The sequence below is a fragment of the Hypanus sabinus genome, chromosome 4, assembly GCF_030144855.1.
Source record: "Hypanus sabinus isolate sHypSab1 chromosome 4, sHypSab1.hap1, whole genome shotgun sequence".
NCBI lineage: Eukaryota > Metazoa > Chordata > Chondrichthyes > Myliobatiformes > Dasyatidae > Hypanus > Hypanus sabinus.
The window spans coordinates 34116661-34188749 of NC_082709.1; the positions used below are offsets into that span (position 1 = coordinate 34116661).

The following is a 72089-nucleotide window of genomic DNA, read 5'->3' on the forward strand; positions in this document are numbered from 1 at the left end:
TGAAGGAGGAGGGCATCTGCTTAGTTCTGGAATGAAAAGTCTCATCCTGACAGCAGATGCGGTGGAGAAGGAGGAATTGAGAGAATGGGATGGCATTTTTACAAGTAACAGGGAGGGAAGAGGTATAATCCAAGTAGCTGTGAGAATCAGTGGGTTTATGAAAGGTATCAGTAGATAAGCTATCTCCAAAGACAGAAAGGTTGAGAAAGGGGAAGGAGGTGTCAGAAATGGACCATGTAAATTTGAGGGCAGAGTGACGTTGGAGGCAAAGTTGATGAAGTTGACGAGCTCTGCATGGGTGCAGGAAGCAGCACCAATGCAGTCATTAATGTAGCGTAGGAATAGTGAAGGAGAGACATTAGTGTAGGCTTGAAACATAGACTGTTCTACGTAACCACAAAAAGGCAAGTATAGCTGGGACCCATGCGAGTGCCCATGGCTACACCTTTTGTTTGAAGGAAGTGGGTGGAGCCAGAAGAGAAATTATTAAGAGTCAGGACCAGTTCCGCCAGGCAGAAGAGGTTGGAGGTGGAGGAGAACTAGTTGGGTCTAGTGTCCAGAAAGAAACTGAGAGCTTTAGGTCTTCCTGACGGGGAGTGGAAGTGTACAGGGATTGGACATAAACCCACCTGTAACAGATCCTGTGGGATGGGTTCCTGAGCAGACTGTCAAAACAACTCGAAGATTAAAGATAAACATTAAAGATTAGCTTTGTCATATGTATATTGAAACATAAAACATGCACTGAAATCATCATTTACGTCAAATCAAATCAGCGAGGATTGTGCTCAGAGCAGTCCTCAAGCATTGTCAGCATCCGGCCTCAACATAGCATCCCCAGAAATGACTAATCCTAACCGTACATCTTTGGAATGTGGGAGGAAATCCACACAGTCATGGGGAGAACGTACAAACTTCATCAGACAGTGGCGGGAATTGAACCCCGGTCGGTGATCCCTGCTGCTGTAAAGACATTGCCTGCCTCTCTGTATTAGGAGTGAAGATCTGGAAAAAGATGTAAGGGTGCTTTTCTAGACTTGTTCTGAGCAGATGTAGCTGAGTACCCTCTGGTCTGCAGACTGTTCCCAGGACACATACCAAAACAAACATCAAATGTTACTGGATGATGATCACCTTGGTGAAAGATGCCCTTTTGTGTAAGACTATTAAAATACTTACAATTTCATGCACTTTATTCAATCCAATAATTTATTGTCTTTCCTAACACATTTTATGTCACCTCACAATACCGTACTCTGTCTAACTGATGTTTTGTACAACTGCAACACGATGTTCCAACCCTCATCAGAATTACAATCGGACTTAATATCACTGGCATATCTTGTGAAATTCATTGTTTTGTGGCAGCAGTACATTGCAATACATAATAAGAAAAATTGGGAGGGCATGATAGCGTAGTGGTGAGCACAATGCTTTACAGTCCTAGCGACCCAGGTTCAATTCCTGCCACCGTCTGTAAGGAGTTGGTACCTTCTCCCCATGACCATGTGGGTTTTCTCCAGGTATTCCACTTTCCTGCCACAGTCCAAAATGTCCAGGGTTAAGTCAGGGGCTGATGGTTGGCACAGCTTGAAAGGCCAAAAGGGCCTAATCTGCGCTGTATCTCAACTTTAAAAAATAAATAAAACTATATATTGCAATAAGAAGTATAGATGAAAAAATAAATTAAGTAAGTAGTGCAAAAAGAGGAAAGTTGATGAAGGCAAGGCAGTGGATGTTCCCTACATGGACTTTAGCAAGGCACTTGACAAGGTCCCACATGGAAGGTTGGTCAAGAAGGTTCAGTTGCTTGGCATTCAAGATGAGGTATTAAATTAGATTAGATGTTAGCTATGTGAGAAAAGCTGGAGAGTGGTAGTAGATGGTTGCCGCTCTGACTGGGCATCTGTGACTAGTGTAGTGCCACAGAGATTGGTGCTGGGTCTGCTGTCCATCTATATCAATGATCTGGATGAAACGTTAACTGGATCAGCAAATTTGTGGATGACACCAAGATTGGATGTGAGGAGGACTATCAGAGTTTGCAGCGGAATCTGGACCAGCTAGAAAAGTGACAGACGGAATTTAATGCAGAAAAGTGTGGTATGTTTCACTTCAGTAGGACCAACCAGGTTAGGAGTGCTGTAGAACAAAGGATCTCGAATAAAGCTACGTAGTAAATTAAAAGTGGCATCATAGGTAAATAGGGTCGTAAAGAAAGCTTTTGGCACATTGGCTTTCATGAATCCAAGTATTGAGTACAGGAGATGGGATATTATATTGAAGTTGTGTAAGATGTTGGCGATGCCTAATTTGGAATATTGTGTACAGTTTTGGTCACCTACCTATAGAAAACATGTTAATAAGTTTAAAGAGAACAGAGAAAATGTACAAGGATGTTGCTGGGACTGGAGGACCTGAGTTATAAGGAAAGATTGCATCAGAATCAGGTTTATTATCACCAGCATGTGACATGAAATTTGTTAACTTAGCAGCAGCAGTTCAATGCAATACATAATTTAGAAGAGAAAAAAAATAAATAAAATTTTAAAAAATAAATAAATCAATTACGTACATTGAATAGATTTTAAAAAGTGCTAAAACAGAACTACTGTATATTTTTTACAAAAGTGAGGTAGTGTCGAAAGATTCAATGTCCATTTAGGAATCTGATGGCAGAGGGGAAAAAGCTGTTCCTGAATCGCTGAGTGTGTGCCTTCAGGCTTCTGGACCTCCTACCCGATGGTAACAGTGAGAAAAGGGCATACCCTGGGTGCTGCAGGTACTTAATAATGTATGCTGCCTTTCTGAGAAACTGCTCCCTAAAGATGTCCTGGGTACTTTGTAAGCTAGTAACCAAGATGGAGCTGACTAGATTTACAACCTTCTGCAGCTTCTTTCAGTCCTGTGCAGCAGCCCCTCCATACCAGACAGTGATGCAGCCTGTCAGACTGCTCTCCACGGTACAACTATAGAAGTTTTTGAGTGTATTTGTTAACATGCCAAATCTCTTCAAACTCCTAATAAAGTACAGTCGCTGTCATGCCCTCTTTATAACTACATTGATATGTTGGGACCAGGTTAGATCCTCAGAAATCTTGACAACCAGGAACTTGAACCTGCTAACTCTCTCCACTTCTGATCCCTCTTTGAGGATTGGTATGTAATTCTTCTTCTTACCCTTCCTGAAGTCCACAATCAGCTCTTTCGTCTTACTGACGTTGAGTGCCAGGTTGTTGCTGTGGCACCACTCCACTAGTTGGCATATCTCACTTGAGATTCTGCCAACACTGGCTGTATTGTCAGCAAATTTGTAGATGGTATTTGAGCTATGCCTAGCCACATAGTCATGTGTAAATAGAGAGTAGAGCAGTGGGCAAAGCACACTTCTTAGGCACTGGTATAACTGTTGCCTTTTTGAAGTAAGTGGGAACTTTTGCCCGTAGCAGTGAGAGGTTGAAAATGTCCTTGAATACTCCCGCTAGTTGGTTGGCACAGGTTTTCAGAGCCTTACCAGGAACTCCATTGGGACCTTCTGCCTTGCAAGGGTTCACTTTCTTTAAAGACAGCGTAACGTCGGCCTCTGAGACAGAGATCACAGGGTCATCAGGTGCAGCAGGGATCTTCACGCCGTAGTTGTGTTCTCCCTTTCAAAGCGTGCATAGAAGGTATTGAGTTCACCTGGTAGTGAAGCATTGCTGCCATTCATGCTGTTGGATTTCGCTTTGTTGGAAGTAATGTCTTGAAGACCTTGCCGTGCATCCAATATCGCCTCGAATCTCATTCAAAATTGTCTCTTGAATAGGTTAGGACTTTATTCCTCAGAAGATAGAAGATTGAAAAGAAGTTTGATAGACGTATACAAAATTATGAAGGGTATATGTAGGCAGGCTTTTTACACTAAAGTTGTGTGGGACTACAACTAAAGCTCATGGGTTAAGAGTGAAAGGTGAAAAGCTTAAGGGAATGAAGGGAAACTTCTTCACTTGGAGGGTTGTGAGAATGTGGAATAAGCTGCCAGCATAAGTGACGTTTGTGAGCTCAATTTCAACATTTAAGAGAAGTTTGGATAGGTACATGGATAGTACTAGTATGGAGAGATGTGGTCCCAGTGCAGGTTGATGGGAGTATGCAGCTTAAATGGTTTGACACAGAATAGATGGCCAAGGGCCTGTTTCTGTACTGTATTTTTCTATGACTCTAATATTGTTCATTGGTTGATGGACCATCCAAAAATTGGATAGCGGAGGGGAGAAATCAGTTCCTGAATCAGATAATGGGGGTCTTCAGGCTTCTCTACTGCCTCCCTGACAGTAGTAACAATAAGAGGGCATATTCTGTTTGCAGAACATTGTAAGTCCTTGGAACTCTCTTCATCAAAAGGCAGTGGAACCAAAGTTTGAATATTTTAAGGAGATTGATACTTGATAACCTGGAGGGGTGGGGAGATTCATGAAAAGTAGGGGATGTGGAAATGAGGAAACAATCAAATGCTCAGCTATGATCTTTTTAAACAACATAGCGAAGTTAAGGAGATGAGTGGCCTATTGTCCTCCTAATTCATATGTTCATGTGAAAATTATTGATTTGGAATGTTAACTATGCTTCCCTTTCCAAAATCGTCACTTGATCTGCTAAATATTTCCAGCATTTCAGATTTCTAACAATCACAGTAATCCTTTGGTCATGCAATACTTGAATTGCTTTTTCAAAGTAGCAGCAGAATCTCGCGGGGCTGAAAGGTTACTTTCTATACGTTTCGTATTGCATCTTATCACACGTCACCTGTCGCAGTTTGGCAAAACCTGACGAAAATTCTTCGATCTGAAACGTTTCCTTTTTCTGCAGAAGCCGTCTGACCTGCTGAGTGTTCCTAGCATGTTTCAGACTTACACCATCTGCAGTTTTCATTTTCCTTGTAATTCCTCGAAGCAGCTCCACGGGAGATTATTACCACTCTTGCTTATAAATGTCATGACATTTATTAACGTCAGCCTTGCCACTTGATATTTGTAGGACTCCCCTCCTCCCTGCTTGTTGTTGTGCAGACCTGGAGGATTTTGCCCTCTGCTCATCTGGACGATGGCCAAATAAACCCACTTTGCACACAGTGCTTCCACGTTCGGCGCAGGCCGGTGCCGGGCAGGGCCGAGCAGGGCCGAGCGAGGCGGAAAGCCCTCACACTTCCAGCCGCCGGCAAGCCGAGTTGAGTGACGCCTCCTTTTCCCGTCGTGCAGCTCCGCGCTTGTAATTGGGAGGGAGATTTTCCGCCATTTCCGAAAAGTGGTGTGCGGGGTCTGCGGGTGGGGGACGGGCTCGCCCTTCGGCTCCACGTGTGCGCAGCGCCTCGGAAAGCCCCGTGCCATGGACTTCCAAGGTAAGGTTCGGGGGCCCGGGGCCCGGGGCCCGGCCCTGTCGGCGGCCGCAGCGGCGCGGCGCTCGGCGCTCGGCGCTCAGGCCCCGCTGCTGCCGCCGGGGCCGCTTGCGGATCCCTCTCCTGACGCGTGCTCCGGCTCGGCTTGTGTTGGCGGTACATTTGAGAAGGGCGCAGGTCGCTCGCACTGAACTTCAATGCTCCGATTTTTTTTTTGCTGGTCTCTGTGAGTTCGTTTGTGCTTTGCGTCCAGCCAAGAAATGTAATGGTCTACTCGTGATCTAAGCTGCGGTTGGAAAGCACGATTGTATTATTTATTTCATCGTGACCTAAATCACCAGTGGGTGTTTCAGTTTAAATTTCGAAACTGGATCGCGAGTCTGCCCATCTTTAGAACAGACCAATCTGTTTTACACGGGAATGAAGTAACTCATTTTGCAAAAGTCTGGATCCCATGGGCAATGCCCATCTTCCAGGGGCAGAACAAGAGATTGAAAATCGAGTGAGATCATCCTAAACTGATAGATTTGGGTGACTCATTTTCTTTTTCAGAAAATGTTGAAACACGCCAGGGAATTGGCAAGATTACTCCATGATACCCATTTGTTAAAGAAGCTGAATTTGTGCTCCAGTTTGTATTTGATTGTGTTTTACCTTTGGATCCTCCAGGTTATTTATTGCTTCAGATTTCTGTATTGCAGTCGCTTGAATTTGGATGTGAACTAGACTTTTACTATTTATTGTCCAAATGTAAATTTAAAAAAAATATTAAAATGAAAGTTCGTGGTTAGACTAACCAAGCTGATCTGTCTTACAAGGGGCATAACTTGGGTAACTTAAACCAAACTGTTATGAGCCTTTTAGAATCCAGTGTGGCATATGGGTGGCAGGCCTTCAGGAGCAGAGAGCAAATTGTCAAGTATGGTTGGGAAAAAAATGGCTTGAATCACCAACTGGGCTATGCTCAGGTTTTTGTCTGCATATACTACGGGCTTGTCTTCACTCTTGTGCTTGGAGGATTCCTTGTTATAAACTGTATTGTGATTTAACAGTACAAATTACAATTTGATACTGTTATCTTAGTGCATAGACTTAACTTGCTTAAAGGTTTAGAGAGAAAATGAGAAAAAAATGTTCAAAATGTGGTAGGGTTTGAAAATCACTGCCTGAAAGACTGGAAGTAGAAACCCTCATCCCATTTTAAAAAGTGCCTGGATGTGTGCATGAGCAATTGTGATCAAATGCTGGAAGATGAGATTAGGCTGGGTAGTTCTTCTCTGGCTGGTATGGACTTGAAGGTCCATGTGACTTCTTGTGTCATTAATTTGCTATGATTTATGATCTGTGCTAAAATATTAATCTGAATGGAGTATGTTGGCTTGAAGCTTGCGTAATGTCTATTGTTACACTTCATTGTTTGTAGTCTTAGAAGTAGTATCTTAAAATGAAGTAGTACTTTTTTAAACAAGATTGTAGTCTTTAATGTGAATTTTTATTATGACCTGGCTACTTAATGGTAAATATCAAGAAGGAAAAAGCTAACAAAAATACCATAAGAGGGGTTCAGAACAAAATGCTCTTTTGAAAATTTTTTTGAGTGTGCACCCATAAAGCTTTACCTTTTTAAAATGTCGATGGATTCGACAGCTTTGTGGGTTTTACAGAAAGACCATCTTTTAATATCCATACTTAATTATCCTTGTGAAAACGTAAACCAGTGGTTTCCTGTGATGCAGGAATTCCAGCATCTTCCCAGGGATTATGAAGGAATGGATATTTTGTAAGTTATTTACTGTGATCAGAAGGGCAGCACAGATTTAAAAACATTAAGCTGTTGCTTTGTCCTGCTTGATGATGATGGGAGATACAGATTTGGCAAGGGCTGTCATTAGACCCTGGTGCATTTTGTAGACGTCACACAGACTTCATCCATACTTCATCCATACTCTACCATGGACCAAGTGATCTGTTTTGTTCCAGTGGTACTGAGATTCTTGAGTGTTATCAGAGTTCACCCAAACATATATCATCACACTGCTGATCTGTGTATGATTTCAAACTATTCATTAATTAATTTTCCCCACCACTCTTGTATTTAGTTTATTTCACCATTTTACTGTGACTATGAATGAAATGCCATAATCTGTGAAAGTCTGCAGTTTAAGCCTTTGAAATATCTGCACTGGAAAAACAAAATGATTAGCTCTATCCATAGCCCACACGGCCTGTTCTGGCTGTTCCACACTGGAACAAACCCTTAATACACTGAACTGATGTTCTAGAGCAAGATACAGTCTGAGTGCTGCAAATTAACACAAAGTCCAGAACATTGTGCCAAGGGACTTGCTGATCATGAGTATGGGCTCTGCAAAAAGGCTTTGGGGAAGGGCCTCAGTTTTTGCCCTCTTCAAAATCCTCTCCACTTCAATCAGACCCTTGCTATAATGTGATGTGTGGCCTAACCAATGATTTGTATGCTTTAGCAGAGCCTCCCTGCTGGTGTATAATATGCCCTTGCCAATGAAGGCATGTATCCCATATGCATTCTTCATCACCCTTCACCAACTATCTGTACTGCTACTAAGTGATCTTTTGATTTGCACTCCAAGGTCCCTTTGTTCCTCAGTAGTCCCTGGAGCTATGCCGTTTGTGGTACATGGCATATCATTGTTTGACCCTTAAAAAAAACATACTTTCCAGGATATATATTCCATCTGCCTTTGCTCAACCCATTTTATCAGCTGATCAATAATATACTGTAGCCTAGACTCCTCCTTACTATCCATTCATTTCCATGTCATTTGCATGCTTAGTAATTATTTGTATGTGTGTGTGTGTGTGTGTGTGTGTGTGTGTGTGTGTGTGAAAGTAATATAAGTTGTACATAAATAAACTAGCAAATGTTGTAATACTGATCCCCTGAGATGCTTTTCTGTTCATAGGCTTCCAATCACAAAAGCAGGTCACCACTATCACCCTCTGTTTCCTTTTACCAAGCCAGTACTGGATCTGACTTGCTGTAGATCCTACGGGCTCTGACATTCTGGCCACTGTTCTATTGGGACCTTGTCAAAGCCTTTCTGAAACTCAATCAGCTGCATTGCCTTCAATATATTGAAGTTCAAAGTACACTTATTATGTATGTATGCATTATACAACCTTGAGATTCGTCTCCTCACAGGCAAGCCACAAGAAACCCAGAAGAACCCATACAGAAATATATTTAGTTAACATCTTCAAAAAAAAATCAGTTAAATTAGTTAGACAGGATCTCTTGCCAAAAATCCATGCTAATGATCCCTAATAAATGCCTAATTTTAATCCCCACGATTTCTTCAAATAGTTTCTGTACCTTTGACATTAGACTGAATGCCTGAGATTACCTGTCTTATTTCCCTGCTGTTACTCTTCAATAAAAGTTGCACATTTGCTGACAAAAGAGATTGTAAAAGCTGTAATTTGAAGTTAAAAAAAAGCAAAATGCTGGGCCAGGTAGCATCTGTAGAGTCAGAAGATACATGTTGACATTTACGTCAAGATCTTGTGTTGGTCCTGATGCAGGGTCTCAACCATAAACACTAATGCATGTTTTGCCTCTGTAGTTGCTGCTTGACCTGCTATTCATCCAACTTTCTTTTGTACTAGTTTCAGTACCTTCTAGTTATTTGGCACCTCACTTGTGACAACTGAAGATTTAAATATCTACATCAGGTCCCCAACATTCTCCTCCCTGTTGGAATGCATCATAACAGGCCTTTGGGATAGATACACATTTATGCCTGCCATGGCATAGAATATCCCTTTTATAAATGAAATGTCCAAAATTTCTCTGTCCCAAATATTATTTCCAATTGCAATGGCTTCCTCATTGGTAAATGCAGATTTAGAATATTCATTTAAGATCTTCCCCATGTCTCCTGGCTCCATGCGCAGATTGGCCCTTTGGTCTCTAATAGCCCCCTGTCTTTTCCTCATTACCCTCTTGCTCTAAAATATGAATGAATTGCCTTTATTTCTTACATCCTTCACACACATGAGAAAGAATCTTTACGTTACAATATTCCTTGGGGTTTCACTGTTGGTGATACATTGTAGCCCTTCTTTGCCCTTCTAACTTTTGCCAGTACCATTTTACACTCTCAATTCCTGAAGGGCCTCTCCCATTTTCAGTACTTTATACCTACCATATGGTTCCTTTTTGTTTTAAACAAACTCTTCTATTCCCTAACACCCTGCGTTTCCTTAGCTTGCTGTCTTTACCCTTCACCCTTATGGGCAATGTTAGCTCTGACTTGTCACTAATCTTGTTATTTATGGCTTTTGATTTAAGACTGTCACACATGAAAACACATTTTCCAAGAGTACTCTGTCAAACTCCTTCATACATTTAAGGTGTTTGAAAAGCAAGAGTTCTTCATTTCTAAAGCAGCTCTTAAAAAAGATTGAGTAATTTTTATATACCTGCATACAATTATCATTCATTGGGGCTTTTAATTATAGGATCTGAACCAATGGCTCTGGGATCGCCAACATCTCCTAAGCCCGGTGGAGGGGCCCAGTTTCTACCTAGTTTCTTGATGGGAGATTTACCATCTCCAGTCACTCCTCAAGCACGTAACTTTGGCGGCACCTTAGCTAGTTTAACGGATATACGGACTCCATTTGGAGGTAAGGAGCATCGATTTTGGCTCTTCAGTTGTACTTGGACATTGCATTTTTAGTGTGGGTAAGTATACTAATTGAAGGTAAAGTCATGTTTTTAATGAGGAGGAAATCCTCAGATGGCAGTCTTCAGTGTTTTGTTACTTTTAAAGAAAGTCAGGCCTCGACTCTGTACTACCGTAGCCTCAATCTAAAATGTTAGTTTATGTTTTAATTTGTTTGCAGTATTTTTTTTTCAATCTTGTCTTACTAATGAAAAGGTTTGAATAGTAAAGATAGAACTGACTCAGCCATATTATCAATCTCAGAAGCTTTTGCCTTTTGGTTACCACTGAATCTTAAATTAAATCCAGTGGAGTACTGTAATGCAATTACAAGCCCGTTGTACAGATACTATTTTGCATTTGAGTTTATACTTTTGCTCTGTTAATATGTATAGTTAATCTCCATAGTTATATGTATTCCAACAAAATTATAGCTGTTTTAATTGTGAAGTTTTCTTACATTTGAGAAACGTGTTCACGCATTTTATTTTTTTTTAAATTAGGGGGTACACCTCCCCAACCAGTTGTACCCACTCCTAAAGATAAGTGTGGAGCGCCACCAGTCCGAAGTCTCTATGACGATTTAGGAACTTCAAGAGCCGGGCTGACACCCTTAAATTCACGTCAGCTGGTAAGAAGCTAGATTCAAGCAAAAGGGTAATTGATTTTGGCAAAGCTTCATCATGCTTTTGGACTGCTGGACTGTACAGTAGGCTATGTATATCTAGAGTTATATTTGTGAGTGGAGAAGGAGGGATGCATGAGAAGCAGTGAGATTTTTTTTGCAGGAAAAATAAATAATTTTGTTTCAGATTAAAATTTTGTAAATTCAGGTGAAATGTTGAATGGTTGCTACCTTTTTTTCTTAAACTAATGATGATCAAGACAGGATTATTTCCTTTAGGTTTTAAGTTAAAATTAAGGTTAGTAAGTAGGATAGTTATGCATGATGAGCTTGCTTCTATAAATTGCAATAGCCACAAGCTAAATATAGATTATTGAATCTGAAATGTATACTGTGATACCACAGTACTTCACCTTACTGCGCAATGTCTAAGTTTTCTTTCTGTCCATTTGGATTATTTTAATGGATCAGTTTATTCCTCCTTAAACTGTTTCTTCTATCTTTTGCACTGGTTTGTTGATACCCTGAAGCGAATGTGTCTTAATGGAGAAAAGAAAACTTATAAGACTCTGGCAGTGCTGTTTCTCAATGCCTTGATGCTTATAGGTGTTGCAAAGAGTGAATTCCTTTTATCCATATTTATCATTCCTTCATTTTATTAGCATGGTAAGAAATTGTTTGAATCAGTGATTTTGAAGATAGTTTTTCATTGGCTATTTCTTTTATTATAGGGAAATGTTTCAAGCCTTCAAAGTCCTTTGTGTGGGAGTAATTTATCAACACCTGGATCAGGTATGTTTCCTGCCAATATAGTTCTTTCAGCAATTATAGTTTATTGTTCAGGGAGATGCTTTAAAGCTTTATGTATAAAGGCTATCTTGTTTCTTTATTTACAATATGTAAACAAACCAGTTTACATGATAATTAAGTGTAGGAGACTCCTTAATATTTAAAAATCATAAAGAAGCGACTTCTTTCCACTCTTAAGACAGTACTCTGGCAAATATAGCCTGTTAAAGCCCTCTTGCTCACTCTTTAGTGCACAAACATCATTAGTACAAATTTTTAATCCATGCTTTAAACTAGTTCTTTTAAATTTATGAGATGAAGGCTTCCCTCATTAAGTTATGAATGATTCAGGGCGAATTCTGCCCTTTGTGTTGGTTGGCTTCTAAAAGCCTGTTTCACCATAACATAGAAAAATCACGAAAATTATCAGATCATATAAACATGTAGCATAGAATGAGGCCCTTCAACTCACTAACTAGTGCTGACAGACAAGTGTCTATTTACTCTAATCCTACATTTTCTATGTTGATATTCCATGCCCTCTTGACACCCCCAGATTTAACATACACATCAAGCAATTTACAGTGGCCAGCTAACTTACCGATCTCCACATCTCTGGGATGTTGTGGAAAATCTACATGCTCACAGGGAGAACATGCAGACCCTTCACTGATGTCATCGGAGGTCGAGGCATGGAAACATATAGCATAGAAGCAGACCATTTGTTCCATGTGAACAAGAACCCTTCTGTATTTATCCCAGTGCTTGGCTCTTGGTCCGTCGTATTTTAAGCTCGTGGTTCAAGTACTCTTCTGGATATTTCTCAGTAACCCAACTTCAGCTATTCTCTTATTCATTGCACTTCAGTTATATGCCATTCTTTGTGTTGGAAAAGATCCTCCTCAGATCGCATCTAAACTTGTTTCTATTTGCTCTAAATCTATATCCTTGATATGGAGAAATGTTTCCTTCAGTTTACCCTATCTACATCCCTCAAAATTTTACATATTTCAGTCATACCTCTTAACATTCTCTGCTCTAGGGAACTTCTCAAGTCTTTCTTCAAAATGAACTGTGGCAACCCTGGTGAATCTGCTTTGCACTGTCTTGTCCCATCATACCCTTCTCATAACATGATGATCAGAATTGCACACACATGGTTTTCCAGCTGATACCTGACTGAGATTTTATACAGTTGTAGCATAATCTCCCACACTACTGACCAATGAGAGCCAGTATTTCAGTATAATCTGGGTCACTGGGTTCAATCCTGCCCCCAAAAAGATATATTTTATGGCATAGAGAGAGAGAGACCTGAGAATGCCTGGCTTCTTGCTTCAAATTATTACTTCCAGAGATTTATTTCAACATGTTCTACGTGTATGTCAGAAATAGTACACTATTTCCAATCTTTCTGAATTCTGTTGTGAACTATCAAAAAATATAGTGCCAGTTTACAAAACCTTCATTACCTTAAGAAAAGTATTCTAACATAATGAAGTTTCCTGCTCTGCACATTATTACATGATAATAAGTTTTGGGTTTTTATCACTGGACATCAAATGGTGGGACTTCATTACATTCAATTGAAATCCAAGATCTGTTTCTAAACAGAATCTGAATCGAGTTCGTTCTCTCTAACTTGTATGTCATATTATTTGTTGCTTGGTGGCAAGACATAAAATTACAACTTATAAAAATGTTCAAAAAAAAAAGTAAGAGGTAGTGTTCATGTATCATTCAGAAATTTGGTGGTAGAAGGGGAGGAAGAAGCTGTTTCTAAATTGTTGTATGTAGGTCTTCAGCCTCCTGTAACCTGATGGTAGTAATGAGAAGAAGACATGTCCTTTTTGAGGGCTTTTAGTGATGGAGACTGCCTTCTTGCAATCCTGTGCAGCCTTTTGTGATCCTGTGCATTGGAACAGCTGTGATGCAGCTAGTGAGAATGTTCTCTGCTGTACTTTAATGGATATCTGCAAGAATTTTTGGCAACACACCAAATCTCCTCAAGAAATAGAGACACTAGTATGCTTCAATGCATCAATGGGTTGGGCCCAGGATAGGTCATCTGAGAGGACCAGTGTGTTTTTCTAACTTTGTCTTCCTGAAGTCCAGTCAACTTATTGGTCTTACTGACACTGAGTGCGAGATTATTATTGCACCACCTTTCACGCAGCTGAACTGTTGCACATCTTGGTGCTTCTTCGTCACCCTCTGAGATTTTACCAACAACAGTGGTGTTGTGTACGAATTTATCGATGGTGTTTGAGCTGTGCTTAGCCACATAGTGTAGAGTCAGTAGAGCAGCAGACTAAGCAAGCACCCTTGAGGTGCTCCTGTGTGGTTGCCAATGAGCAGCAGATATTGTTTCAGATATGTGACTTCCCAGTAAAGAAAGTTGAGGATCCAGTTGCAGAGGAAGATTCAGGCCCAAGTTTTAAAGCTTGTTGATAGTGTTGAATGCTTAGCTGTAATCAATAAACAGCTTAACGTATGTTTTGCTGTTGTCTAGGGTGGAGAGCCAGTGAGATAGCATCAACTGTAGATCTTTTGTGTTGATAGACAGATTGTGATGTTAGGCAAATTGCAGCGGGTCCAGATCGTAACTTGGGCAGGAGTTAACAAAGTACAAAGCACTTTTTCAAAGTAGACGTGAGTGCCACCAGGTGATGGTCATTGAGGCAGCTCACCTTGCTGTTTTTGGGCATTGGTATGACTGCAGTAGTGAAAAATTAACATGTCCTTGAACACTGCCGCCAGTTCGTTGGTTTTCAGTACCCAGCCAGCTACATCATCAAGGCCTGATATCTTGCGAGAATTCACTTTTTTGAAGGATCTGCTATTATTGGCCTTCGAGACAATGAGCACAGAGTCACCGAATGCTGTGGCGATTTATACAGGTGTAATGTTATTCTCCCTTTCAAATCGTGCATAAAAGGCATTGAGCTCATAAGTGGGTGAAGCATCACTGTCATTTATGGTGTTAGGTTTCACCTTATAGAAAATTTGTGGCATGCAAACCCTGCCATTGCTCTAGCGCATCTGATTTTGTCTCTAGCTTCACATGGAATTGCTTTTTCGCTCTCACGTTTGCGTTCCATAATTTGTACCTGGGCACCTTGAAGTGTTCTGAATTTGCTGGTCTTGAATGCTGCAGGTTTAGCCCTCAGCAGACAGAATCTGCTGGGTCATCCAGGGCTTCTTGAAGGCACACACTTGATGAAGATGACTTGATGAAGTCAGTGATTCCTGACTAGACTGCAGCAATGAGAAATCTGTTGTGATGTTTTTGAGTAAAGGATGCACATTGCTTTTGTAGTTGCTATGCGTTGTTCAATAAAATTGAAGAGCACATTTGCTTGCCTTTCAGTACTCCTTTAATTAATGTGAGAAAGAACTAGGCAGCTTAGGTGCAGGAAGTACAATCCTAATGGCAGGGGAGTCCAGGTTCAGAGGTTGCAGACTGGGGTAAAAGATGCAAGTCATTTGAGTTGGAAAATTTGTTTTCCACCCCCAAAACCCAAAGGAGGGGGTTGGAGTGAATGGAACCAGAGGGATTTTCCACCATAGAAAGCAATTGAAGCTAATCACTAATCTCTTCAAAGGAGGGGCTAGATACTCTTCTTGGGCTAAACAAAGTAAACAGTTACAAGGAGAAAGCTGGGATGGACTACTGAATTTGGATGATCAGCTGCAATGGCACAGCAGGCTCAAAGGGCTGAATGGTCTTCTCATCCTATTTTCTGCATCTTGAGGTGAAATGATTGTTCTGTAGAAAGTACTGAATCTTATCTGTTTATTTTCTGTCTTTAGGTGGTAATGTATTTACTCCAACCACGATTGGCCAGCACAGGAAGTCCACACTTTCTCCTGCACAAGCAGACCCTTTCTATACTCAAGGAGAATCTCTGACTTCAGATGATCATTTAGATGAAACTTGGATCACAGTTTTTGGGTTTGTGCCATCTATTTTCTCTGTCAATTTTAGAAATGGCTATGAATTTGTGATACACATGACAGTGAGGGTACTAGCATCATAATTGCTGGAGTGCACACTTGCATTGTTAAATGCATACATTCTAAAGTTGCTTTTACTGATTCTCCTGCATTGTTGCTGTCTTTTCAAAATGCAATTAGAAGGTTTAATGAATTGGCAGGATCTTTAAATATTTATAAGCTGTTCTCATTATTAAGTTAAAAAAGAGAATGTATTTTGCAGTTGGGGTGCAACTGAGTTCTCAATGGCACCAAAAGCCATAGTCACTATCTTAAAAACAGTTGCCTCTAAAAATAAACTGCTTCTTAACTTTCTAATTGTCACACAGCTGAAACTAAGATCAATTAGTTAATTTTTAGATAGCCATGTCCAAGTACATTTGCCATGCTCTACTAGGCAGTGTATTTGAGGTATTGAACATTTATGGCCAAAAAATCCACTCCTTTGAGACTTCTGGATCATTCTTTTGATTTTTTTTCTAGCCGTTAATTTCTCTGGCTAAACCAGTATTTTATATAGTTCTTTCCATTTTGTGCTTTGGCCCTTTTCAGGAGAGGGTGAGTAATCACATCAGTGTATCAACAAAAGATTAGCCCTCAACCATTGAGCAATTCCACTAAATCCCTGCTGAAACATTCTCCTTCTTAAAGTCTGCTGGCTAGAAAGGAGGCATACTCTAGCTTTGGGCTTTTGCATAAGTTTAGCATAACTTCTACCAGTTTGTTATTCTGTTCCTTTGTTTATAATATTGGAGTTGCATGTACTCCATTTTACCACTTTTTAAAAAAAATTGTTCACTAATTCTCTCATTTTTGTTTTTTCTACTTGGAAAATTTAAGTCATTCTCTATTTTCTTTTCATTCTTTCTATCTGTATGTTTGTCTAGTTCATTTCTGTAATAGATGCCATCTGCTGTGTGCAATTCTATCATTATCCTATCAAAATGTATTGGTGTTCACTACTCTTATTTATTTAATCTGCTCCATATTTTGAAAGCATGGCCCCTTTTCCCAAGCTAATTCCAGGTATCAAATTGTGAAGAAAACTACATTTCCCCCCAGGCTGGAAAAACATGCACTTCGATTCCTCTGTTTTCTGTTGTTTTGACAATTTTACACTGATCACTTAGTTAGCTTATGTTGCTATAACCTGTTCCTTGCTTTATTCAGTGAAGTTTTTTTAATTGTTTGATTCTGTCTAATAGGCATAAGGCTGAATTATGATACAAACATCCTTGCATTCTTCATTGGTTTCAATAATAAAGAATATTTCTTTTTGAATTAGTAGTATCCCTAGTCTGCTGATTAGTCCTGATTGCAATGACTTGATCAAGTTTTATTACCACTGCTTTTGGTTTATGATGAATCTGTGGCGACTCACTTTCTGCGCGGGCGAACCGGCTCACAAATAGCCAGTGCGTGGGGGGAGACTTTGGTAATGCACTTCTGATGTCATTTCTGCCCGGAGAGGGTGAGCGCCACCAAGTTTGAATAAACTAGTCTCCAAACAACTTACCGACTGCGTGTCGTTATTTCAGCACTGTGTGTAGCACATCGCTACATTGGTGACCCCGACGGTCCAAATGGGATTTGGACCAAAGATGACCGACTCTTCATCTGTTCACGCAGTTTCGCTAAAACTGCCAACTTTCTGGACGCTGCGACCACGTGTGTGGTTTAGCCAAGCAGAAGCCCAGTTCCAGATTTGGCAGGTATCCTCTGATTCCACGCATTACTACCACGTGGTGAGTGCCCTTGACCAGGAGATGGCCGCCCAGGTTGTGGATTTCATACAGTCGCCCCCGGAAGAAGGCAAATATGAAGCATTCGAAGCGCTGCTCATTGGGACCTTTCACGGCATGAGCGGGGTGACCGCCTGTTTCACCTGGACGGTTTGGGAGACCGACTACCCTCAGCATTGACGAAGGTGCTGTCCCTGGCTGACGGACACAAGCCCTGCCTCATGTTCGAGCAAGCGTTCATAGAGCGACTGCCCAAGGACATACATCTGCTGCTGGCCGACGCAGATTTCAGCGATCTCCAGAAGGTGGCACCCCAGGCAGACGTGCTGTGGAAAGCCAAGAGGGAGAGCATAGCGTCCGTTGTTCAGATTACCAGGCCACGCGCCGAACAGCAGACCAGACCAGGCCTGGCGGGGGGGGCGCACACAACACAGAGGCAGGAGTGAGGAGGCCAGTGAACAGTGGTGTTTCTACCACTAGCGGTGGGGCACAAAAGCCCACCATTGTTGCCTGCCCTGCAAGGGCCAGGGCCAGGGCCAGCTGCTGCTAATGAGTATGGCGGCTGGCCACCAGGACAGCCTCTTGTACGCCTGGGACAAACAGTCGGGATGCCACTTCTTGGTGGACACCAGAGCGGAGATCAGTGTCTTGCCCCCGACAGGGTATGACACCCGCAACAGGAAGCCAGGACCCACCTTGAGGGCCGCAAACGGCAGCATAATACGGACCTACGGCACCCGCATAGTGCAGCTGCATTTCGGCGCCAGCCGGTTCACGTGGGACTTCACACTGACCGCTGTGGCCCAACCACTCCTGGGGGCGGACTTCTTGCGCCTGCTGGTCAACTTGCAAGGGAAAAGACTGGTACATGCCGAGACTTTCCAGACGTTCTCCCTGGGTGAAGCCAAGTTGCCGGCCCCACACCTGGACTCCCATCACGCTGTCAGACAACGAATTCACCAGAATCCTGGTGGACTTTCCATCGATTCTGGCACTGCATTTCACGGCAGCCATGCCCAGACATGGGGTACAGCACCACATTCCGATCCAGGGACCACCCCTCCATGCCCACGCACGAAGGCTCCCCCCGGAAAAGCTTCGACTGGCGAAGGAGGTGTTCAAGAGGATGGAGGAATTGGGGATCATACGGAGGTCCGACAGCCCATGGGCCTCCCCCCTGCACATGGTGTCCAAAGCGGCCGGGGTTTGGAGACCATGCGGCAACTACCGCAGACTGAACGAGGCTACCACTACCGCGTGCCGCACATACAGGACTTTGCAGCAAACCTGCACAGGGCAAGAATCTTTTCCAAAGTAGACCTTGTCCGGGGATACCATCAGATCCCGGTGCACCCTGAAGACATCCCCAAAACAGCACTCATCACCCCGTTCGGCCTGTTCGAGTTCCTCCGAATGCCGTTCGGCCTGAAGAATGCTGCACAGACGTTCCAGCAGCTAATGGACGCGGTGGGACGTAACCTGGACTTTGCGTTCATCTATTTGGACGACATCCTTATAGCCAGCAGTTGTCGTCAGGAGCATCTGTCCCACCTCCGCCAGCTCTACGCCCGCCTGAGTGATTTCGGCCTCACGATCAACCCGGCCAAATGCCAGTTCGGTCTCGATACCATCGACTTCCTGGGCCACAGGATTACCAAAGACGGGGCAACACCTCTGCCCGCCAAGGTAGACGCGATCTGCAACTTTGCCTGCCCCAACACGGTCAAAGGCCTGCTGGAATTCGTTGGTATGGTGAACTTCTACCACCGTTTCCTCCCCTCAGCAGCCCGTATCATGCGCCCTTTGTACACCCTGATGTCGGGTAAAGGCAAGGACATTACTTGGGACGAGGAGGCCACGGCCGCTTTCGTTAAAGTAAAGGAAGCCTTTGGCAGATGCCGCGATGCTGGTGCACCCCAGAACGGACGTTCCGACCGCCCTCACGGTGGATGCATCCGACACAGCAGTCGGTGGGATGCTGGAGCAGCTCATCGAGGTGCGCTGGCAACCCCTGGCGTTCTTCAGCAAGCACCTACGACCACCCGAACTCGAGTACAGTGCTTTCGACCAGGAGCTGTTGGCACTGTATCTGGCAATCCGGCATTTCAGGTACTTCTTAGAAGGCAGGCCGTTCGCTGCGTTCACGGACCACAAACCGTTGACCTTCGCGTTCATGAAGGTGTCCGATCTCTGGTCGGCTGGCCAGCAGTGACACCTGTCCTACATCTCCGAGTACACGACGGACATCCAGCATGTCTCGGGAAAGGACAACGTCGTGGCGGACGCACTCTCCAGACCAGCTGTCCAGGCCCTGTCCTTGGGGGTGGACTATGCAGCAATGGCGGAGGCGCAGCAGGCAGATGACAAGATGCCCAGCTATAGGACCGCAGACTCGGGTTTGCAGCTGCAGGACTTTCTTGTAGGCCCAGGTAAGAGGACCCTCCTGTGTGACGTGGCTACTGGCCAACCTTGCCCCATTGTCCCAGCAGCCTGGAGGTGGTGAGTTTTCGACTCCATACACGGTTTAGCACACCCATCTATCAGGACAACCATCTGGCTGGTCTCCAGCAAGTTCGTGTGGCATGGACTTCGCAAGCAGGTCAGTGAGTGGGCCAGAACGTGCGCGCAGTGCCGAACAGCCAAGATGCAGCAGCACACTAAAGCCCTGTCGCAGCAGTTCGAACCCACCCACCGGAGGTTCGACCACATTCATGTGGATATCGTGGGCCCCCTACCAGTGTTCCGAGGAGCGCGGTACCTCCTAACTACGGTAGAACGGTTCACGAGGTGGCCAGAGGCGGTCCCGCTCACCAACACATCTGCTGATTCCTGCACCCGAGCACTGATTGCAACCTGGGTAGCACGCTTCGGGCTCCGACAGAGGCGCCCAGTTCACCTCCAGCCTGTGATCGGCTGTGGCCAGCCTGTTGGGAACGCAGCTACACAACACTACTGCCTACCACCCACAGTTGAACGGACTAGTGGAACGCTTCCACCGTCACTTGAAGTCGGCTCTCATGGCCCGCCTGAGAGGACATAACTGGGTGGATGAGCTTCCCTGGGTCCTACTTGGAATTTGTACAGCGCCCTAAGAGGACTTGCACACTTCGTCGCCCGAATTGGTGTACAGCGCACCCCTGGCCGTCCTGGGAAAGTTAATACCAGCCCCAAGGGGGCAGGAGGAAGAACCCACAGCAGTCCTGGACTGGCTACACGAAAGGCTCGGCAACCTGGCCCCAGTACCAATTTCACAGCACGGAAGGACTCCGACCCATGTACCCAAAGACCTGCAGAACTGTAAGTTTGTATTTATACGAAGGGCCGGTCACCGGGCACCACTACAGCGGCCGTACGAGGGGCCATTCAAGGTGATCAACAACAATGGGTCCGTATACATTCTGGACATTGGGGGGGAGAGAGGAGGTTTTCACGGTGGACCGACTCAAACCAGCCCATGTGGACAGTGCAGCCGGTCAAGGTTCAGGCACCGCGGCACAGAGGCTGATCCAGACTCTGGACATTGGGGGGTGTATCACCGGTTCTGGGGGTGGGGGGGTCATGTGACGACCCACTTTCTGCGCAGGTGATCTGGCTCACAAATAGCCAGCGTGTGGGGAGAGACTTTGGTATTGCACCTCTGATGTAATTTCTGCCCGGAGAGGGCGGGTGCTAGGGATTAAATGCCAGCACTGTGAAGTTTGAATAAACTAGTTTCCAAACGACTTACCGACTGCATGTCGTTATTTCAGTGCTGTGTGTTGCACATTGCTACAAATCAACCTTTCTCTGTATAGACGTGTGTGGAATAAATGATTGCCCAGGATTTAAATTGGAGAGCAGAAGTGACTAGTCTTGCCTTTGATAAGAGTTCTCTGATTAATGCTTAGAAGAAATGCAGGTTATTTTGAGGAATTGTATTTTGAGTTAACATTCCAAAATTACATTAAGACTTCAACTGTGCCTTAAATTGTTGCTTGTGCACTAAATCTATTTGTTAACCTGATTTTCATTTATGTGAAGATTGAGAATGTTGATAAGTCTCACCAAGGATTTAACAAGTTTATTTAAAGTTAATAGAGAGTGGTAGTGGAGGATTGCTTCTCTGAGTGGAGGCCTGTGACTGGTGGTGTGCCACAGGGAACAGTGCTGGGTCCATTGTTATTTGTCATCTATATCAATGATCTGGATGATAATGTGGTAAATTGGATCAGCACATTTGCTGATGATACAAAGATTGGAGGTGTAGTGGACAGTGAGGAAGGTTTTCAAAGCTTGCAGAGGGATTTGGACCAGCTGGAAAAATGGGCTGAAAAATGGCAGTTGGAGTTTTAATAGACACAAGTGTGAGATAATGCACTTTGGAAGGACAAACCAAGGTAGAACATACAAGGTAAATGGTAGGGCACTGAGGAGTGCAGTAGAACAGAGGGATCTGGGAACACAGATACAAAGTTCCCTAAAAGTGGCGTATATGATGGGTATAGATAGAGTGAATGCAAGCAGACTTTTTCCACTGAGGCTAAGGGAGAAAAAAACCAGAGGACATGGGTTAAGTGTGAAAAGGGGAAAGTTTAAAGGGAACATTGGTGGGGGGGGCTTCTTCAGATAGAGAGTGGTGAGAGTGTGGAATCAGCTGCCAGATGAAGTGATGAATGCGGGCTCACTTTTAACATTTAAGACAAACTTGGACAGGTACATGGATGAGAGAGATATGGAGGGATATGGTTCAGGTGCAGGTCAGTGGGACTAGGCAGAAAAATGGTTTGGCACAGCCAAGAAGGGCCAAAAGGCCTGTTTCTGTGCTGTAAAGTTCTATGGTTTGGTTCACAGTTAATTTAACAAAAGAACAATTCAGCATTTTGTGTATTCTTAATGACATGGCATATTTAAATTACCAATTTGTAATAGAACAATATCTTTATTGCATTGCGTTAACTTTAACTTGGCAGAGGATTCTTAAGGCGTCTAGTTCTTATGACAACATGAATTATCGACTAGTGAATAGAATATCATATAGTTTATGATAGTTTCCAGTCTCCAAATTGGTTTTAGTGGCTGTCAGTTGTAGACTGAACGGCTGGTTTAATGTGATACGATAATAAACTTGGAAGCCCAACATCTGGCTGATTGCATTTTTTTTTCTGATTTGTAAATGTTCAAATTGCAAATGTTTATCTGCAAAAAGAAATCACATTTCTAGTGATTGGAAGTAATCTTGCAAAACTTAGTCATTGCTAATGCTAATGTTCCTGGTTTTAACTGTAAGTTTAGCTTCTTGTGCAGTAGATTACTTTATTTAAAGTTAATCATGATTGGAAAATCCCATTTCAGGTTTCCTCCAGCATCTGCTTCATACATCCTCCTACAATTTGCACAATATGGACATATCTTAAAGCATGTGGTAAGGTTTCAAAATCTGATCAAACTCTCCAGTTGTAACTTTTTCATGAGGCATTTACCAGCGTGCCTTTTACTAAAGTACCATTTAATGTTATGGGTTAATTCATTCGTTAGTATAAAATTCAAACATTTCTATCAAATGAAATTCATTTTTTTCTGATCCTGAAGTGGTTTGGTGTAATCAGCAAGCTGAATACAAGTTGCACTTGAAATTGTGTTCATTTTCCAAGGATAGATTGAGAGCATTTACCGTCAAAAAGATAAATAGAAGCAGCTGTCTAAATCGGTAAAGCTTGCTACTACTTGTTTTAAACGTAACGGTATATTTAGGCAGAAATTGGAACTTTCTGCATTCACTTGACAAATGTAATATTCCCCTCAGGACTAGCAGAGATTGACAAGCCAATGTAGTTAGTATAATTGGATTATTTGTCATGTATACAGTACTGTTTTGATAACAGTGACTGCAATATTGAATATAAATTCATTATTACAAAGGCGTATTACCACAAAGCTGACTAAGCTATATGTTGTTTCTGCCGTGGAAACATTTTTACCTTCCAAAGGATCAAAATACTTTTTTTTGTGCTCCTATCAATGAAGGTTCTCTTTAATTTGTAAATGAGCAGTTTAATGTAAGGAGCATAATGCTGATTCATATTTCTACTCAAAGGGATAATTCATAATTTTCATATAATTCATACTTGTACTCAAAGGGAGAACTTGCCTTGTGCATTCAGTTGATGAACTTATTCAGTGAACTGAATGTATTTGAGCTGAATTGCAATTGACTGCTACATTGTGGTTTTATTCACATAATCCAAGCAAAAGCTATTGACATTTTAACCTTTGAAAAATACAATAAATATGTCTGCATTTTCCCAGGTCAGTTTGAAAGGCTTTGTTTTTGAGTTCTGAATGTATTATCCATTGACAATGTATTTTTTGGCTGACATGAATAGAAGCCAATTGTGATCCTGGAGTCAGCATTTTAAAAAGAAAACCTGATAACTGATCAAATGCTACACAGTTAATGCATTACATTGTCAACATTGGTCATATAAAGTTCCTAAATATTAAATGATATTCCTTCTTGTAACTTTTTGCGTGTAATTTAATTTCTACTGTTGTGTAGATATTTTACATTTGACCTACAGCTTTTTAAATTTTGTGAGGCAGACAAAATTGTGCACTTCCTTTTTAGAAATGATGCACTGCAGTAGATCAGAATATTTGCTTCCACACACATTACCATAGCAGGCTGTGGATTCCACTAATCTTGCCCTCTCCAAAAATTAAAAATTTACCTGAATTCTGTTCTTCCACTCGGAGGAAGACTTTTTGAATCAAACTGTTTCAAAAGAGCACAGTCCCATGAATCTATTTCTTCCCAACTTTTCTGCCATAATTCCTTCAGTTCAAATGCTAGAGGCTTAATCAATCAATTGATTAGCCAGTGGAGAGTTAAATAAAAAGATCTTTTCATTTTGAACCATGCTTTAAGCTGTTGCTCTTTGATTCTATTGGTAATTTCTGCTGAATTGAAATTACTGAATTTATTTTACCCAATTTAATAACAGATGTGCCATAATCCTTCAAAATGGTAAAAATGCACTTTATGGAGCTGAAACGACTTCAAATTTTGTAAATTTAATAAAACAAAGGGTTGCCATTTGGCTTTTCCTGAGTGCATTGTTTAAGGAACAAGACTGCATTCCTTACAATCACTACGTAATCTGATGTTGTGTTTTTATTCTCTACATTATGCATTGCATAATCCTTATCTACACAATAAAGCAAACACTGAATATTGCCCTGTGCTGCTTTTTTTTAAAAAAAAGCAATTTTGCATCTAAAACTGATTTTTCTTGTGTTGAATGGTACACAGATGTCAAACAATGGAAATTGGATGCACATTCAATATCAGTCTAAATTGCAGGCCAGAAAAGCATTAAGTAAAGATGGGAAGATTTTTGGCGAATCCATCATGGTTGGAGTTAAGCCATGCATTGATAAGGTAAGCTGTCTTTTTACCATTATTTTAGTTGAAGTTTGTATGTTTCTTAAGGTACAGTCAAAGGTTTTGGAAAAGCTTCTAGACCACTGAGCATGCCCGCTTATATGTAGGCTGGCATGCTTAAGATTTCTGGTTGTGCAGACAAATTTTCCAGACTGTTGGATGTTATTTTTATTAATACCCCAAATGTATTTTCAGTTCCCTTTTCTTAGAGGTTACAACATAAAATATATTTTCAGTGAACTAGGTAAATTGTAAGGGGATGTTGAAGCTGGTGCACTGGTGAGTAGGAAGGAGAGTGTGACAAACATCTGGTGAGCTAGATGCCAAACAGCTGGGATTCCTGACCGATTGAATAACAGATTTTTGGAAATTTAATGTACATTGTAAGTTTTTATTAAAAAATCACCGAAGTTCTGCTTATTTTCCATCTTGATTATACATGGAATTTGCTCTTTTAAATAAGTTAAAAGAAACATCAGCGCAGTGAACTTGAGATTATCAGTTACCTTGAGTATGCTATTACAGCTTTCATTGATTCAGAAGTCTTTTTCCTCCCCAGTTTTCCTGGTTTTATAAAAATTTAGATGCTTTAGTGAGGAGTTTAAAACAATTTTATGACATTACAGGAATTTTAGAGTTTTTCCAAAAAGTAAAACATGTTGGTGTTATTTCTCTTCTCAGTGCCTTTCCCAATTGGGAAATAAGTCTAGTTATGATGTATGTGTGTATGTTTCAAGGATACCTTGATTTTTTTTTTAATGGAGTAGTTTTGAAGACAAAAGTTCATTAAAAAAATTTCAAAACATACCTTTTAAAATGTAGAATGTTATGGAGACTAATGATCGAACTGGTGGATCTGTCTACTCTGTCTTCACTCCTCCTATCAACACTATGGGTATAGCTGCCCAGTCACCAAGTACGCCCAAAACTACTGCAATGAGGCCTTTGGCTGCAGCATACAAAGCTTCTAGTAGTGACTATCAGGTATGTGATTGGCAAGTTCAATACTAGTACCATACTTGTCTCTTGATTTTACAGTGTTGAAATAGGTTTGGATAAGATATATCGGTCTAATGCCTTAGATGGACAGGTGGTTTTGAGTAAAGGTTGGACTACCTATACTTGTATCTGCTGAAGTTTAGAAGAGCGAGTGGGAACTTACTGTAAAATACTGTATGTAAGATTATAAATGATCTTGATAAGGTGAGAATATGTTTCTCTTATGGGTAAATCTGGAGTAAGGGGATGCTCTTTTTAAAAATGTGCCCATGTAACATGAAGTTAAGTATTGAGTGTTTGGAACTGTCTTTAAAAAGTGCAGTGGAAGCAATTTATGAATATTTTTGAAGTAGATAAGTGATTCTGAAAGCAAGTGGAAGCCTTAGTAAGTAGATGGGGATGTGAGGTTGAGATTACAATCAGATCAGCTGTGATCTTTCTGAATGGGGAGCAAGTTTGAGGAGTTGAGCGAGCTCCTCTTGAATGTAATTTATATGTTAATGTCAAAAACTGGAGACTGATGTTGTTAGTTAATTTGAAATGGTAGTTGGAAACTAAATCAGTTTTTCATTTCATTTTTTTCCCTTCCATTTTAGGTGGTGTCAGACAGGCAGACACCTAGAAAAGATGAAAGTCTTGTTTCCAAAGCCATGGAGTACATGTTTGGTTGGTAGTTCTACTAAATTAAAAAGCCTCGAAAAGAGATCCCTTTCAAGTTTAATGGACTTCTGCTGATCAACTCTTTATTTATGTGCTATTATGGACACCACTTTATTAAGAAGGAAATCCCAGCACTAATACAGTATGGTTAGTTGTATGACCGCTGTTATTAGTACAAGGACATTCATGTCTTGTTTCTGACCAGACACCCTGTAAATAGTTTGCACTTTAGAGTTTGACCATGTACGAGTTTGTAAGAACTGTGATTAAGTGGAGGTTTGCCAGATAAAATCTGCATTGTGTACAAAATGTCCAGTTATTGCCTTTTTAATTTTTTGGTGCATGCATAAGAAAATCTTGACTGGGGTTGGTGGTATAGTTTTCTGATCATGTACGTTATTTCTTTGAATTGAAATGTCCCAGAGTTTACCAGCTGTAATTTTATAATCTACCTTCTCAAGTAAATGCACTTGATCTTTCTACATGCTGGAAAAATCCAAGACCATGACATTGAATTTGCCTTCTTTTATATTGAACTGACAATGTTATGTTATCACACAAAATGATGATAATTTGATTTATATTTGACTAGTGAATGCCAAAAAATTTCAGATTTTAATTATTACTACATATTCCTCAGTGTTGCTAGTATTTTTTTGGGTATTCATTGTTTTGTAAACCTTTTTTAGAAGACATATTTTTCAAAAAGTCAAATTGTTGAATGATATACCTGGATTCTCAAACAGTTAATAAAATTTATGGATGAGACCATTTTGATTTAGTAGATTTTATAAATTGTGTATATTTATAAAATGGTTAATTCTGTATATTTAAAAATCTTGGAAAGCATTGTCCAGCTGCAGTCAACAAACTAAAATAACACACATCTAAAATGGTGTCTTGGAAATGTAATACAGTTTTCAAATAAAAGTTGGATACTTTAAGTCGTCAGTGGCATGAAGTCATGTTTCATTGTTCATTAAGTAGGACCAATTTAATTTCAGCGTTTCACTGAAAACATTTAGCCACAAAGAGATTTACCTAGTACCAAATCTTTGCCGAAGGAACGACAGCGTGCATGAAAGCCTGCATTTGTGAGATCTTTGTGCATATTTTCAGTACCGAGTTACACAATTTTACTGTGATTTGTAATGAAGCTATTGATAAAAATGCTTTGGGTTCTTGATTATCAGTAAATTTTGTAACTGAAGGAATGAATATCCAATCCATGAGAAATATTTTTGATTTGTGTCATTAGTTTACATAAGAACTGATCAAATTGGTATTTCTTCGCTGTAAATGATGTCTGCCATGTCACAATCTGTCCTAAAATTGTAAGGTAATGCAATTAACTAATAAGTCAAAAATTGTACATTTAAAGAAAAAACTTAATGAACATCTGTAATGTCAGAGTGATCTGCAGTTTCTGATCTGTTTTGAGTTTCAGACACATGGGTCATTGGAGTGTGGTTTGTTCTGTTATTGAATATGGTGCCAGGCTGTGTCGTAGCAGCTGATTTGGTGAAAGCTTGCTGGGAAGTGAAAGGGAACAATTGATGCTTTTGCTTCTTGAGTGAGAAACGAAGGGATAAAGATGGTTAATGTGTATTGTCACTATCTAGTGACACTGCGAGAAACCATACTTGTGAGATTTGTAAAGACAAGATGGGTTCAGCTGATGCCCTTAATGTTCTGGGGGTCCAACCACTTGTAGGATTGGGTTAGAGAATCTGCAAACAAATCTGCAGATACTAGAATCTGAAACAAAAGCAGAAATGTTGGAAGAACTCAGCTCGTCAAGTAACTTCTGTGAAGCATCTGTGCTCATGCCACAGGACTAGTTTTCTGTTTAAGTTAATATTCTCAATCTCATGTCTCTAGCTCCCTCCACAAGTATAGTGATGCCGAACTTAAACTAGAACAACTATATCTTCTGACTTAGCATTTTATAACCTTCTTAGTTAACACTGAATTTTCCATCTTCAGATAAAGTGCTCACTCACTTCCAATAACTTTTGACAACAAATATTTTGCTTCCTGAATACTTTGGGTGTATCTTTTGGAGCTTGGGCTGCTGATCATGAAAATCATAAAATCTCCCTATCACATCCCAATTTAAAAAAAATCACCTATATTTGTTATTTCAGTTCATAAATCAGAATAACTGATGCCAAGATTAAGGAAAGCATTTTTATTGGTCCACAAATCAAACAGGTCATCAATGACAGGCAATTTGAAGAACTTCCAGTGGAACCTGAAAAAATTGCATAGAAAGCATTCAAAGATGTTATTGAAAAAATTCTTGGCAACTACAGAGAACCTAACTACATGCTTCATACGTACAAAACCATGAAGTACAACATGTCACTAAAGATTCATTTTCTGAATTCCCATTTAGACTTCCTCCCTGCACTGTCAGTGATGAGCGTGGTGATAGTTTCTCCATTACAATATCCTGGTGAAACCTATCAAGGCAGCTGTTGGGCACTTCAGCGAGAAGCCTGATACTGAGTACAAAAGAAAGTTATTAACAAAACATCTTTAGTCAACTTATTGAGAAGTGTCAGCACCGCTATGTAATTAAATGCATTATAATTCAATAAAAGCTAGTTTCTTGTTCCTCCAAGTTTTTAAGACCTACAAGTAGCCTGAAATCATATAAGACAAAGGGGCAGAAGTCGGCCTTTTGGCCCATCAAGTCTGCTCTGCCATTTTATCATGAGTTGATCTATTCTCCCATTTAGACCCACTCCCCCGCCTTCTCACCATAACCTTTGATGCCCTGACTACTCAGATACCTATCAATCTCTGCCTTAAATACATCCAATGACTTGACCTCCACTGCCACCCGTGGCAACAAATTCCACAGATTCACCACCCTCTGGCTGAAAAAATTACTTTGCATCTCTGTTCTGAATGGGCGGCCTTCAATCCTCAAGTCATAGCCTCTCATACTAGACTCCCCCACCATGGGAAACAACTTTGCCACATCCACTCTGTCCATGCCTTTCAACATTCAAACTGTTTCTATGAGGTCCCCCCCTCATTCTTCTAAACTCCAAGGAGTGCAGTCCAAGAGCGGTCAAATGTTCCTCATATGTTAACCCTCTCATTCCCGGAATCATTCTAGTGAATCTTCTCTGAACCCTCTCCAATGTCAGCACATCCTTTCTTAAATAAGGAGCCCGAAACTGCACACAGTACTCCAAGTGAGGTCTTACCAGTGCCTTATAGAGCCTCAACATCATATTCCTGCTCTTATATTCTATTCCTCTAGAAATGAATGCCATTATTGCATTCGCCTTCTTCACCATTGACTCAACCTGGAGGTTAACCTTAACGGTATCCTGCACAAGGACTCCCAAGTCCCGTTGCATCTCAGAACTTTGAATTCTCTCCCAATTTAAATAATAGTCTGCCCGTTTATTTCTTCTACCAAAGTGCATAAACATACACTTTCCAACACAGTATTTCATTTGCCACCTCTGCCCATTCTCCCAATCTAACCAAGTCTCTCTGTTTCCTCAGCACTACCGGCCCCTCCACCTCTTTGTATCATCAGCAAACTTAGCCAGAAAGCCATCGATTCCATAATCCAAATCGTTGATATACAAAGTAAAAAGAAGTGGCCCCAACATGGCCCCTGTGGAACACCACTGGTAACCGGCAGCCAACCAGAATGGTAGCCCTTTATTCCCACTCTCTGCTTCCTGCCTATCAGCCAACACTATCCACATATGTAACTTTCCCATTAATTCCATGGGCTCGTATCTTGTTTAGCAGCCTCATGTCCAGCACCTTGTCAAAGGCCTTCTGAAAATCCAAATACACAACATCCACTGCATCTCCCTTGTCTAGCCTACTTGTAATTTCCTCAAAAAATTCCAATAGGTTTGTCAGGCAGTATTTTCCTTTAAGGAAACCATGCTGAGTTCGGACTATCTTGTCATATGCCACCAGGTACTCCGTAACCTCATTTTTGACAATCGACTCCAACAACTTCCCAACCACCGATGTCAAGCTAACAGGTCTATAATTTCCCTTTTGCTTCCATGCCCCCTTCTTAAATAGCGGAGTGACATTTGGAATCTTCCAGTCCTCCGGAACCATGCCAGAATCTATTGACTTTAGAAAGATCATTGCTAATGCCTCCACAATCTCCACAGCTACTTCCTTCAGAACACGAGGGTGCATTCCATCTGGTCTGGGAGATTCATCTACCCTTAGACCATTCAGCTTTTTGAGTAATTTCTCTGTCATAATTATGACTGCACACAGTTCTTTTCCCTGACACCCTTGAGTGTCTGGTATACTGCTGATGTCTTTCTCAGTGAAGACTGATGCAAAATACTTGTTCACTCCCTCAGCCATCTCCTTATCTCCCATTACAATTTCTCCAGCATCATTTTCTATCGGTCCTATATCTACTCTCACCTGTCTTTTTCTTTTTTCATACTTGAAAAAGCTTTTAGTATCCTCTTTGATATTATTTGCTAGCTTCCTTTCATAGTTCATCTTTTCCCTCTTAATGATCTTCTTAGTTTCCTTTTGTAAGCTTTTAAAAACTTCCCAATCCTTTGTCTTCCCACAAATTTTTGCTTCTTCTTTGCTTTTATTTTGGCTTTGACTTCTCTTGTCAGCCACGGTTACATCCTTTTTCCATTCAAAAATTTCTTCTTTTTTGGAATATATCTGTCTTGCATCTTCCTCACTTCTCGCATAAACTCCAGCCACTGCTACTCTGCCGTCCTTCCTGCCAGTGTCCCTTTCCAGTCAATTCTGGCCAGTTCCTCTCTCACGCCACTGTAATTTCCTTTACTCCACTGAAATACCGACACATCGGATTTTGGTTTCTCAAATTTCACAGTGAGCTCAATCATGTTATGATCACGGTCTCTTAAGGGTTCCTTCACCTCAATCTCTCTAATCACCTCTTGTTCATTACACAATACCCAATCCAGTACAGCCGATCCCCTAGTGGGCTCAACAACAAGCTGTTCTAAAAAGCCATCTCGTAGACATTCTGCAAATTCTCTCTCTTGAGATCCAGTGGCGACCTGATTTTCCCAATCCACTCGCATGTTAAAATCCCCACAATTATCATTACACTGCCCTTCTGGCAAGCCTTTTCAATTTCCTGTTGTAATTTGTAGTCGACATGACTGCAGCTGTTAGGAGGCCTGTATATAACTGCCATCAGGGTCCTTTTACCCCTGCGATTTTTTAGCTCATCCCATTAAGATTCTGCACCTTCCGATCCTACGTCACCTCTTTCTAATGATTTAATATAATTTCTTACCAATAAAGCCATGCCACCCCCTCTGTCTACCTGCCTATCCTTCCAATACACTGTGTATCCTTTAGCCACATCTCAGTGACGGCCACAACATCATACCTGCCAATCTGTAGCTGTATGGCATGCTCACCTTCAAGCTGTCTATCAAAAACAAAAATAGAATTCTGAAGAAGAAACACTTTCAAAAAAAATTGTTCTCCAATGTAATCATGCTGATGTCCTCTTCTCACTTGTTTTATTTTAAATGCCTTTTTAATGGTCAGTACATGCTCTTTAAAAACTTAACTGTGAAATAAGGGCTTCTGTCTGATGCCTCACCCCTCTACCTCCTCCCCTCCTCACCCCCAACCCTGCTTTGAAAACTTAAATCCTCCACTCTTCCCCCAGTTCTGAGGAAGTGTCACATGTCCTGAAATACTGACTTTTTTTTCACAACCATAGTTGCTGCTTGATTGGCTGAATTGGGTTTGTAGTGTTTTCGTCAAGCTGGGTTTGTGTTTGCTGTGGTTCAGTTTGCTTCGCAGTGGTTGACATAGGTATGGGTCAGCCATCTCAGGCAGGTTGGGTTTGGGATTTTTATACTTGGTCTTATCATAACATGGTTTGCGTTATTGCTGTTGCAGCACAGGTATGAAAAATACCCACTGTAGTTTTGGAGGAAGCATATAACCTATGGATGTTCCCAGTAGGACATCAGAAGAGGCAAAGAACGGATAAAATAATTTTTGGAAGAGCAAATTTTTGCAAACTTGTATGTGAGAGTTAACCTTTACTTTCTCTCAAAAACTATTGAAAAGCCTAACGTGAAACTAGTAACAAATTCTAAAGTTTTCAATACAGATCTTTGGATGCCATAGCATTACATTTAGTAATATTCCAATTATGTTATGTTGAGACAACCTCAATATTTCCTTGTGTAATTGGATCCTCGATTTCCTCTCTTGCAGACCCCAGTCAGTTTGGATTGGCAACATATCCATGACCTCCATCAGCACAGGTGCACCACTGTGTTGTGTGCTTAGACCCCTGCTCTATTTGCTTTACACTTATGACTGTGTTGCTAAGCACAGCTCCAATGTTAAGTTTGCTGACCATGCCACTGGAAGGCCAAATCAAAGGTGGCGTTGAATCAGCATATAGGAGGGAGACTGAAAATCCGGCTGAGTGGTGCCATGACAACAACAACTTCTTACTCAATGTCAGCAAGATTGAGGGGAGCAGAGGTGGAGAGGATCAGCAACTTTACATTCCTCAGTGTTACTGTCCTGGGCCCAGGATGTTAGTGCTGCACTTTGCTTCCTTTTTTTTCACAAAATATCTTTATTACAAATTCAGTGCTACAATATATACAAACCAGTGAGCAACTACTACACGACAAATACACAAATGACATTAAACTGAAATGCTTCCATCTCTGTCAATGACGGCACTAACCCCTCGTGAAGCTCAATGTTCCCGGAACACCTCTATGATCACTATGGAGAACGTGTGTTCCTTCTCAATATTTACCTGGGCACGAACATATCCCCTATACATTGCCAGGCAGTCTGCCCGGGCAGATCCCTTCGACACCCGTTTCCAAGACCCATGGATGGCTGATTTTGCCAGGAGCAGCCTGACAAGGACACCCTCATCCCTCCATGCCCCCCTCCTTACTGGATAACTGTATATAAATAGGGTGGGGCTAAAAAGTAACCATAAGATGAGAAGCAGCCCACGCAGATACGCAAAAAGGGGGTGCAGCCTCACACACTCTATGCACATGTGGTACACTGTCTCCTCCCGCCCACAGAAATTGTATGCATCTGGGAGATCAGTTTACAAACTAAAGAACTTATTGCAGAGCAACTCTCTATGCAGCAGCCTCTACCCCAGATCCCCAAGGTGTATGGGAAGAACTCCCTCATAAAGGGACGTCCACTGGGGACCCCTATCACCTCCAGGTGGAAAGACAGCCCGCCATGGCGTGTTGGCATGGTGGACAAGGGCTAGGAAGTGGAGGGTGTGGAGGAAGCCCATACAGGTACCTGCGACTTGCATCCTTGAATGGGATTGTGGGTGTCGAGGAGAGACAGCTCAAGTTGCGTGGGCTCGGCTCTCGGATAAGATTGCTGTGCCTGGGCCTGGCAAGCAGCTCTGGCGTGGCAGACGTGAGCTCAGCTTGAGTCGTTCCACACATTGACATCCCTTGAGGTAGGACAAGAGTCGGCCAGGACTCCACCCTCTGCTAGAGGAGGGGATTCCTGGCCTGAGACAACCATGTTCCAGACTCTCAGTAGGTCCTGATAGAAGCTGGGCAGACTATGCTAAGCAGCATGGCTGACGCTTGCTGGTTGTAGCCGCATCTCTTCGTGAAGACAGCAGCCCCTTTGGAGAAAGAATGTTGCCAACACGTGCCACCTGGGAGGGTGCTCAGCATACAGGAATCTATCTCTGCAGGGTCCTGAGGTGGAGAGCCACCAGTTGTGTATGTACGCACACCAGTGACTGTCAGCCCTTTCCCACTGGGAGATTCTCTGCTTTCCTAAAAGTTTGTGGAGCTTCAACACATCATCTACATGAAATTCTGTCACAGGAAAGCACCATCCCAGGTCATGTTCTGTTCTCACTGCTGCCATCAGAAGGAAGGTACAGGAGCCTCAGGACTCACCACTACCAGGTTTAGGAACAGTTGTGACCCTTCAACCATCAGGCTCTTGAACCAAAGGGAATCAGTATGGGAATAGAGTGAGGTGGAGGATAAATGTGTGGCTGAGGGATTGGAGCAGGGGGCAGGGATTCAGATTTCTGGATCTCTGGGACCTCTTTTGGGGCAGGTGTGACCTGTACAAAAAAGGACAGGTTGCACTTGAATCTGATGGGTCCCAATATCCCGGCAGGGAGGTTCGCTAAGGCTGTTCGGGAGAACTTAAAATAGAATTGCTGGGGGGTGGGAACTGAACTCAAGAGACCGGGGAAGAGGCAGTTGGCTCACATATAGAGAAAGCTTGGAGACAGTGCGAGAGGGAGGATAGGCAGGTGATGGAGAAGGGATACGCTCAGACCAATGGTTTGAGATGTGTCTATTTAATGCAAGAAGCATCATGAACAAAGCGGATGAGCTTAGAGCATGGATCTGTACTTGGAGCTATGATATTGTAGCCATTACAGAGACTTCGATGGCTCCAGAGCAGGAATGGTTACTTAGAGTGTCAGGCTTTAGATGTTTCAGAAAGGACAGGGAGGCAAACGAGGTGGAGGCGTGGCACTGCTGATCAGAGATAGTGTCACGGCTGCAGAAAAGGAGGAAGTCATGGAAAGATTGTCTACTGAATCTCTGTGGGTGGAAGTTAGAAGCAGGAAGAGGTCAATAACTCTACTTGGTGTTTTTTCTAGACCACCCAATAGTAACAGGGACATCAGGGAGCAGATAGGGAGACAGATTCTGGAAAGGTATAATAATAACAGGGTTGTCGTGGTGGGAGATTTTAATTTCCCAAATATTGATTGGCATCTTCCTAGAACACGGGGCTTAGATGGGGCGGAGTTTGTTAGGTGTGTTCAGGAAGGTTTCCTGACACAATAAGCCTACAAGAAGAGAGGCTGAAATTGATCCCGTATTGGGAAATGAACCTAGTCAGGTGTCCGGTCTTTCAGACCATTTTGGAGTTAGTGGTCACAATTCTATCTCCTTTACCATAGCATTGGAGAGTGATAGGAACAGACAAGTTAGGAAAGTGTTTAATTGGAGTAAGGGGAAATATGAAGCTATCAGGCAGGAACTTGGAAGCATAAATTGGGAACAGATGTTCTCAGGGAAATGTAAAACAAAAATGTGGCAAATGTTCAGACTATATTTCCATGGTGTTCTGCATAGGTACGTTCCAACGAGACGGGGAAAGGATGGTAGGGTACAAGAACTGTGGAGTACAAAGGATGTTGAAAATCTAGTCAAGGAGAAAAGAAGAGCTTACAGAAAGTTCAAAAAACTTGGTAATGATAGAGATCTAGAAGTTTATAAGGCGAACAGGAAAGAGCTTAAGAATGAAATTAGGAGAGCCAGAAGGAGCCATGAGAAGACCTTGGTGAGCAGGATTAAAGAAAACCCCAAGGCATTCTACAAGTAGTGAAGAGCAAGAGAATAAGACGTGAGAGAATAGGACCAATCAAGTGTGACAGTAGAAAAGTGTGTATGGAACTGGAGGAGGTAGCTGAGGTACTTAATAAGTACTTAGCTTCACTATTCACTACGGAAAAGGATCTTGGTGATTGTAGGGATGACTTACAGTGGACTGAAAAGCTTGAGCATGTAGATATTAAGAAAGAGGAAGTGCTGGAGTTTTTGGAAAGCATTAAGTTGGATGAGTCTTTAGGACCGGACTAGATGTACCCCAGGCTACTGTGGGAGGCAAGGGAGGAGATTGCTGAGCCTTTGGCAATGATCTTTGCATCATCAGTGGGGACCGGAGAGGTTCCAGAGTATTGGAGGGATGCGGATGTTGTTCCATTATTCTAGAAAGAGAGTAGAGATAGCCCAGGAAATTATAGACCAGTGAGTATTACTTCAGTGGTTAGTAAGTTGATGGAGGAGATCCTGAGAGGCAGGATTTATGAACATTTGGAGAGGCATAATATGATTAGGAATAGTCAGCATGGCTTTGTCAAAGGCAGGTCGTGCCTTACAAGCCTGATTGAATTTTTTGAGGATGTGACTAAACTCATTGATGAAGGAAGAGCAGTAGATGTAGTGTATTTGGATTTCAGCAGGGCATTTGATAAGGTACCCCATGCAAGGTTATTTGAGAAAGTAAGAAGGCATGGGATCCAAGGGGGCCTTGCTTTGTGGATCCAGAATTAGCTTGCCCACAGAAGGCAAAGAGTGGTTGTAGATGGGTCATATTCTGCATGGAGTTTGGTGATGAGTGGAGTGCCTCAGGGATCTGTTCTGGGACCCTTTCTTCGTGATTTTTATAAATGATCTGGATGAGGAAGTGGAGGGATGGGTTAGTAAATTCACTGATGACACAAAGGTTGAGAGTGTTGTGGATAGTGTGGAGGGCTGTCAAAAGTTGCAGCAGGACATTGATAGGATGCAAAACTGGGCTGAGATGTGGCAAATGGAGTTCATCCCAGATAAGTGTGAGGTCGTTCATTTTGGTAGGTCAAATGTGATGGCAGAATATAGTATTAATGGTAAGACTCTTAGCAGTGTGGAGGATCAGAGGGATCTTGGGGTCCGAGTGCATAGGACACTTAAAGCTGCTGTGCAGGTTATCTCTGTGGTTAAGAAGGTATATGGTTCATTGGCCTTCATCAACCAAGGAATTGAGTTTAGGAGCTGAGATGTAATGTTACAGCTATATAGGACCCTGGTCAGACCCCACTTGGAATACTGTGCTCAGTTCTGGTCACCTCACTACAGGAATGATGTGGAAGCAAAGGGTGCAGAGGAGATTAACAAGGATGTTGTTGCCTGGATTGGGCAGCATGCCTCATGAGAATAGATTGAGTGAACTCGGCCTTTTCTCCTTGGAGCAACGGAGGATGAGAGGTGACCTGATAGAAGTGTATAAGATGATGAGAGGCATTGATCATGTGGATAGTCAGAGGCTTTTACCCAAGGCTGAAATGGCTAGCACGAGGGGGCACAGTTTTAAGGTGCTTGGAGTTAGGTACAGAGGAGATGTCAGGGGTAAGTTTTTTACGCAGAGAGTGGTGAGTGCGTGGAATGGGCTGCCAGCGATGGTGGTGGAGGTCGATACAATAGGGTCTTTTAAGAGACTTCTGATTAGGTACATGGAAATTCGAAAAATAGAGGGCTATGGGTAACCCTAGGTAATTTCTAAAGTAAGGACATTGTGGCTGAAGGGCCTGTATTGTGCTGTAGGTTTTCTATGTTTCTATGACTTCATTCAACTTCATTTGTCCCATCAGTGAAATGTTCCCACAATAAATGGACTCACTTTCAAGGACTCTTCATGTTATGTTCTTGATATTATTTATTTATTTATTATTTTTGTATTTGCAGAGCTTGGTGTCTTTTGTACTCTGAACACCCTAGTTGGTTAGTTGAGTATGCCCATAGGAAAATGAATCTCTCTTGTTTAAGGTGACACATATGTACTTTGATAATATATTTACTTTTAACTTTGGTGTAGATTACAGGTCAAAGTAATATAGTTATCCACACATTTAAAGACAAAGGTGTGGGAAAGTTATATTTAACCAAGGTAGTTTGTTATATTTAGATTAGTGAATCATGAATCAAAATGTGTGGTTTTAGTGGGAATTTTTATACAGCAGGTATCACTGGAATTAATATATACCTGTACAAATTTTTGAGTGGACGTTATGTAATGATAACAGCCAGGAAATGCTGAAGTCGAGTGTTGGGATATATTTGTAAGAGTCAAAAAAGGTGATGTATAAATCGCTTTTCCTTCATCATTTCTGGATCAGACTCTCTGCATATCGGCACTGCTCGTATTTGCATATTGTGGCGACTGTGAGCTTGCTACTTGCACTTCAAAGGAATGGATCCAATAAATGTATTTTACAGCTTGGATTGAGGGATAAGTATAGGCCAGTATATTCAAGATAACTTCTCTACATACATACCCATCTGAGAGCTAATTTGGTCTCGATTTAAGGGCGGATTCAAAGTACTTAACACAGCCTCCTTTCAGTATTGCAGTGCAGCATCAGTTTAAAATTTTGGAGCTCAGGTAACTGTAATTGGATTTGGACCTATAACTTTATGACTTGATCATGAGTGACAAAGGTGCTTTGAAGACCAGATTGAGCTTGTTTAGGAAGTTGTTTTTTAATGTGTTTCATAATGGTTACATGTGGTGGACCTTTGCAAAATGGTCTGTTTAATTACTTTTACCGTATTTAATTGTTATCCCAGAGTAACCTTTCAAATTATGTCTCTACACTAAATTCTATCAGTTTATTTAAAGAGACAGTGTTTTATTCATATCGACTGGGAATTTAATTTGTAATTAAGATATTCAAGTCAGTTGTTCCCTATTCAATATTGCTTGGACTACAGCTTGTAATTCAGCTAGATGAATTAAATGTAAAACCTCTGATGGCACAGGAGAGTTTTAAATCATAATGGTTTATTTGAACGCTTGCTGTTACTATTAAAGTGTATGCCATTTCATATCTTACAGAATAACTTGCTAATACTGCATGATGTGAAATGAGCACCATCTAGTGACGAATTATCTACAGGAAATTTTGCATCGTTTCTGAAAGCACACAACTGCAGCCTCTCTTCTTGACAGACATTCTGGTTGTATAAAAATTTAAGGGAACTTCATGAAAAAGAATTCTAAACTGCATATTGCAGCCTTTTAAGGCCAGACATTCTGGAAAGAAAACATACAAATAAATGATAGTAGAGCCAGAATATTCTGGAAATATGTTGTAGGTCGGGCAGCACCGATGGCGGGAGAGTAAAACAGAACTAATATTGCAAGTTGTGTCAACTGATTGTTGGCACTTTTGTCACTCATGGTAATATTAGTAAAACGGGTGACTCTGCTGGAAACTGCAGAGTATTTGTTAACGGTAGCTGTCACAGAGAATCACAGAAATGGCTTGATGTACCTGCTGGCTTTCCTGAGTTTACCAGTGCTTTTTCCAGGTGATAGCTATCCTGTGCTATATCCACTATTAACAACCTTATCTACAATATGTTTATTCATTTTCTGAATTGATTTTTAAGCCATGTTAGATAACTCTGTTGGGAGTGTAATGGATCAGGACTAGTCGCTGTTACACCTTGGCGACACATCATCATGACCTAATGTCTTTCACGATGATTTGCATTAACTTCATGCAGTGTTGGGCAAGAATATGGAATTTTCCTATTTTCTGTCAAACAAACATTTAAATTTTGCAATTTCAGGTAACCCACACTCACATGTTGTCTTTCCACACACTATCTCACCTGTCCACCTTGTTAACTTTCTTATTTTCTTCGTTCATCTCTCCCATCCCCCCCGCCAATGCACCTAGTTCCATCTGTCCATCATCCCCCCTCATCTAGTTCTACTTATTAGCAACCAGCTCTGCCTCACCTCCATCCAGTTTGGTTCCATCTGCCCATCACCCTCTCCTTGTCTGGTTCTGTATACCAGCCTCTATCCCAATCAGTCCTCTCCCCCGTCGTACGACTCTACACTGGCAATTTTTCCTCTCCCCGCTCAATCTCATCCTGATATATTGATTGTCCCTCTGCCTCCACACATGTTGGTTGATCCGTTGATTTCAAGTTATTGTCATTCAACTAATGTATACTGCTAAATGAAACATCATTCCAAGATGCAAAACACAGTACATATAGTCATACACTGCACAAATAGTTACAATCTGGCACATGCGGATGATATCAGCACAAGCCCTTGAGTAGCCTAGCCTGAAGACAGACAGGTTGGCATAATCTGCGAGGTGGATGTTTAGGTAAGACAGTATAATGTTACTGGCACTATTATAATAAAACAAGCAGCATTATAAATATGTGAAACAGCAGCAAAAAAGACAAAACGTGACCAGTGCAGAATGAGAGTGTGTCTGTGAGTAGAGGTGAGTGAGGTGCAGGGCATTCTGACAGAGGGCACATGATGCCAACTATTGTTGTGTCGTCAGCAAACCTAATGATGTGGTTAGAACTAGGTTTGGCAGTACAGTCGTGCATTAGCAGTGTGAATGGCAGCGGGCTGAGCACGCAGCCCTAGGGAGCCAGCAATGTTGCTGCCAATACAGACTGGACTGTCTGTGGTCTTCGTCAGGAAGTTTAAGGTCTAGTTACAGAATTCGTAAAACATTCTGCTTTTTGTCACCTATTTCCCCAAACTATTAATTTCTGATGAAGGGTCTCGGCCCAAAACGTCAACAGTACTTCTCCCTATAGATGCTGCTTGGCCTGCTGTGTTCCACCAGAATTTTGTGTGTGTCGCTATTAATTTATCACTGTTTTTTAAAAATTTTGATAAAGACTGATCAATATTGACCGTGCTCTCCGGTTTTTGGTTTTCAGGGAAGTTGATTGTGTTCGTACAAGCCCATAAGACATGTGAGCAGAATTAGGCCATTTGACCCATTGACTTTGCTCCATGGTTAATTTATTATCCCTTTCAAACCCATTCTTCTGCCTTACTCTATAACCTTTGGTGCCTTTACTATTCAAAAACCAATCAAACAGTATACCCAAGATTTTGGCCACCACAACCATCTGTGGTTATGAATTCCACAGATTCACCACCCTTTTGCTAAAAAATTCTCCTCATCCCTGTTTTAAGGGGATGTCCTTCTATTCTAAGGCTGTTCCCTCAGGTCATAGACTCACCCAGTTTAGGAAACATACTCTCCTCATTCTTTCTGTCTAGGCCTCTCCATATTTGATAGGTTCAATGAAATTCCAAACCCCACCCATTCTTCTAATCTCTAGCAAGTACAGACCCAGGGCCATCAAATGCTCCTCAAATGTTAACCCTTTGTTAACCAATTGTTGTGAACCTCTTCTGGACCCTCTCCAAATCCAACACATCGTTACCTAGATAAGGGGCCCAAAACTGCTCACAATTGCTTATGGTAATAGAATAATTTGTAGTGCAATGGTAAAGAGAAGGGGAATGTTCTGTTTGGAGTTGACGTGCATACAATGGGTGAGTTAAATGATTCTCTCAGAATCATAGAATTGTACAGCACAGAAACAGGCCCTTTCAGCCTACCTCATCCATACCGAGCACAATGGTTAGCTGCACTAATTCATTTCCCCTGCATAGCCTGTAGCCGCCTATGCCTTTCCTATCTAAGTGGCTTTCCAAATGTCCCATTTATACTTGATTGTATCAGCCTTGCAAATTGTTCCAGATAGCCACCACCTTCTGTATGGAAAAACTAACCCATAAGATTTCCTTTAAATTTCTCCCCTCTCACTTTTAACCTGTGCCCTCTAGTTCTAGCCCTCAGAGAAAGGGTACAATCTAGCTATAACTGTCATGATTTTATAGATATCTATAACATCAACCCTCTGCTTCCTACGTTCCAGTGAGAATAAATTCAGCCCATCTATTCTCTATAAACCTCCATTCCAAGCAATCCATATCTACTAGCATCCAATCTAATAGCACTACTACATTTTCAATTCTTTTGTTTACTTTTTAGAGGATCTCCCTGTTAATAAATGAGTCAAATCTTATGTAGCGTAATGTTTTGGCCACTAGATGGTGTTTTGTGCTGATTTGATATCATTTATTTATTTGTTTGCTTGTAAATTTTCTCCTTCAGTTTCTGAAAATTCAAGGCCTAACTTTTACTAGGTCCATTGGAGAAACTGTAGATATTTCCAGTCTCTAGTCCATAGTTTATGCTGATTTGTTTCAGGAGTGGAGGCTCAGTTTACAGAGATTGGGATTTGCCCTTCATTGCCCGACGAACTTCAGCCCCCACAAAATTCTGAGCTCCGATGGGAGTCACGTTGGCAGAGGGATGATAAAATGGAACTGACTGAGACCCTTTAACCATATGTGTATTGTGGGTGGTCAGCCCAATCCTTTGGCAATTTGAAACTGCAAATGTTTTAATTACTTTTGTTAGGGTGATTAAGTGTGCGACTTCCACCAGGAGCTATGTCGATAGTAGCCATTCATACAACTGGGAGTAAATTTTCAGTCTATGACAGGATAGCTGTATGAACACACACCATTGTCTGCAGAGAGAACCACCTTTCAATACAGTGTTAAAAGAAGTCTGTTTTGGATGACTGGATTCCCAAATAAAGTAGAATGTCGAAAGGTGTTATTGTCAATTGAGATGTACCCACATTGCAGAGCAATTCTGTTGAGCTATTTGTCCACACCAAAGTGTTGAATCTGAGACTATATTGAATAACCAGCTGTAATATATTTCTGTTGATAGAGTATCAGATCTTAATGTACTTTGAGTTTGAAGAGATTCTATCAAGATTCTTTCAACATATCCATGTAGTCATAAAGAAGGCAAGACAGCGACTATACTTCATTAGGGGTTTGAAGAGATTTGGCATGTCAACAAATATACTCAAAAACTTCTACAGTTGTACTGTGGAGAGCATTCTGACATTCTAACCCTAGCCTACCAAGTACCCAGGACATTGTTAGAAAGCGGTGTCTCAGAAAGGCAGCATCCATTATTAAAGACCTCCAGCACCCAGGACATGCCCTTTTCTCATTGTTACCATCGGGTAGGAGATACAGAACCCTGAAGGCACACACTCAGTGATTCAGGAACAGCTTCTTCCCCTCTACCATCTGATTCCTAAATGGGCATTGAATCTTTGGACACTAACTCACTTTTTAAAATATACAGTATTTCTGTTTTTGCACATTAAAAAAAAATTCAATATGCATAATTGATTTACTTGTTTATTTACTATTATGTTTTATCTTATTTATCATTTTTTCTCTCTCTGCTAGATTATGTATTGCATTGAACTGTCGCTGCTAAGTTAACAAATTTCACGTCAGATACCGGTGATAATAAAACTGATTCTGATTCTGTAAAAAGAGAGATTCTATAAAATACCTACTTGTGCTGAACATGTCTTACACACCTACACCATCGGTCTCTGTGCGCCTCATTCAAAATCACAGCATCTGATGGCTCATCCTGAATATACTCCTGACCCATCCTGTGGCCAATGACTCCAGGAGTCTCAGAGGTGAGTATTTTAAAGAGTAACATGACATAATTAGATGTGTTCCCCTCATTCCAGCTTTGTACAATTGCAATTCTGTAAGGAGTCTCTGTAAGTTCTCCCTGTGGATTGCAAGGGCTTACTCTGGGTCATCTGGTTTTCCCCGACAGTTCAAGACTTCCCAGTAGGTGAACTGGTCACTGTAAGTTATCCCGATTAGGTTATGGTTAATCAGATTTGTTGGGGGTTGCTGGTGCAGCATGGCTCAAAGGGACAGAAGGGCCTACTTGCACTGTAAAGCTAAATAAATAAAATACAATAAACGAAGCATAATCCCATCTCCTCATCTGCCATTGCCTTCAGCTCTATCACACCTGATCATGCGTGGAGCTTTGAGGATTGAGCTGTCAGTTCAATCCTGCCCAACCCTCGTCCATGCTTCTGTAATAACTATAACACCACAGTCCCATGTGCCGATCCATGCATTGAGTTCTCCTGCCTTACTTGCTAGGTTTCTTGTGTTAAAATAAATGCTGCTTAACCTATTAGACCCTCCTCACTTTCTGACCTACATATCTGCGTTCCCGAGTGAAATTGCTTGCTTTGACATCAGTATTTGCTGCAACTTTCTCATCTGCCACATTTCTACTTTGGGTCTCAGCTCCATGCCTGGGTAGTTTAGACTCTCCTGAGCAGCCTTAGCAAATCTCCCCACTAGGATATTGGCCCTCTGCAGCTCAGATCCAACCCATCCTTCCTGTATAGGCCGCATTTGCCCCAGAAGAAATCCTGTTATCAGCTCTTCAGCCATGCATTCATCTGTCCTACCCTTGTATTCCTGCCCTCATTAGCACATGGAACCAGAAGCAATCCGGTGGTTACAACGCTTGTGCCTTTTTTAACTGAGTGCAGGACCTCATCCCTTTTTCTACCTAAGGCTTTGGTACTAATATGTGTGGTGACCTCGGGCTGCTCATCCTCACCCTTGAGGATGTTCTGTAGCCTCTCAAAGCTAGCCATGACCCTAATTCTGCTCCTATGTCTTTTGGTCTAACAGTCTTATAAAGTTGCTTTGGAAGGCTTGATCTTGACGCAACTACAGTGCTTTGCTTTGAAAAACATAATTAAGCAGCCCAGATTCAGCACGGTCCTGTTTCACGGAATGGAAATATACAATGCGTTTGAAATTTAACATTTGTTTGGTAAAATGCAAAGTGGGGGAAGGGGGCAGTAGAGGGTGGAGGTTCAGCAGTGATCCATTCCTGACCCCAGGGGGAGCTAGAAAGAGAAGGCAGACAAAATAAGAGTGCGTCATGCAAAGCATGGTATTTTCATACGACATTATTTTCAATAATTGCATTGTAATGAAGACTGGGTTTTGGATGTTTAGTGGGATAGATCAGCCTTCACAAAGGATCCCTTCCTTCAGATTCACACCTATCCGTTAATATGAATGTGGGAAACAATCCAAGTTATGGCCAGTTCCTTAACTTTCATCTTTGTCTCTCACCACCTTGGCCATCGTAATGTTAGATTTTTCTTCTTTCTCTTTGCTCAGTTTGTTAGTCTGCGAGGAAGGAAAAGGGTGATGTTATGTTGATCTCGGGTTCCCAGCCTGGGGCCCATGGACCCGTTGCTTACTCGTATTGGTCCATGTAATATGAAGTTTGGGAACCCCTGGTCTAAATGGTGAAAAAGAAACTGAAAGGACATAATACTTGTGTGAGACCAGCCATATTTCTGTAGCCAACCAAAACTAAACAAATTACATTACCCACCCTGAGTCCCTTGCCCTTGAGGTAACTATTGGCAGCCAATTTTGCTGGTCTCAAACTTGTTCTGAGACAAAAAAGGGTGAAGATAAGAATGTGAGATAAGGATGAAATTTACGTCGCAATGAGCCAGCAAGGATGGTAGTAGCAAAATGTCATGAATGGCGTAACCGCCATCTTCAACACAGCACCTTCAACAGGATGGACCTGAGCACATGCCCAAAAGCGCACCCACAACAGGAAAGCAGACATTATTAAAAAGATGAAATGCATTCGGGATGATCTTCTAGAAGACGATGACATCAGACACATTGATCGAAATGTTAGCACAATCAATGATTGATTTGATAATTTCCCCAAATTCTTGTAGATGATCAGTTTGTGATAATAAATACCGTAGTTGTAGGTCCACAGGGGGATATTTTCCTGTAGGATAGTGTAGGGATTTGGGGAAGGGGATCCTTGGAGAAGGGCTTTTGCAGTCCTGTTTAAATAGATTGTAGCGATGTGCTACACACAGCGCTGAAATATCGACACGCAGTCGGTAAGTCGTTTTGAGACTAGTTTATTCAAACTTCACGGCGCTGGCATTTAAATCCCTAGCGCCCACCCTCTCCGGGCGGAAATGACATCAGAGGTGTATTACCGAAGTCTCCCCCCATGCACTGGCTATTTGTGAGCCGGTTCGCCTGCACAGAAAGTGGGTCGCCACATAACCCACCCCCTGAGAACCTGTGATACACCCCCCAATGTCCACAGTCTGGATGAGCCTCTGTTTGGGAGGTCTGCCTCTGCATCGCGGTGCTTGAACCTTGACCGGCTGCGCCAAGTCCACATGGGCTGGTTTGAGTCAGTCCACTGTGAAAACCTCCTCTTTCCCCCCAATGTCCAGAACGTATGTGGACCCGTTGTTGTTGATCACCTTGAATGGCCCCTCGTACGGCCGCTGTAGTGGTGCCTGGTGTCCGCCCCTTCGTACAAACGCAAACTTACAGTTCTGCAAGTCTTTGGGTACATGGGTTGGGGTCCATCCGTGCTGTGAAGTCGGTATGGGGGCCAGGTTGCTGAGCCTTTTGCGTAGTCTGTCCAGGACTGATGCGGGTTCTTCCTCTTGCCCCCTTGGGGCTGGTATGAACTCTCCCAGGATGGCCAGGGGCACGCCGTACACCAACTCGGCCAACGAGGCGTGCAGATCCTCTTTGGGCGCTGTGTGAATTCCAAGCAGGACCCAGGGAAGCTCATCCACCCAGTTAGGTCCTCTCAGGCGGGCCATGAGAGCCGACTTCAAGTGACGGTGGAAGCGTTCCACTAGTCCATTCGACTGTGGGTGGTAGGCAGTAGTGTGGTGTAGCTGCGCTCCCAGCAGGTTGGCCGCAGCCGACCACAGGCTGGAGGTGAACTGGGCACCTCTGTCGGAGGTAATGTGGGCCGGTACCCCGAAGCGTGCTACCCAGGTTGCGATCAGTGCTCGGGCGCAGGAATCAGCAGATGTGTCGGTGAGTGGGACCGCCTCTGGCCACCTCGTGAACCGGTCTATCATAGTTACGAGGTACCGCGCTCCTCGGGACACTGGTAGGGGGCCCATGATATCCACAGGAATGTGGTTGAACCTCTGGTGGGTGGGTTCGAACTGCTGCAGCGGGGCTTTAGTGTGCCGCTGCACCTTGGCTGTTTGGCACTGCGCGCACGTTCTGGCCCATTCACTGACCCGCTTGCGAAGTCCGTGCCACGTGAACTTGCTGGAGACCAGCCGGACGGTTGTCCTGATAAATGGGAGCGCCAAACCGTGCATGGAGTCGAAAACTCACCGCCTCCAGGCTGCCAGGACGATGGACGAGGTTGGCCAGTAGCCATGTCGCACAGGAGGGTCCTCTCGCCTGGGCCTACGAGAAAGTCCTGCAGCTGCAAACCCGAGACTGCGGTCCTGTAGCTGGGCATCTTGTGACCTGCCTGCTGCGCCTCCACCAGTGCTGCATAGTCCACCCCCAGGGACAGGGCCTGGACAGCTGGTCTGGAGAGTGCGTCCGCCACGACGTTGTCCTTTCCCGAGACATGCTGGATGTCCGTCGTGCACTCGGAGATGTAGGACAGATGTCACTGCTGGCGAGCTGACCAGGGATCGGACGCCTTCGTGAACGTGAAGGTCAATGGTTTGTGGTCCGTGAACGCAGCGAACGGCCTGCCTTCTAAGAAGTACCTGAAATGCCAGATTGCCAGATACAGTGCCAACAGCTCCCGATCGAAAGCACTGTACCTGAGTTCGGGTGGTCGTAGGTGCTTGCTGAAGAACGCCAGGGGTTGCCAGCGCCCCTCGATGAGCTGCTCCAGCATCCCACCGACTGCTGTGTCGGATGCGTTCACCGTGAGGGCAGTCGGAACATCCGTTCTGGGGTGCACCAGCATCGTGGCATCTGTCAAGGCTTCCTTGGCTTTAACAAAAGCGGCTGTGGTCTCCTCTTCCCAAGTAATGTCTTTGCCTTTACCCGACATCAGGGTGTACAAAGGGCACATGATACAGGCTGCTGAGGGGAGGAAACGGTGGTAGAAGTTCACCATACCAACGAACTCCTGCAGGCCTTTGACCGTGTTGGGGCAGGCAAAGTTGCAGATCGCGTCTACCTTGGCGGGCAGAGGTATTGCCCCGTCTTTGGTAATCCTGTGGCCCAGGATGTCAATGGTTTCAAGACCGAACTGGCATTTGGCCGGTTGATCGTGAGGCCGAAATCACTCGGGCGGGAGTAGAGGTGGCGGGGGTGGGACAGATGCTCCTGGCGACTACTGCTGGCTATAAGGATGTCGTCCAAATAGATGAACACAAAGTCCAGGTTACGTCCCACCGCATCCATTAGCCGCTGGAACATCTGTGCGGCATTCTTCAGGCCGAACGGCATTCGGAGGAACTCGAACAGGCCGAACGGGGTGATGAGTGCTGTTTTGGGGATGTCTTCAGGGCGCACTGGGATTTGATGGTATCCCCAGACGAGGTTTACTTTGGAAAAGATTCTTGCCCCGTGCAGGTTTGCTGCAAAGTCCTGTATGTGCGGCACGGGGTAGCGGTCTGGAGTTGTAGCCTCGTTCAGTCTGCGGTAGTCGCCGCATGGTCTCCAACCCCCGGCTGCTTTGGGCACTATGTGCAGGGGGGGAGGCCCATGGGCTGTCGGACCTCCGTACGATCCCCAATTCCTCCATCCTCTTGAACTCCTCCTTCGCCAGGCAGAGCTTTTCCGGGGGGAGCCTTCGTGCGCGGGCATGGAGGGGTGGTCCCTTGGTCGGGATGTGGTGCTGAACCCCGTGCCTGGATATGGCTGCCGTGACCTGCGGTGCCAGAATCGATGGAAAGTCTGCCAGGATTCTGGTGAATTCGTTGTCTGACAGCGTGATGGAGTCCCGGTTTGGGCCGGCAATTTGGCTTCACCCGGGGAGAATGTCTGAAAAGTCTTGGCATGTACCAGTCTTTTCCCTTGCCAGTCGACCAGCAGGCTGTGAGCTCGCAAGAAGCCCGCCCCCAGGAGTGGTTGAGCCACTGCGGCCAGTGTGAAGTCCCACGTGAACTGGCTGGCACCGAACTGCAGCTGCACTGTGCGGGTGCCATAGGTCCGTATCATGCTGCCGTTTGTGGCCCTCAGGGTGGGTCCTGGCTTCTTGTTGTGGGTGTCGTACCCCGTCGGGGGCAAGACGCTGATCTCCGCTCTGGTGTCGACCAAGAAGCGGTGTCTCGACTGTTTGTCCCAGACGTACAAGAGGCCGTCCTGGCGGCCTGCCGCCATAGTCATTAGCGGCAGCTGGCCCTGGCCCTGGCCCTTGCAGGGCGGGCGACAATGGCGGGTTTTTGTGCCCCACCGCTGGTGGTAGAAACACCACTGTTCACTGGCCTCCTCACTCCTGCCTCTGTGTTGTGTGCGCCCCCCTGCCGGGCCTGGTCTGGTCTGCTGTTGGGCATGTGGCCTGGTAATCTGACTGACGGACACTACGCTCTCCCTCTTGGCTTTCCACAGCACGTCTGCCCGGGCCGCCACCTTCCGGGGGTCGCTGAAATCTGCGTTGCCCAGCAGCAGATGTATGTCCTTGGGCAGTCGCTCTAGGTACACTTGCTCGAACATGAGGCAGGGCTTGTGTCCGTCAGCCAGGGCCAGCATCTCGTTCATCAATGCTGATGGCAGTCTGTCTCCCAAACTGTCCTGGTGAAGCAGGCAGGCACCTCGCTCACGCCGTGAGAGGCCAAAGGTCCCAATGAGCCGCGCTTTGAATGCTTCATATTTGCCTTCTTCCGGGGGCGACTGTATGAAATTCGCAACCTGGGCAGCCGTCTGCTGGTCAAGGGCGCTCACCACGTGGTAGTAACACGTGGAATCAGAGGATATCTGCCGAATCTGGAACTGGGCTTCTGCTTGGCTAAACCACACACATGGTCGCAGCGTCCAGAAAGTTGGCAGTTTTAGTGAAACTGCATGAACAGATGAAGAGTCGGTCATCTTTGGTCCAAATCCCGTTTGGACCGTTGAGGTCACCAATGTAGTGATGTGCTACACACAGCGCTGAAATAACGACACACAGTCGGTAAGTCGTTTCGAGACTAGTTCATTCAAACTTCGTGGTGCTGGCATTTAAATCCCTAGCGCCCGCCCTCTCCGGGCGGAAATGATGTCAGAAGTGCATTACCAAAGTCTCCCCCCGCACGCTGGCTATTTGTGAGCCGGTTCGCCTGCGCAGAAAGTGGGTCGCAACAAGATCCTCCTTAGATTTAGTATTCCTGGGTCAGGTTTCTGTCTTGAGGGATAACAGCAGTGTTCATTTACAATATTGTCCATTGGGAGTTATATGGATCACGGCTATTAATATAAACAAGAACCAGTCTTCACTCTAAGACTGGGATAACTACATGAATACACATCATTGTCTGTTGAGTAAGCCATCTCTCAATATAAGTTAAGACTCAAATCCTTAGAGATATTTTGTGAAGAGACTGCCTTGTTTAATTACTTTCCAGATACCACTTCAGCAGAATAGAGAATTGCAGACGGTTCTTTGCTGAAGCTGAACATTTCTCAGAGCGTCATAGGGTCATACAGCATGAAAATGGGCCCTACAGCCCAGTGACTCTGAGCACAAAGCACCATTTAAACTTAATCCCATTTTATTTTCTCCACATTCCCATCAATTGGCACCAGATTTGGCCACTCACTTACACACTGGAGCCAATCTGCAGTGGCACTTCAGCTAACAATCTGCATGTGATTTGCATGCTGGAAGAAACTTGGGAAGCATGTGAGGGAAAGCTAGGCGATCACAGGGAGAGAATGCGCAAACCCTGCGTAGTTAACACTCGGGGTCAGGATTGAATTTAGATCTCTGACACTGTGAGGCAGCAGCTCAGCCACTTTGCTGATTTAGTGGGCAGGATTAGCTGAATCCAACCGGGTGCTGATAGTTTCATTTCCCCTGATCCATTAGTGTGCTGTGAAATGTAATTCCAGAAACATCATAATGAAGATGTGCATCAATTTCTTTGGCAGAGCTGTAATTCATTTATCTGTGCTTATTGTGAGCTAATTAGGAAATTAATGGAATGAAAATCTGCTTATGTCCGGCTTCTCTGAGCTCTTATCCAGAAATGTCAACATGTGAGGTGTGTTTTGGTGCTTAAGTGCATTCTCTTTCCAGATAGTTGTATTTGGTAGTTTGTCAAAGAATCATGTATCCATCGACTATTCTCCCTAAACCAATGTCACACATATAGTACACATTCTACACAGAGTCCATTTCATCCTTGGGCTTTAAATATGCAGATTTTTACAGGAGCTGTTAATAGTGTGTGATTGAATGTGCAAGTCCAAATTGAGATGCAGATAATTAACACTGACTCGTTGTACTGGTAATTTAATAACACGTTTGGACCAAGTGATTCCCATCAAGATTTCCAAGAGATGATAGTAGCTGTGCATGTAGAAATGCCGCTCTTGAAGCGGGCTCTTTGTAGAACAGCAAGACCTGCTTTACTTAATGTTTTTGATGACCTCAGAATATTGCAAAGCATCCCGCACTTGAATGAGGACTTTGTTGTTGTATGGTCATGGGGGCAATCTAAAGTAAAAACATAGAAGGCTGAAAATAGGTCAGGCAGAATCTACAGAAAGTATAACTGTTGGTATTTCAAGACTGGATCTCTTAATCAGAGTTCAGTTCTAAAGTACCCTTCAGGCTCCTAAATGAGAAATTAATGCAATAATCAGATTATAATTACATTGTAGTTCCCAGAACAATGAGCTCTCTGTGGATGTGTTTTTACCCTTTGATGGGGTTTGCATGTACTCGCTGCCCTTTATTGCACCTTTTCATGGAGAAACCATTCAGACTATGTAACAAAGAGCCAGATTGTGCTTGACCCCACCTGTGCTTCCTGTTCACATTTAACAGAACACTTGCAGTCTTTGCAACAGTGGTCAAAGGATTTTTGTAATGTTGCTAACTGTCTCTGACGATCCAGAAGAAGTTCAAGATAACTTAATTGCGTTATCAAGTTATTTCAGAACTAATTGACTTATCAAATGGTGAAAGGCCTTGATTGACTGGATGTGGAGAGGAGAGTCCAAGGCTCTCCTCTATGGCGGGAGAGCCCAAGACCAGAGGACACAGCCTCAGAATAGAGAGGCGTCCTTTTCGAACAGAGATGAGGAGGAATTTTATCAGCCAGAGAGTGGTGAATCTGTGGAATTCTGTGGGGGCCAAGTCTCTATGTATATTTAAGGTGGATGTTGGTAGATTCTTGATTGGTCAAGACATGAAGGGATACGGGGAGAAGGCAGGAGATTGGGGCTGAGAGGAAAATTGGATCAGCCATGATGAAATGATGGAGCTGACTCGATGTGCCAAATGGCCTAATTCTGCTCCTATAGCTTATGGTCTTAATGCATACAGTTTATGTGAATTATGAAGATCAATATTAGATTGCAAGTAAAAAATAAAGCTTTTCATTTGCAATAAAATGGATATTTTCATTTACCACTCTAATAGTAATTGACAGTCCTATTTAAGTGAATGAGGCCACACTAGATGTGTCTGATATAGTTGCTGTATCAGCATGTTAAGTAATATCCCTCGATTCAGAGTTCATCCAGCACATAAGCTTGACATATTCTGTGCTGATGCCAGCAATATCGTTTGCCAGCACAACTGTACACAACTCTGACACTGGCAGTATGTTGAAATCCAGTCTATGCTCATCATCAATGAAATAGGTACAAGTTTTATTTCAAATATTGGAGATCCATTTTGAGAGTGGGGAATTGTGGCAGATAATGGAGTTCAAAAATAAAACCTGACTTTTAACATTCACTCCATCAGCTGTGAGAAAAGGTGACAAGTAAGCTCTGTAAACTAGATGTCTTGTATGGAAGGATTAAAATGTTTTAATTTTCTTATAGTTAATCATTTCATAGAAAGAATAATTCAGGTGAGATTAGTACAATCTGTTTGGTTAATTTGTAGAATTTGGGTCATTTCTATCAATATATTTTATATAATGACTTCTGGCTGTTTGCCCTCCCTTTCAAGAATTTTCTGCAGCCATCTTTGACACTGGCACTGGGGAGGCATCTCGCTATCCCGGCATATTTTCTGTGGCCACAGATTTTCCTGTCTGCTCCCCTCACTACCAAGTCTCCTATCACTATCACCCAGCCTGACTACACCTTTTCCCACTGAGTCTCAGATCAGTCACTGTGCCAGAGATCTGACAGCTGCTGCAGTATGGGAAGAGGAGTAAATGTTGTGTGGAGTCTAGCCATAGGGGAATGCTGTACTGACAGCCTACTACCCTTGCATCTCCTGGTGGCCATCCAACTATCTGAAGCCTGTACCTTGTGTGTGACCACCTCACCAAAACTCTCATCTGTGAAGCCCTCAGCCTCTCGGATGATCCTGAGCACGTCCAACTACCCCTCCAACTTTTCAACTTGGTCTGCCAGGAGCTGCACCTGGGTGCACTTCCCACAGATATAGTCTGCAGGGAGAACATGAGGTTCCCTAACAACCCCCGTCTTGCAGGAGGAGCATTCCACTGCCCAAGCTACCATTCTGCCTACACTGAGTCAAGGACAAAGGACCAATGACAAAATAAAATCTTACCTGTTCTACCCTGTACCTGTTATTTACTTTAAAATAAATTGCTAAATTAGTAATGGCAGTGAATAATACTACATTCTATGCTATTCAATTTTACCCATTCTTTAATTTTGTTAATCCTAGTAGTTCCTCTCCTCCCCTTAACTTTACCCAGTCACGCTGCCGATTAATTATTCTACAATTGCGAATGGTCAACACTGTGCAAAATATTCACATTCTGAAAGCTACTAAAGTTCAAAGTAAATTCATTATCAAACTACATATATGTCACCATATGCAACCCTGAGATTCATTTTTTTGTTGGCAAACTCAATAAATCCAAGAAACACAATAGAATCAATGAAAAAACCGCACTCAACAAGATGGACAAACAATCCATGGGGGAATACAAAATATAAACAAATAAACAAGCAAACGAACAAACAAGCAAGAGTTGAAAAGTCCTTGAAAGTGAGTTCATAGGTTGTGGGAACAGTTCAGTGATGGGCAAGTAAAGTTATCCCCTCTAGTTCAAGAGCCTGATGGTTGAGGGGTAATAAATGTTCCTGAACCTGAAAATACAAACAAAACTGGAGATTCTTGAAATTTGAATAGAAAAAACATTCAAGCCCGAAAAGCTTAGCATATCAGGTAGGATCTGTGAAAAGAGAAACAGTTAATATTTCAGACCTCGGAAAATAGAGAAAACAGTGAGTCCAGGGAGCAGAGAAGGTGGGTCGAGAAAAGTGTGAAATAACGTTTAAGCAAGTTGGTAGATGGTTATTGAAAGCTATTGGAATTACTTGGGATCAATAATTCCAGTGAGGAGAAAATAAAGAGGAGAAAATTCTTAAAAGAAAAAAACTTGGCAGCAAGTTTCAACTATTATTATGAAGCTCGGTTATCAGTAAACCAGAAGAATTCAAACCTTGATCATGCTCTGAATTGATTATGTTGGGATCTGATCAGAGATGATCAAATTTTCTCTGGCACCGAAGAAATGCCTGATACCTGAGAACAGTAAATATTCAAAACAAGCAAAAGGATAAGCCAGATAATTTAGAGGTTGACGTACTTAGCATCAATATTAATGAAATTAATGAAAATAATTCTGGAAAGAATGTCTCAATCAACAATAGGCCAATTTTAAGGTGGTACCCTGCCTAATTTGACTGATATTTTGTTGGGGAAATGACTACATGGTCCATGACAGTAGTTTGATTAATGTTGTGTACATGGATATTCAGCAGGGCCCTTGACAAAGAATTGGTTAAAGGACCAAAAGGAAAACCCATGAGAGAGAAGGAAAAGATATTTAACTTGGGTCATTGTGCGACTGGTTTGATAGGTATTTCTAGCATTTTCTCTTAATTATGTCACATTTTCACTATCTGCAGTGTTTTAAGTAAATGCTTTTTCATTATCATGGTTACCAAATTCAAAGATCATCATTTCCTGAATGGCATACAGTCTCTTGCTTTGATTTAATTAAACTGTAATATGCAAAGAAATAAGAAACTTGCTAATATAAGCTAATAGATGTGCAATTCTGAACTGACTCCATGGAAACCCACGATTCTGATTCCTTGTCTTCTTGACTTCAAAATCCATACAGTTCTGTTTTGCTTTCCTCTTTACTAGGTGACACCAAAATCCATAGCTATTTGTTAATATGATTCAGCAGACAAGCTTCTTAAATCATGATGCCCAGATTAATTAGCCTGAATGAAAACAGTTCTCAACAGCAGGAATTCACCTGCATAGTTACAACCAAAAATATAATCATCAGCAAAATTCCTAGTAGGACAACAAAGATGAATATGTAGAAGTTGTGCAGTATTTCTGTTGCTGTCTTGTTTTAAAAAAATACAAAGTGACGTACAGTAGCTTTTCCACCTGGGAACCAGCCAAGGCTGTTAAGATTAAGAGAAAATATATCATCTTGGTCTTGTGAGTGGTTTCCAAGAACTGTCACTTTGCAAATTAATTTGCATTTTCCTTAATTTCTGAAAATGTTAGTTTAGGTGACTTCTTTTTGAATTTGCTGCAGCTTCGGTTTACTGCAACCAAGTGCATAACTTCATGTGTTCAGTTCTGATCACCTCTCTACAGGATGGATGTGGATAGTATAGAGAGAGTGCAGGGGAGATTTACAAGGATGTTGCCTGGATTGGAGGCCGTACCTTATGAGAATAGGTTGAGTGAACTTGGCCTTTTCTCCTTGGAGCGACAGAGGATGAGCGGTGACCTGATAGGGGTGTATAAGATGAAGAGGGGCATTGGTCATGTGGATAGTCAGAGGCTTTTTCCCAAGGCTGAAATGGCTAGCACGAGGGGGCATAGTTTTTAGGTAATTGGAAATAGAAACTGAGGGAATGTTGGGGTAACTTTTTCCTCACAGAGAGTGGTAGATGCATGCAATTGACTGCCAGTGAAGGTGGTGGAAGTGGATACAATAGGGACTTTTAAGAGCCTCTTAGATAGGTACATGGAGCTTAGAAAAATAGGGGGCGATGCACTAGGGAAATTATAGGCAGCTTCTAGAGTAGGTTACATGGTCGGCACAACATTGTGGGCTGAAGGGCCTGTAATGTGCTGTAGGTTTCTACATTCTATGTTCAAACAATATTTCTGGTACTTCCCTTTCACATGAATCTTATGAAGTGTTGCTTGCAATAAGTTTCAGGTTTGGGTTAATGTCTTCTTTGTCATTTTGCATCAAACAGGGTAAGAGAGTCATAAAACACTATAAGCACAGAAACAGGCCACTTAGCCCATCTAGTCCTTACAATTCTGCCTACTCACATCAACCTGCACCCAGACTTTAGCCTCTGTGATTAGGTTAGGGTTATAGCGGGGTTATTTTTTACTTTTATTGGTAACTGTTGTCGTGTGAACAAAGTCACTGGAGAAAGTTACTGTTAAGTACAAAGCAGCTTCTTTTTTCGACAAAACAAAGTACAGCAGGCAATGTATGGAGATGCTTTTGGTGGAAACGTCTCACCTGCCCAACATGGAACTCGATGTTTTATGAGCCAAGCATCAAAGGACAATTCCATATTTACAATGTATGGACAATGCTTTCCACATACAACCTTCACTCCTCCTGATTTGCACCCACACCACAGACGTCCAAATGAATTTTAATCAGCATTGTCTGGACTGGGATTCACAGCTTTTAGGAGCTCAGTGTTCGGAGTTGCTCTCCAAATTAAATCCACAATACCTTTACAGATGTGAAGACTGGTAGCCAAAGTCAATAGCTAAATGTATATGTCCTAAACCCAAAAATCACTGTAATAGCAGCAATGCAGAATAGACTCTTCCAGCCCTTCTGCCGCACTGCCCAGCAATTCCTGATTTAACCGTAGCCTAAGCACGGAACAATTTACAATGACTAATTAACCTACCAACCAGTACGTCCTTAAACTGTGAAGGGCCACTGAAGCACTGGGGGGGAATCTGGGTATTTGAGTGGCCTTGCACTCAGTGCTGGTGAGACCAAGGAATTAATTGTGGTCTTCAGGAAGGAGAAGGCCAGGAAACACACACCAGTCCTCATCAAAGGGTAAAGGGTGAGCAGTTTCAAATTCCTGGGTGACAATATCCCTGAAGATCTATCTTCAACCCAACATATTGATGCAATTACAAAGAAGGGGACAACAGCTGTTGTATTTCATTTGGAGTTTGAGGATATTTGGCATGTCACCAAAGATTCTAGCATATTTCTAGAAATATACTGTGGAGAGCAATCTAATTGATTGCCTCACCATCTTGTATGGAGGGGGCAGTGCACAGGATTGGAGAAAGCTGTTGAAAGTTGTGAACTCCGCTAGCTCCATCATGGGCACACAGCCTCTCCAGCATCCAGGACCCCTTTAAAGGGCGATGCCTCAAAAGCAGCATCCACCTTTAAGGACCCTATCACCCAGGACATGACTCTCATTGCTACCATCATGGATGGGGTGGAACAGCCTGAAGACACACAGTCAACATTTTAGGAACAGCTTCTTCCCCTCCATGGTCAAATTTCTGAATGGTCTGTGAACCCTTGAAAATTACCTCATTATTTTGCTCTCCTTTTACGCTATTTATTTTTAAACATTTCTTACTGTAACATAGTATTTTTTTTACTGCATTGCACTGTAGAAGGATATTTGAGGAGAAGTGTTGTGACTGAGATGAAAGTCACTGGAGCCATACTGAAGCTGGTTATATAGAAGTCTTTATTCAGCACAACAAGCTGTCATGGTCCCACCTGGCTATTTACCTCAGGAATTGGACCTCAATCCCCTCATTTAGTTCCAATCATTTCTAGGTCCCACTAACTACAAACACCTGCTTTCCATCATCAAATGCAGTATAAAAGCACAACAAGGAGTTGCCAGTTCGTTGGTTGATTCTGGTGTGAGTAACCTCATTTCAAGGTTCTTGGGACTACCAGTTCTAGGTCAAGCATTGCTCCTGGATACTGACTCCACGCTCGCTATGTTAATAGCGCCTCCTGACCCTGCCTCCACGCCTGTGTTCTGCACTTGGGTTTGTCCACCGCCATGCTCATGTAACACAAGCAGGAATCGTTCTGGAGACACTCTCAGTAGAGGCTCACAAACCTAATGGTACATCGCATTCTTATATCCCTAAGATCAAAGGGAACAGTAGGTGATTCAATAGAATTTCAGTAGTTACCATGACATTATTTACTTCAATACTTTGAGTTGACAAATGGCTCCTTTGAGATACATAGTGGAAGCACATTGTAAATGATGAAGACACCTCTGAAGGTCCAAATGCCTTTGAGAGAAACTATTTACTCAAATATTCTAAACTTTTTGATGATAGAGAACCATTAATTAATGTTGCCAGTGTGTTTCTGAGTGCAGAAATATGGTAAGTACACAAAAACTATTGATTGCCTATACCTGTGATCATATTTGATATAATAAGTGACAATATCTGTCTGGTCTACCAACTTGCACTCAAGTCACAATGATGCAAATAACTTAGCCATGTCGCCTGGTTTGATGCAAGCCAATTAACACAACCCCATTGTCTTTATATCTGGCTGGTGCATATGCAATCTCTCAGTCTGTGGAGCAACCTATGTTTTTAACTACAATTTACTGCTTGCAATTTTCAAAATTCTGAAGGCTAATTGCATGTTTCCTGAACTTATTTACATTTACAATAAGAACTGAAGCCTGGTTCTTGCTTGAATTAATATCTGCTATATTCACATAACTCCAGAATACTCCCTAACAGGAAGCTGATTTCAACTTTAAGGAAATATTTAATTGAGGAAGCATAGAGGAAGACAACTGAATTTATCCAAGGAAATGAGTACAATTGTTGGTGGCTAGATACTGCAACATCAGCTCATCAGAGTTTCCTCAGAATGGCCCAACCATTTTCAACTGCTTTATCGATCACCTTCCTCTGTTATAAGATTAGAAGTTTCATCTGTGTACCTCCAATAATTAACCAACAAACATCAGCCTACAACAGAGACAAGTCCACATGCAAATTTGACTGCTGTACTAAGTAATCACTTTGAGAGTAGCAAGATCGGTTTCCTTTGTTACCAATCAGCAGATTTAATATACCGGAGAAGTATAGAAGTCAGTCTTAGAGAACCTGCTATAATTACCCTGACTGTAAGATCAGATCTGAGGCTGTTCCTTAAAGCTGAAGGTTGAAGGAGAAACAGGAGAGCAAATTGATCAGTTGTCTGTGTGAATACAATAGAGGATAGATTAGCCCAGGGTTCTTAATCTTTTTTTATGTCATGGACCCTTCTGGCAGTCTGGTGAAGCCTATGGATCACTTCTCAGAAAAATGTACTTCAATAAAATACATAAGATTACAAAAGAAACTAATTATATTGAAATACAGTTATCATATATTAAAAAAAAACAAATTTGTGATATAGTAATGAATTTGCTTCTTTATTAATACAGTAAATAATGGCAAGTTAAAATTAAGTTTTATTCTTTAAAGACATTTCAGTTTGAAGGCTGTTGTTGCTTAGCTTGAATAAGAACATTAAACTGTGGGGTGGTCTTTGACAAAGGAACGTGCATGTCATATTGGACATCTAGTGGATCTTGATTTTTGTTTTAATGGTTACAAGTGTTGCAAGTCCTGATCCACAAGGATCTGTTGTTGTGAATGGAATTAAAGTGACAGTTACAGGTACTGTCAATACCGCTGTGCTTTGTTGCCTACATTCATAATTGAAGGAAATGCAAAATTTCGTTCAGAGGTCAGTGAAAATAAAGATGTAAAATTTTCCCGTCTAAGTTCACCGATCCCCTAGAATCTGACTACGTACCCTGAGGACCCCAGGTTAAGAACACCTGGTATAGGCTTTTGATCCAATACCCACTCCTTCATCATTAGCCAAAAGTGACTTTCAATCTACAGGATACACTAGAGCAGCTGAATGAGGTTACTGCTTTCTGCAATCATTGCCCAAGGAAGAAGAAGAGCACCCAGTACACTATCATTTACAGACCATACATTATTCTGACCTTGCCATACATACATGTTCCTTTAAAAACCTGTGCCAACCAACTTCTGGGTGTGTTCAAAGACATTTTCAATCTCTCACTGCTGAAGTGGGAAGTTCCCTCCTGCTTCAAAAGGACATTATTCATATCAGTGACCATGAAGAGCAGGGTGAGCTATTTTAATCCAGTAGCACTCACAGATACAGTGATGAAGTGCTCTGAGAGGGTGGTCATAGCTAGAATCAACTCCTGTCTCAGCAAGGACCTGGACTCACTGCAATTTGCCTACCAGCACACCAGGCCTACAGAGAATGCAATTTCATTGGCTCTGCATGCGGCCTAGGATCACCTGGACAATACTAATAATTACACCAGGCTGCTGCTTATTGACTACTGGTCTGCGTTTAATATGATCATTCCTACAGTTCTGATCAAAAAGCTCCAAAACCTGGACCTCTGTGCCTCCCTCTGCAACCACATCCTTGTCTTCCTCACCGGAACCACAGTCTATGAGGATCAGGAATAGCATCTCCTCTTTGCTGATAGTCATCACTGGCACACCTCAAGAATGTGTGTTTAGCCCACTGCTCTACCCTCTCTACACCCATGACTGTGTTACTAGGCACAGCTCGTCCCATCTATAAATCTGATGATGACACAACTATTGTTGGCAGAACTTCAGATGGTGACAAGAGGGACTATGGGAGTGAGATAAATCATCTGGGTGAGTTGTATCGCAGCAACAATCTTGCACTCAATGTCAGTAAGACCAAAGAATTGATTGAGGATTTCAGCAAGGATGAGACAATGGACCACACACCAGTCCTCATTGGGGGATCAGAAGTGGAAAGGGTTAGCAATTCAAATTCCTGGGTGTCAACATCTCTGAGCATTTATCCTGGACCCAATATATCGATGCAGTTACAAAGAAGGCACAACAGCAGTTATATTTCATTAGGAGTTTGAGGAGATTTAGTATGTCACCAAAGACACTCATAAAAGTTTCTATAGATGTACCATGAAGATCATTCTAACTGGCCATATCATCATCCATGCTGAGTAGCACTGCACAGGATCGAAGCAAGCTGCAGAACGTTGTAAACGCAGTTGGCTCCTTCATGGGCATTAGCCTCACCAGCATTCAAGACATCTCCTCAGAAAGGCAGCATCCATCATTAAGACCCCTCATCACCCAGGTGACGGGGAGGATGTACAGAAGGCTGACACCCAATGATTCAGGAATAGTTTCCTACCCTCTGCCATCAGTTTTCAGAATGGACATTGAACCCATGAACACTACCTCGCTATACATATGTAACTGTAATTTACAGTTTTCATTCATATGTATTGCAATACGCTGTTGCCACATCACAACAAGTTTCATGGCATATGCCAAAGATATTTAAACCTGATTTTGATATCCTGGCATTTGTTTCCTAAAACCTTTGTGGAAGCTCCACAAGAAGCAAAGTGGCTTAATGAGAAGATTACATTATCCTGTCAGGGCACCTAGAGATGAATGATAAATGCAGCCTCATTGATGTCAGATACAACTGAAAACAGATTATGGGAGAACTTACAGCACTCTATGGAAATAAAATAGGCTGCCGTCATCTTTGAACTTAATGTACTGTAACTAAATATATAAAGTTGCCAATTCAAAACTACAGAAAATAACTAATTTTTTTGCAGATCTATTTCCAATTTAACCTTCCAAAGAGAGAGCAGGCTTGTAGAATTATTATTCTCTAAGCTTTAAATTGATCTTTGGCATGATATTATTTTATGTGCAATGTGTCCACCAGGTGGCAGACATTGACTAATCTTAGAAAAGACTAACCAGTTGCTGCTGTCAGTGAAGTTTATATGTTTATACTAAAAATTTGAAATTGACTTAAGTGGGAACACAAACTGGAGTGAATCCATTTATCCTGTTATTTGCAGCAGCCAATCTTCAACTCAAATTAAATCAAAAGAATTAAACACAGCTGGGCACACACAAAATGCTGGATCAGGGGTTCCCAATGTGGGGTCCACAGACCTTGTTTAATGGTATTGACCCGTGGCGCAAAAAAGGTTGGGAACTCCTGTGCTGGATCAGGATCAGCAGATCTGATCAGCAGATCAGCAGATCAGGCAGTATCCATTGACGAGTTTCGAAGGGTCTTGGCCCGAAATATTGACCGCTTATTCATCAGTTGGGTGTATTACGGGAGGACGGGAAGATGAACATAGGACCCTACTGGAGGACTTTGTCAAGTGGTGCAAGCTGAATCATCTGCAGCTCACCATCAATCAGACAAGGGAGATGGTGATGGACTTTAAGAAGACTAAGCCTGCACTGCTCCTTGCTATTATTGATGGTGATGACGTGGATGCAGTGAGGACCTACAAGTACCTAAGGGTGCACCTGGATGACAGATTTGAGTGGAGCAGCAACACAGAGGATGTATACAAGGGCCAGGGTCTCTTCTACTTCCTGAGGAGACTGAACTCTTTTGGAGTGTGCAGGCCTCTCCTTCACATGTTCTACCAGTCTGTTATCGCCAGTACAATCTTCTGTGTGGTGGTGTGCTGAGGCAATGGCATCAACATGGGTGATGCCAACAGGCTCAATAAACAGGCTGATTAGAAAGGCTGGCTCTGTTATAGGAGTCAAACACTTGAGGCTGTGGTAGAACTAAGGACCCTACAGAAAATCCTGGCAATTCTGGACAATGTTTCTCACCCTCTGCATTGCTATATGAGGTCATTCTTACCCTCAGCCATTAGGCTCTGTAATGAGCCAACCCATGGCTGGAGAAGTGATAACCCCTTCCTGTTAGAGCAGGCATGGACAACTACGGCCCGCGGGCCATATGCGGCCCGTTAAGCTTTTTAATCCGACCCACAGAACTTGATGAAATTATATTAATAAACCTTGTTAACATTTTTTCCCCGCAATTCTGGCGTTTTCCCAATAGATGACACACTCTATATACATTTGTGGCGACCCATTTCCTGGCACATCCGAACCGGCTCACAATTAGTCAGCCTTCCGGCTAAGGAAGATAGCCTGCGGGGATTTGCGAGCACAGAGCTTTGGAGCCTCTGCGCCATGGGGGGCAGATTGAGGGAGGCTTAAGAGTGAAGCTGGGGATTTCGAATAAAGTTTTTTTTTCGACCGCAGTTACCGACTCCGTGTCGTAATTTTAGCGCTGCATGTAGCACACCGCTACACATTGACCTTTGTTGAGGTGCAGCGTATTACTCCACATTTGCGCTTTACTCTTTGTTCGGCTCGACCTATTTGTGTGAACAGGCGTTCAGCGTCATGAACATCAACAAAGCCAGCCACAGATCCAAGTTAACTGACCAACACCTCAGATCCATCCTGAGAATCGCCACAACAAAACTAAATCCAGACTTTGATGCGCTGGCTAAAAAGGGAGTCCAACAACACTGTTCCCACTGAAATTAAAAATAAGTTTCTTCGTTGTGTTATGTAAAAAATGCATTTGAAAATATTTTTTTCAATAAGCCTTACATGTTACATGTCATTTCTGTTAAGTGATGGACATGAGTATTGCGCAGGTGCAATAAAATAAAAAAAATGCGCTCCAGATCAAATAACGCGCTCCGCATACTGGCGCGCTGTCAGTGTTCTGTCTTTGTGCTGGTCGTTGTTGAGTTTTGGCACAGGGGACAATTGAATAAGAAGGAGCAGGACAAGTAGACCTGCATCTCCTACCGTTTTTGAAATAAAGACAGTCAGGAGGAGAGTGATGATGATAATATCTTGAAGGATAACAGAATTTTCAGTGCTTTAAAATAATAACTGTTACTATTAAAAAAGCTGTATTTTATTCATTTAATTTTCAGTGTTTTAAAAGTCATTTCAATAAATAGCTAAATACCATGGGACTTCAAAGACAGATATTTTGTTGTAATGCATTTGTTCATTTTCAATTGAAATTAAAGCAATTGTTTTCTACATATCCCATGATATTTTATTTTCTCTTATGAGGTGTATTACCAAAACACTCCGTCCATCTGCTCCTGGTCCGGCCCCCCTGTCAAATTTTAGAACCCTTTGTGGCCCACAAGTCAAAAAGTTTGCCCACCCCTGTGTTAGAGTGTTTGAGGTAACGTTTTTTATTCTTTCTATTTTTTTTCTAATATTTATGTACCTGTGCACTTGCAATGCTACTGTGACACAGTAATTTCTTTTCGGATCAATAACATTTATCTATCTATCAATCTACCTCTCTATAGCTGCTGCCAGTTATTCTGGATTTCCGGCATCTGCAGAATCTCTTGTGTTTATGCACACCAGATGTGATGTAAAAAACCAAAGCACTTTTTGATTCCCTGCTTGTTAAATTACTCCCCTCTGCTGTTGTCAAGCTAATGCAGGTCTATTAAGCAATACAGCACACTAACAGGCCCTTCCATCTGAACGAATCTGCATCACCCAGTTACACCCACCTGACCAATTAACCTACTAATCTGTACGCCTTTGGATCATGGGAGGAAACCAGAGCACCCGGAGGAAACACACACTGTCTATCTAGGTATGAATTCATTCAAAATTTTAAGACATAAGTATGAAATAAATTTGACCACCACCAAGAGATAATTGTAACTTTGCATGCCTGGCAGAGGTTTCACAAAGTTGTAAACTTGTTCAGGACATATTGACCAAAATCTTACATTCATCAGTCTGAGCCAGCTCCTCTGAGTGGGTGGAAATGATTGCTCATGTTGAGCCTCAACAACATCTACGAACATGAAGGGGGGAGAAAGCTGTGGTTTTCTTGACAAATCAATCAAGTGGGAAGTGGAGTCAGTGGTAGAAGAAGGCCCAAAGGCCCAAGGTCTTTTAAGCTGCATTGGAACTAGAGAATCTGGAGTCATGTTGCGATGACAGTATCACAGGAGATATGACAAACAATCCAACACCACAAAATGAAGATAAGTGGGATATTTTTTGCAATGTCATTTAAAAAACAATAGTGTGCCAGAGAAGTTAGCGAGGATTGAAAGCTAACAGATTCCAAGGGCCTGCCAATGTACATTCCAGTGTTTTGAGAGAGGTGATTTGATAGGTGGTGGGTGAACCGTTCATGATCTTCCAAGGCTCATTTGATTGGGGAATTGTTTCTGTGGGTTGGAGAACAATACATGTGACCCCAGAATTTAAGAAAGGAGGGAGAGAGAAAATGGATCAACCAGCACATTAGCAAATGTCAGTAGTGAGAAAAATGGCAGAATCGGCCATGAAGGATGTAAAAGTGGAACAATAGCAGAATCTGTGTGGATTTATGAAAGGAAAGTAATGTTTGACTAATCTGCTGGAGTCTACTGACGGTCAGATGGTAGTATATATAAGGAGGATCCAGTAGGTATGGCCAGACCTGCAATTACACCTCCTCCATCAGTACCATTCAGGGCCCCAGTCCTTCCAGTGAGGCGACACTTCACTTGTGAGTCAGTTGGGATCACCTATTGTAACCTGTGCTCCCGGTGTGGCCTCCTGTATATAGGCAAGACCTTTGTAGATTAGGAGACTGCTTTGCCAGGCACCTATGCTTCGTCTGCCACAAAAAGCTGTATCTCCTGGTGGCCACCCACTTCAATTCTACTTCCCATTCCGATGTGTCAGTCCGTGGCCTCCTCTACTGCCACGATAAGGACACACTTCTTGTATCCTTATAAGGACACACTTGGAGGAGCAACACCTTATATTCCATCTGGGTAGCTTCCAACCTGATGGCATGAACTTCATTTTCTTGAACATCCAGTAATTGACCTCACCCACCCCTTCACGATTCCCCATTCCTGTTTCTCTCTCTCACTCTATCTCCTTACCCGTCCATCACCTCCCTCCGGTGGTCCTCCTCCTTTCCTTTCTTCCATGGTCTTCTGCCCTCTCCTATCAGGTTACTCCATTCTCCAGCCCTTTATTTCTCACCAATTTCCCAGCTCCTTACCTCACTCCTTCCTCTCCCAGTTTCTCCTATCACCTGCCAACTTGTACTTCTTCTTCCCCTCCCCCCCCCCACCTTCTTACTCTGACTTCTCATCTTTTTTTTCCAATCCTGAAGAAGGACCTCAGCCAGAAACGTTGACTGTTTGGTCTTTTCCACAGATGCTGCCTGGCCTGCTGAGTTCCTCCAGCATTTTGTATGTGTCGCTTGGATTTCCAGCATCTGCAGATGTTCTTGTGTTTGTGATTCCAGAAGGGGTGATGTAATTATATTTCTGGGAGGCTTTCCGTAAGGTCCCATACATTGAATTGGGAAAAATGTAATGACATGAGGATTAGACAGCAATGAGTGAAAATAAACTGATCTTTCATGGGGGCAGCAGGTACTTGGTCAATCTTTATCAATGATTTGCCTAAGAGGGCAATATGTCATATTTCTAATTTTAGTAGTAAAACTAAACCAGGTGAGATTGTGAGGACATGTATAATGAACTGAAATGCATGAGACTCACAAACGTTGGAATCTGCTGGAGGAACTCAATCGATCAAACAGCATCTCTCAGGGGGAAAGGAACTGTAAATGTTTTGGGTTGAAATCGTGCAACAAGATTAAGAGTGGAGACAGAAGATAGCTGGTTAAAAGGGAAGTGGCAGAGTGGTGAGACAGGAGCAAGTGGGCTGAGGAATGGTGAAGGATGACAACCAGATGGAGCAAGTAGGGGACGGAGAGGGGAGGATTTGGGAGACAGAGGCAAGTGCATGAGAGGTTGCAGGCAAAACAAAAATGTTAGTTGGAACCAGGTTGGAGGGGAGGAGGTGAAAATGAAAGTAGAGACAGCTAGGATAGAGATAAGCAAAAAGACGAAGGCTACCAAAGTTGTAATGTGATACTTAACAAAAGTGATATCGGGAACCATTATGGGAGAGGTGGGCAGATGGAACCAAATAGATGAGGGGGACCTGGTGATTAAAATGTGTGAACGGTAGGTGTGTAGGGCCAGAAGTGGGAGGAGGACACCTTGGGCAATTGGGAAGTAGATGGGATATAAGAGAAATGAGTCAAAAAGGTGAGTCAGAAGGAGTGAGAGAGAGGGAAAGGGCAAACAGAGGAGGGAAGGGTGACCTAAATTGCAAAGTGCTTGAGGAACTCAGTGGGTCAGGTAACATCTGTGGAGACATGGTTTTGGGTTGATCTCCTGCATTAGGAATGGATAGATAGAGTGAGCAGATGGAATATTATGTGGAAATGTGTGAGCTCATCCACCTTGGTTCATGTAGCAAAAATGCAGATGTTTTGTTAAACGTTGAATTTCAGAAGTCCTATATTCTTTTGTCTTTTTACTTGTGATGTTCTCACCTTCTAACTATTCCCTGTCACTCACTGACCAAAATAATCTTTTTTCTTACAGCCCACCCCTATGACCACATTGAAACTCAAGAGACTGCAGACGTTGGAACATGGAGCAAAAATCAATCTGCTGGAGCTCAGTGGGCTGAGCACCATTGGTGGAGATTGGGGAGGGTGAAGAAATGATCAAATCCCTTTATCAGGACTGGATGTGGAGAAGGGGCTGCTTGTTTACAGACACCCAGGAGAGAGGCGTTGGAGTCGGTGGGCTCCATCAGGGCCATGGCATACAAGCTGCAGTCAGTGCTGTCCCCCAGTGTTCGCTTGGCAGAAGAAGGTTCTATTGTGGTTGATTGCAGATTTCTGCAACATTCATGGACTCAGGGTCCTGGATTTATTTTTGTGTGACTCTATTTTCCTGATATCTTATATGCGCCTTGTGCTATGCGTGACAACTTGGCCCCAGAGTAACGCTGTTCTGTTTGGCGATATTCATGCATGGTTGAGTGACAATTAAACTTGAACTTGATCACCAGCATAAAGAAGAGAGAGCAGGTGGTGAGACAGGGAGAAGTGGGTGCTGAATGTTGACAGGCAGATGGGGCCAGGTAGGGAAGGGGTAAGGTGGGATGGGAGGCAGAAGCAGGTTAGTGATGATGAAGGCAGAACAGAGAAGCAGAGAGCCAAAGGTGGTAGCAGCTGCTGAACAATGAAAAGTATGGGCACAAAGAACGTGATATGTAAGGAAGATGATTATGGGAACCATTAGGAGAGAGGTAAAGGGAAGATGGGGGTGGTAGATGGATGGAACTAAGAGGGAAAGTGAGCCAAATATGGGTGATGGGTGATGGAAGTTATGGAGTTATGGAAAAGGAAACGAGAGTTGAAAGACAGAAGGTGTATCAGAAGTTTGGGGGATGGGGAACACAGGAAATAAGGTTATCTGAAAACATAAAATTCAGTGTCCATAACATGGGACTGTCAAACACCCAGGTACTCTATGGTTATCTAGGTTATACCCTATCAGAGATGTTGCTGTTCCTACCCTTCCTGTGTTTTAATTAGCTTATGTTGTCTTGTAGAGTCATAGAACACAGAAACAGGCCCTTTGGCCCATCTAGTTTGTCCTGCATCGACCATAGCCCTCCATACCCCTCTCACACAAGTACTTTTGCAAACTTCTCTTAAACATTGCAATCAATCCAGCATCTACCATATGTGCTGGCAGCTCGTTCCACACACTCTCCTCTCCCTGAGTGGAGAAATTTCCCTTAAGTATTTCACCTTTCACATTTAACCCATTATCTCTGGTGTAGTCTCACCCAATCTCAGTGGAAAGAATCTGCTTTCACTTACCCATCTATATATAATTTTGTATAGCTCTATCAAATCTCCCCTCAGTCTTCTACATTCTAGGAATAAAGTCCTAATCTATTTAACCTTTTCCCTGTAACTCAGGTCCTCAAGCTCCAGCAATGCCCTTGTAAATTTTCTCTGCACTCTTTCAATCTTACTTACATCATTCGCATAGATAGGTGACCAAAGTTGCAAATCAGACCTCACCAATGGCTTATACAATTTCAACGTCACATCTCAACTCCTGTATTCAGTATATTTGTTTTATGAAGGCCAATGTGCCAAAAGCTTTCTTTATGACCCTCTCAACCTGTGAAGCTGCTAATAAGGAATTGTGGATCTGTACTCCCAGATCCCTCTGTTCTACTGCACGTCTCAATGCCTTGCCTCTCACCATGTAAGACGCACCCTAGTTTGTATTCCCAAATTGTGACACTTCACTCTTGCCTGCATTGAATTCCAACTGCTGTTTTTCTACCTGGTCCAGATCGTGTTGCAAGCTTTGATAGTCTTTCTCGCTGTCCACTACGCTCCAAATCTTGATGTCATCACAAATTTGCTGATCCAGTAGTTTTGTGTTGTCAAAGTCAATCCTAGTGCGCCGTGTCAGTCGCTTCTGGGACTGCCTGGTAAAGGAAGCCATTGAAATAAAGCGAGAGGAAAAGAATTTTAACAAAGGTTGTGATCTAAGTAAGAATTGGAATTGAATTATAAACAAGGTGGGAGAGCGGATACCTGATTGGATGAGGACTGACCAAGCAGGAGGGACGGAGTACCGAGATATAAATAGCACCAGACTAGACATGCACAGGCACCAGTCCTGAAGAAGATGGCAGAGCTTGTCACTGAAATGTTGGTTATAATCAATACCTGTACCTGGTTTGAAGCCTGAGAAGAGTTTATTCATCATATAAACTCTGTTTTCTGAAACTTTCACTCTTGAAGACATTCCCCTTACCAAGTATGCCTTTGCCAGTAAATAACCTATCGCAATCCACACTTAACAGATCCTTTCTGATACCATCATAATTGGCCTTCCTTTAATTTAGAATCTCTACGCCAGGACCAGACCTATCCTTTTCCATAATTACATTTAAATTAATGCCATTATGATCACTAGATGCATTGAGATCTAATACTAAATGGAGATCTCATATCTCACTCTCTTTAAATGGGACTTCTATGTGCTGATTAAGGAAACTTCCCTGATCACATTTGACAAACTTTTCGCTGTCCAGTCCTTTTACAGCATGGGAGCCCCAGCCAATATGTAGAAAGCTAAAATTATAACCTTATGTCTTGCCACAGCCTGTGATCTGTCTGCAAATTTGATCCTCTAAATCCCGTGTACTGTAGGGTGATCTCTAATATAATCCTATTAATGTGATCATACTTTTCATATTCCTCAGTTTGACCCACAAAGCCACACTAGACAAACTCTCCGGTCAGCCCTGACTGAGCACTGCTGTAATATTTTCCCTGGCTAGTTATGCCACACCTCCCCCTTTAATCCTTCCTCCCGTCTAAATCCCGTCTAAAACTTCGAAAGATTGAGCTGCCAGAACTGTCCCTCCTGCAATCAAGTCTCACTGATGTCTACAATGCATTCATTCCATGTGCTGATCCATACCCTAAGCTCATCTTCCTTTCCTATAGTACTCCCTGCATTGAAATATACACAGCTCAGAACATTTTTCCTACCCTGTTCAACCTTTTAATTCCTGACCTTGTATGTAAGCTTAACATATTTCTCCACAACCACTCCACTATCTGTTCTGGCACTCTGGTTCCCATCCCCCTGCAACACTAGTTTTTTACTCACCCATCCCACCCCATGCAGCACTAGTAAACCTTCCTGTTATGAAGTCTGAAACGTTGACTCAGATGCTCTTCCCACATATGAGACCTGACCCGCTCTGTACTTTCAGCACATTCTGTTTTGAAAAATACTGGGCGGAGCTAAACACCAGATAATTGTAGACTTCACTGTGTTTGGAATTAATACCTGGTTGTGTTTTTCTCAGTTACAATTATTTCCGTGCAGAATAAACACACAAAAAGTATATTAATTGTGGAGGCAAACAGAGTGAATTCATTTAGAAAAGTATATGATGTGTAACAACTCTCATGATAACCAGATTCCTGATACAAAAAACTACATAAATATCCTAAATTTGGCAATCTTTCTTTTTGTCCAATAACACAGTGTAATTGAGAAAGATTTGTAAAAGTGAATCTGAATTAAATGATGTATTATGATCCTCTGAGGCCTAGTGATAATTATGTGAATACAAATTGAAAGAGTTGATCAATCAGTCTTAATCATTGTATTCAAAGTCATCAAAATTATGCAAATAAATACCAAGGGCACAGTAAAATTGTTCATAGTGTAATCATAGCTAGTTGCACGCAGTTAAGATCTTTGCTCAAATATGCACTTTATTAAAGATGTGATAAGGCCCCTGGAGCCTGCTCCAATTTGTCAATTTATTGTGCTTCCATTTCGATTAACCTATGGCCCATTGCCTTCTCACTTTGTAAGGTCTCTGTGCTTTGCAAAAGTCTTTATTTTCCTTAATCACTCTCATTATATCTCTTGTTTATGTCATATTAGCCAGTAAATCACTTGGTAAGTGAAGATCTTGATAAACTATTCTACCATCTTTGTTCTGTGAGTTTTTGCTTTGGCCCTTTTTGACCTATGACATTTTAAATGCCAGTCCTCTGCAATCCATTCCCCTCAAAGACACTATGGCTAAAATTTTAACTCGCCAGTTCTTTCCAAGGTTGCAGATTGAACTGCTGAAGCTTTGTAACGTTTTCTGTCTTGCTTCTCGCTTATTGGAAGCTACTTTAATTATTCCCCGATCATTTGTTATCAGTTTATCTGCTTAATGCATCGTTTGGGAATGCTATCTCCGGTTCAATAACTGAGTGTTTCCCTTAATACATTTTATTTAATTTATTGGCAGTCAATGATGACACTAATTACAGCTGATTCTTCCTGGACCCTTTTGTTTTATATGGCATGGTTAAGCTCACTGGTATAAATGTGGGGCACTTACTGTAACGCTCAGCTGATAATTCAAGATCTTTAACAACCACTGTGTATCAAATAACAGGAAAGTTTTAAATCTGCTTTTAGCACGTGATAGAAAATGAGGTAGAACATTTTTACATTTGAAAAATCCATTTCTGCATTTTGGGTTAATGATTAACAGTATTAGAATCAATATTTAAAAGTCTGCTGAGATTCAAAAGTGCTGGTAGAGCCAGATTTTTAATCTTTTATTAATCTTTTATCAGGATAATATCAAATTACCTTCATAAACCAAGGCTGCATTTATTGCTCATCCTATTTCTCCCAGAGTAATGCTCAAGTAGGTCACCTTCATGAATCACATAGGTCTTTCTTGTAACCTTCCTACAATGCTGTTGGGTTGGTTGCACTCAGCAACAATGAAGGAATGGAGGTAGATTACCAAGTCATGTGTTGGCATCTGACATAGTAGGGAACTGATGGGTGGTAGTGCTCTTTCTTTATGTAGAGCTCATGAGTTTGAGAGGTGCAGTTGCTTGGGCAAGTTAATGCAGTGCATGCTGTAAATGCTCTACTCTGCAGCCACTGTACTAGTGGTGGAGAGAATAAATGTTTATAAAGTGGATGGGGTGCCAATCAGGGTGGCGGGGTGGAGATACATCTCTACCAAAGGAGGTGCAATGTGCTCCTTTCCACGGCTAGCCGGCAGATCACCCTTGGG

The 72089-nt window shown here is 42.5% G+C and overlaps 1 protein-coding gene across 2 annotated transcripts; it reads left to right on the forward strand.

The window, feature by feature from the left end:
• Positions 1-241: 241 nt before the first annotated feature.
• Positions 242-27392, forward strand: nup35 (nucleoporin 35). 2 transcript variants are annotated; one of them, XM_059966812.1, is made up of 9 exons: positions 242-5205; positions 9875-10042; positions 10584-10711; positions 11437-11497; positions 15308-15449; positions 22564-22633; positions 24521-24649; positions 25475-25636; positions 26248-27392. In XM_059966812.1, the coding sequence occupies exons 2-9, from the start codon at positions 9886-9888 to the stop codon at positions 26323-26325; spliced, it is 927 nt and encodes a 308-aa protein (XP_059822795.1). In that variant the 5' UTR covers positions 242-5205; positions 9875-9885; the 3' UTR covers positions 26326-27392. The 2 variants fall into 2 exon arrangements, with proteins under 2 accessions (XP_059822795.1, XP_059822794.1); XM_059966811.1 differs by lacking the exon at positions 242-5205 and adding an exon at positions 5221-5377 and having other exon boundaries at positions 26248-27389.
• Positions 27393-72089: the final 44697 nt, after the last annotated feature.

What these genes read in the sequence shown, in the direction of transcription:
- nup35 (XM_059966811.1), top strand. An exon ending in CCTTAAATTCACGTCAGCTG is followed by an intron (nt 10,712 to 11,436) that starts GTAAGAAGCTAG and finishes CTTTTATTATAG; the next exon opens with GGAAATGTTTCAAGCCTTCA. An exon ending in TTTATCAACACCTGGATCAG is followed by an intron (nt 11,498 to 15,307) that starts GTATGTTTCCTG and finishes TTCTGTCTTTAG; the next exon opens with GTGGTAATGTATTTACTCCA.